At 31.4% G+C, this 72089-nt stretch overlaps 3 protein-coding genes and 1 pseudogene across 3 annotated transcripts; 1 reads left to right on the plus strand and 3 right to left on the minus strand.

Annotated features, from left to right (window-relative positions):
* Positions 1-3684: 3684 nt before the first annotated feature.
* On the minus strand, positions 3685-5546 carry LOC142224472 (putative cytochrome P450 6a14). Its single transcript, XM_075294245.1, has 3 exons — positions 5524-5546; positions 4167-5302; positions 3685-4100 (listed from the first exon to the last, which is right to left on the minus strand). Exons 1-3 carry the CDS (start codon positions 5544-5546, stop codon positions 3685-3687), a joined length of 1575 nt encoding a protein of 524 aa, XP_075150360.1.
* A 6104-nt stretch (positions 5547-11650) lies between these two features.
* Positions 11651-44256, plus strand: LOC142224473 (putative cytochrome P450 6a13; annotated as a pseudogene).
* On the minus strand, positions 19267-20942 carry LOC142223591 (cytochrome P450 6a8-like). Its single transcript, XM_075293471.1, has 2 exons — positions 19825-20942; positions 19267-19755 (listed from the first exon to the last, which is right to left on the minus strand). Exons 1-2 carry the CDS (start codon positions 20882-20884, stop codon positions 19334-19336), a joined length of 1482 nt encoding a protein of 493 aa, XP_075149586.1. The 5' UTR covers positions 20885-20942; the 3' UTR covers positions 19267-19333.
* Positions 44257-44920: 664 nt separating the features above from the next.
* LOC142223592 (cytochrome P450 6a2-like) lies at positions 44921-54083 on the minus strand. The gene is made up of 2 exons (XM_075293472.1): positions 52925-54083; positions 44921-45349 (listed from the first exon to the last, which is right to left on the minus strand). Exons 1-2 carry the CDS (start codon positions 53997-53999, stop codon positions 44934-44936), a joined length of 1491 nt encoding a protein of 496 aa, XP_075149587.1. The 5' UTR covers positions 54000-54083; the 3' UTR covers positions 44921-44933.
* Between the last annotated feature and the right edge of the window lie 18006 nt (positions 54084-72089).

The following is a 72089-nucleotide window of genomic DNA, read 5'->3' on the forward strand; positions in this document are numbered from 1 at the left end:
CGGTCCATAATTATATATAGCCCCCATATAAACCGTTCCCCAGATTTGATCTCCGGAGCATCTTGGAGGAGCAAAATTCATCCGATCCGGTTGAAATTTGCAACGTGATGTTAGTATAAGGCCGCTAATATCCATGCCAAAATTGGTCCATATCGGTCTATAGTTATATATAGCCGATCCCCAATCACACAAAAATTGGTCCATATCGGTTCATATTCATGGTTGCCACTCGAGCCAAAAATAATCTACCAAAATTTTATTTTTATGGAAAACATTGTCAAAATTTTATTTCTATATAAAATTTTGTCAAAATTTTATTTCTATAGAAAATTTTGTAAAAATTTTATTTCTATAGAAACTTTAAACTTAATTATATACGTATTTTATCGGACTTTTTTAGTTTAAAAATTACTACGTATGGACTACCTGTAATTTAGAAGACGGTGTTAGTAAGTTTTAAGATACCTTGCCATCGGCAGGTGTTACCGCAACCCAGTAATTCGATTGTGGATGGCAGTCATCAGTAGAAGTATCTACGCAATCCATGGTGGAGGGTACATAAGCTTCGGCCTGGCCGAACTTACGGCCGTATATACTTGTGAGTACTATGAACCATCACTTATACCGTTTTGTAGTAAATATAGGAATGTGAACAAAAAACATTGTGAACCCCAATTAGCACAAATGATGAAATACAACCCTGCCCCATAGTACTAAACCACCTTCGTCAAATTTGTTGTTTCCTATGTTAGTGGATAGCTCGTTCAACAACCATGGAAGCAATTGAACGAAATTTGTTTTATTGCAGCTTCTTGCAGCAGGGACATTAACCAAATGAAAATTGCATTAGCAAAGACACACACACATGACTTGATTTGTACTCGTTTTCTAATATCTTGTAAAGATGTTGAATTTTAATTTTAGTCATGAATGTGTGTTCCTTTTATGGGTTTGCCAGAGAGAATAAAATACAATGGGACGAAACTGTGAAGCGAAGCTGCATCAGTAGGTGGCAGTCATGAGGAAAATTTCTCCAGTGTTGCTAGGTTGGGGGTTTTCGCCTCAAATTTAGGGGTTTTTTACACGTTTAGGGGGGTTTTTGGGGGTAACATTTATTTGGGGGTAAAAAAAATATCTTAGATCTTATAAAGTGGAGCAATTCTCAACAAGATTTGGAACAATTCTGGCATGAATTTTGAGAACAAAAAATAAGGGAAGTCAACCCATGTTCCTAAATACAAGCAAGTATGCAATGACATTCTTTTTTAAACGCATCTGTTGGAGGGGCATTTTTAATATTTGATACAATTAAAAACATGGTTATGTTAGGTGGCAGCCCGATGTATCAGGCTCACTTAGACTATTCAGTCCGTTGTGATACCACATTGATTAACTTCTCTCTTATCACTGCCCGATTCCATGTTAAGCTCAATGTAAGGGTACTTCCTTTTTATAGCCGAGTCCGAACGCGTTCCACATTGCAGTGAAACTACTTAGAGAAGCTTTGAAACACTCAGAAATGTCACCAGCATTACTGAGGTGGGATAATCCACCACTGAAAAATTTTTGGTGTTCGGTCGAAGCAGGAATCGAACCCGAATTTGTGACAAGTGGTGTAATGATTTTATCTAATTATTTTTATTTACTTCAAAAGAAAATTTTTAGCATAAAAAAACTTATTTTGTCTAAAATTGTGTTCCTCAGAAAAAATCTTCTTTCAGTTTATATATTTGTGTTAAATTTAATTTTTAAAGTGTATCACTACAGGATTTTTAACGAAATTTTGGGTCTCTTTTTATACTATTTACATACTTAAAATTTTTGGGGGTTTTTGAAAAAAGTATAGACCAATTTAGGGGTTTTTTTTTCTTACGATTTGGGGGGAAGAATCAAAAATTACCTGGCAACACTGCTTATATCATACAGTTTGCGTCGACGTCACCCAGTTCAGTTCTCTGCCGGCTTTACGAAACGCAAGGAATATAAGATTTAGAACCTACTTGCTAATAACAAATGTTCTTTTATATAATTCGGTTCATTGTATTACATTTTTGGCAGACAATTTGAAACTATAACTGCCGATGTCTTTATAAAGAATTTATCAAAACAGCGCTTCGACCGCAACGTCGATAATACCAAAGCTGCTGGCATTGTGCGACATTTATACGGTTGACATTTGTTGTTTTTGTAGAAGAGCGCTTTTCGTTCTCTTGTGTTTTTATTCTCTCTGGGTTTGCTGGAGGCAGTGTTGCCAGTATTGGAGATATTTCTCCAAATTTGTGATATTTTTTCGTGAATACGGACGAGATTTGAGTTAGGGATTTAGGAATTTGTTGGGAAATTTCCATTAATTTCCGAATTTTTGTTAGGATTTTTATACCCTCCACCATAAGATGGGGGGTATATTAACTTTGTCATTCCGTTTGTAACACATCGAAATATTGATCTAAGACCCCATAAAGTATATATATTCTGGGTCGTGGTGAAATTCTGAGTTGATCTGAGCATGTCCGTCCGTCCGTCCGTCCGTCCGTCCGTCCGTCCGTCCGTCTGTTGAAATCACACTAACTTCCGAACGAAACAAGCTATCGACTTGAAACTTGGCACAAGTAGTTGTTATTGATGTAGGTCGGACGGTATTGCAACTGGGCCATATCGGTCCACTTTTACGTATAGCCCCCATATAAACCGACCCCCCGATTTGGCTTGCGGAGCCTCTAAGAGAAGCAAATTTCATCCGATCCGGCTGAAATTTGATACATGGTGTTAGTATATGGTCTCTAAAAACCATGCAAAAATTCGTCCATATCGGTCTATAATTATATATAGCCCCCATATAAACCGATCCCCCGATTTGGCTTGCGGAGCCTCTAAGAAACGAAAATTTAATCCGATCCGGCTGAAATTTGGTACTTGGTGTTAGTATATGGTCTCTAATAACCGTGCAAAAATTGGTCCATATCGGTCCATAATTATATATAGCCCCCATATAAACCGATCACCAGATTTGACTTCCGGAGCCTCTTGGAAGACCAAAATTCATCTGATTCAGTTGAAATTTGGTACGTGATGTTAATATATGGCCTCAAACACTCATGCAAAAATTGGTCGATATCGGTCCATAATTATATATAGCCCCCATATTAACCGATCCCCAGATTTGACCTCCGGAGCACTTTGGAAGAGCAAACTTCTTCCCATGCGGTTGAAATTTGGTACGTAATGTTAGTATTGGGTATCCAACAACCATGCAGGAATTGGTTCCTCTCAGTCCATAATAATATATAGCTCCCATATAAACCGATCCCCAGATTTGACCTCCGGTGCCTTTTGGAGAAGCAATATTCATCCGATCTGGTTGAAATTTGGTACGTGGTGGTAGTATATGATATTTATCAACCATGTGAGTTGGAAATTTTGGATGACAGAGTTTCGTAGAAGTTTCTACGCAATCCATGGTGGAGTGTACATAAGATTCGGCCTGGCCGAACTTACGGCCGTATATACTTGTTTTTATTTTGGAAATCGGCGCAATATAATAAATCTTCGAAATCTTGATTTTATTGCAAAAAACAAATTATCCTTAATATTATAAACTTAAATTTAAAAGTCAATATATCATATAAGGTCAATATAATATTTCTCTTATTTTCTATTTAGCAAGTTACTTTATTTAATTTTTATTCAATTTTCCAATCGATCCACTTTCAAAAGAAGCACTTTGGATGATATCAAAACCACACTATGATTGGAAAATTCCAATTCTCGACAAGTCTCAGGAGCTTGGGAGAATTTATATTTCGATAAAATTGAAACGAGACCTATTTTAGTTTGCATACGACCAAATCGTAGACCAATACAATTTCGGGGGCCATCACCAAAACCCAAAAAGGCTTGAGGATGGCGTTGCATTATTGCGTGGGGATTAAAACGTTCTGGTTGAAATTCAAAAGGTTTTGGATATATCTCAGGATCATGATGAATGGCCCAAACTGGTATGAAAATTTCACTACCTTGCGGTAAAGTGAGATCGCCAATTTTTGCTGTATCGGTGGTCATACGCTGCAGGAAAGGTAGAGGGGGATATAAACGTAAGGTTTCTACGAAAAATAAATAAAATTTGAATTTTTAATTTTGTTTCTAAAAAATCTTTGATTCGCTCTTACCATTTATAACTTGATCCAAATATTTCATATCCATTAAGGCTTCATAAGTTATTTGATTATCATAGTTTTCCAATACTTCATGTATTTCTTGTCTTAGTTTTTCCTGTATCTCAGGATGCCTAGCCAATTCGTAGAGCAAACAAGTCATGGTAGTTGATGATGTCTCAAAACCCGCAGCAAAAAATATAAAAAATTGTGCAGCTATTTGATCATAGGTCAAATTCATATCTCCCGATCTTCTTAATTCCAAAATTAAATCCACAAAATCCCTTCTAAGAATATTGTGTTTTTCTCTCTCGAACAAACCTTCCCGGACCAGACGACGGAAAAAATCCTCCAACAGTTTGGGATATCTTTTGTGGCCAAAGAATTTCATAAAATTCACATAAGTTTGTTTGAAAAGATGCCATTTAATATTGAAATTTTTTCTACCAAATATTTTCGTACTAATCTGGCGAAATTCAGCTTGGGGATTTTTCAGGCTATTACAATCGAACCCGAGGATACAGGATCCTATAACATCTATGGTATAACGGCTATTAAGGTTGTAGATATCAATCAAATGCGATGATTCCAATGATCTCTCATAGGTTTCGGAAAATTCTTCAGCTACCGCTTTAGTCAATGCAAACATATATTTCATTTTCCCCGAAGTAAAGATGGGAGAAAATTTTGTTCTCAATGGTCTCCATTTGGATCCTTCAAGATTGAATAAATGTTGTGATAAAATATCCTTATTATTTTTATAAGCCATACGACTGGTGAATTTATTGAAATCCTTGATGAGAACATTTTTTATTGTTTCCAAATCGAGAATTACTGCCACGGGTTTCGTATACACATAGATTCCTGCAACTTTTGTTTGAGCCTTGAATTTATCATAGACCTTTTGTAAAATTTGTTGATAATGTAAACTCTTAAGATCCTTTACATGGCCCCATATCAAATGAGTTGGTAACTGCTTAACTCCCTTACGACTCCAATATCTGTATGCATAGTTCAAATACGTCAACACCAATGCCAAGCATGTTGAAGTTATGGCCAGCCAAAATTTCATTTCAATTTCTGATAAAAATATCCGAATTAAGGTCTTTGTATCTTCAGATAAATGTGGGTACTGAACAATAGCTTTCAGACTGATTTTTTTGATATTAAAAACAAAAAAACAATAAATAAATAAACTAATATAAAATAAAACCTGTAGCCTTACAATCTATACAACACAATTTCAAAATTTAGCACAATTTTTTTATAGCCATCACCCTAGAACGGGAATGGAGATATAATAAAATTTTATTCTGTTTGTAACACATCAAAATATCGATTTTAAAGAAATCTCTCAAAAGTGGACACTTACGGTCGACTATATTTTGTCCACATTTTGGAGGTTAATTTTTAGCGTCGTTATATAGCAAACGTCTTACGACAAAATTTTATTTCTATAGAAAATTTTTACTTCTATGGACAATATTTTATTTCTATAGAAAATTTTCTCAAGATTTTACTTCTATGAACAAGTTTATTTCTATAGAATATTTTGTTAAAATTTTATTTCTATAAAAAATTTTTTTAAATTTTATTTCTATAAAAAATTTTGTCAAAATTTAGTTCTATAGAAAATTTTGTTAAAATTTTATTTCTATAGAAAATTTTGTCAAAATTTTATTTTTATAGACAATTTTGTCAAAATATTATTTTTATAAAAAATTTTGTTAAAATGTTATTTCTATAGAAAATTTTATCAAAATTTTATTTGTATAGAAAATTGTATTTCTATGGAAAATTTTACAAAATTTTATTTCTATACAAAATTTTTTCAATTTTTTTTTATGAAAAATTTTGTAAAAATTTTATTTTTATACGAAAATTTCGTTAAAAATAGAAAATTTATATAGCAATTTTGTCAAAATTTTATTTCTATGGAAAATTTTGTTAACATTTTATCTCTATGGAAAATTTTGTCAACATTTTGTTTCTATAGAAATGTTTGTCAAAGTTTTATTTCTATAGCAAATTTTATTTTTATAAAAAATTTAGACACAATTTTATTTCTATAAAACAATTTGTCAAAATTTTATTTCTATACAAAATTTTGTCAAAATTTTATTTCTATAGAAAATCTTGTCAAAATTTTGTCAAAATTTTATTTCTATAGACAATTTTGTCAAAATTTTATTTCTATAGAAAATTTTGTCTAAATTTTATTTTTATAGAAAATTTTGTCAAAATTTAATTTCTATAGAACACTAGCGTAACCCGGCTCGCTTCGCTGCGCCTTCCGAAGCGTATTTGTAGGAACATTTTGCGTTAACTTAGTCAACCATATTCTTCGTGCTGAAAAAAAAAATTCGAAAAGATTTGAATTCTTTCAAACAAATCGGACTACTTGCCCTTTCGTTCATAGGTACAAATACGGCGGATATGCATATGTAAAATGGTTCGTCTTAAAAAATGTTCTGTATTCAAGTAGTTGGACAAACTTCTACATTTCTTGTGAATTTTAAGTGTGGTTTGTCAATGAAAGCTATCCTTCTCCTCAACATATCTAAAAATTAAGCACTATATTATAATAACATACAAAGAATTACTATTTCCCATCTAATAAATCGGAAAAAGCAAAAGTAGTAAACAATTTTACCACATTAACATTTGCTAAAATGTTGGAAAATGATGCCCCCTCTGACAATTTCATGTTAATTTAAGTTCTTTACTAAAAAGAAGTCTGGCAGAAGCCTGTGCAAAAATCATAAAATTCCCATTTACGGAAAACCCTCTACTTTCAATTTAGGAAAAAAATGGACAAAAGGGAACCCTCTCCCCACCATCGCTCCACTCTGGCCTGATATCGGACTATCACGTACAATATATTAACATAATTTCATAACTACTCAATGGTCCCTATAAATTCTATCGAAGTAAATCGACAAAGTTTATTTCAATTTTCCCCTTCCCCAACCAGATATCGAAAAATCATAGACTAATTTAAAAATCATGTATAAATTTAATCACCTCCTCCCACGTTCCCTGTAAATTTCAAAGGGACGTCACTTTCCCTGATACAATATCGACAAACAACGTAGTGAATAGCACCCCTAACCTTCCCTGACAATTCTTGAAACTTTCCTTCGTTCATAACCTTCCTCCACTGCCTTTGTAAATTTCAAGAAAACTTAAGAATTTTTGTTTTTTTTTGCAGTTTTAGAGGAGGACCTACTCCCCGACCAAATATCGAAAAGTGATGTAGCGTCTCTTTTGTAAACGTCCCAGAAAATGTCAAGCAAATTATAAGCCTAAAGGGGCGGTCTCTCTTCCGTCCAAATATCACGAAATCAGGTATCAACTATTAATATCGTAACCTCCACCCAGTCCTCTGTAAATTTCAAGTAACTGGGTAAAGTTTAATTGATTCTCTCTATGTAGTTACTTAAGAGAAGCGGATGTCTCCCTATGCCCTTTTATTTTTATTAAAAAATCAGGAACCTGATATAAATTTCATTACCTCATCCATTTTTTCCGTAAAATTTCAGTTGGGGGAGTTTAGTTTTGTTGTCACTGTACTTTAAAAAAAAGTCGGACAAAGGGGTGGTCCCCCTCCCCGACCAAATATCGAAAAATAATGTAGCGGATTTTTGTCTAGATGCCAACCCCAACATTCAATGAAAATTTCAAGCAAATCGCATAATTTTGTTCCAAGTTTAAAAAAGTAGGGCAAGGGGGAGGTCCCCCTCCCCGTCCACATATGAAACCATCAGGTACCCCATATTAATTCCATAACCTCACCGCATGTTCTCTGTAAATCTCAGATAATTTAGAGAATTTTAGTTTTTTCACTGTACTTTAAAAAAAGTCGAACAAAGGGGAGGTCCCCCTCCGCCACCAAATATCGAAATATAAAGTAGCGGATCTTTGTCTAGATACCAAACCCAACCTTCAATGAAAATTTCAAGCAAATCGGTCAACTTTGGTCCAATTTTCAAAAAGTCCGACAAAGGGGAGGCCCCCCTCCGCGATCAGGTGTCAAAAAATGAGGTTCCCTATTTTCACCACATGAACGCCCCCTACGATCTCTGAAAGTTTCAAGTAAATCGGTTCAGCCGTTTCGGAGCCAACTCGGAACATACAAACAAACAAACAAATAAACAAACATAGATTGAATTTTATATATATAGATTTTGTCAAAATATTACTTTTAGAGAATTTTGTTAAAAAAATGTAATTTTGCCAAAGTTTTATACCCTTCACAACTACTGTGGCACAGGGTATAATGAGTTTGTACATTTGTATGTAACGCCAAGAAGGAAAAGTCTGACACCCATTGTTTTGTATACCGATCATCTTCGAATTAAATTCTGAGTCGATTTAGCGATGTCCGTCTGTCTGTCCGTCCGTCTGTATATGTAATTTTGTGTGCAAAGTACAACTCGCAGATTAAGTCCGATCGTCCTCAAATTTGGCACAGAGTTTTACATTGGCTCAAAGACAATCGCTATTGATTTTGAAAAAAAAAATCGGTTCAGAGTTAGATATAGCTGTCATATACATTTATCACCGATCTGGTCATAATTTCTTGAAATTTCGCAATTTGGTTGAAATCGGTACAGATTTTGATATAGTTCCCATATATATCTTTCATCCGATTTTCCGTCATATGACCACAGAGGTCAAAGTTGTAATCCGATTTACGAAATTTTGGGCGTTACTTACAAATGCACAAACTTATTATACCCTATACTGTAGTAGAAGTGGTCCAGGTTATAAAAAACCATTAGCCTCACAATCTATACTGAATATATTGAATTTGCAGCCCAATAATTTTTTTATTCAAATTTCTTTTAATTTTGTAGGAAATACAGATAAATAATAAAGAACTTGAATTCTAGCAGTTATAAATAGAACATATAATTTTATTCCTAAAATATACGTATTTTAAACGTACAGTGTGGCGAATTAAAAAATATAAGATAAGACTAAAGTCGGATATGATGGAAATGCCATTTCACCAGTGCTGAAATATTTATAACTGGATTTGTATTGATTTTTAACTGGCATTTGAATCTTAATTAAAACCTTCCTTTACAGGGTGGCTAATATGTATTCCACCCAACATCAGGTTGCTATAATATAGAATGATAGGTCCATTATTGGAAGCTGTATCGTGATTACAAAAAACATACAGACCGAATAAAGTCTTAGAATTTTTCCCTAACCAAAATATTTTCAGTGAAACCGCTCAACCTTTGAAACTCCGAAAACCGAAAGTGGACAATTGTCGTGAGACGTTTGTTATATGAAGAGATTAAAAATTAAACTCCCAAATGTGGACAAAATGTAGGCGACCGTTGGTGTCAACTTTTGAGACGTTTCACTGAAATCGATATTTCGTTGTGTTGTGGGATTTTGACATTGTGCTATACAGATTATGAGGCTACAGGTTTTGTTTTTATTATACCCTGCGCCACACTGTGGAACAGGGTATTATAAGTTAGTGCATATGTTTGCAACACCCAGAAGGAGACGAGATAGACTCATGGTGTGTTTGGCAAAAATGCTCAGGGTGGGCTCCTGAGTCGATATAGCTATGCCCGTCTGTCCGTGAACACATTTTTGTAATCAAAGTCTAGGTCGCAGTTTTAGTCCAATCGACTTCAAATTTGGCACAAGTATGTGTTTTGGCTCAGAATAGATCCCTATTGATTTTGGAAGAAATCGGTTCAGATTTAGATATAGCTCCCATATATATATATACACATATATATATATATATATATATATATATATATATATATATATATATATATATATATATATATATATATATATATATATATATATATATATATATATATATATATATATATATATATATATATATATATATATATATATATATATATATATATATATATATATATATATATATATATATATATATATATATATATATATATATATATATATATATATATATATATATATATATATATATATATATATATATATATATATATATATATATATATATATATATATATATATATATATATATGGACTTACATGGTCCCAGAAGCCATATATATATATATATATATATATATATATATATATATATATATATATATATATTATATATATATATATATATATATATATATATATATATATATATATATATATATATATATATATATATATATATGTATATATATATATATGGACTTACATGGTCCCAGAAGCCAGAGTTTCGCCCACATTTGGTTGAAATTTTGCACTAGGAGTACAATTAGTAGCGTAGTCAAGTGTGCCAAATTTGGTTGAAATCGTTTCAGATTTAGATATAGCTCCCATATATAGCTTTCGCCCGATTTACACTCATATGACCACAGAGGCCAATTTTTAACTCCGATTTAGTTGAAATTTTGCACAGGGAGTAGAATTAGCATTATAGCTATGCGTGCCAAATTTGATTGAAATCGGTTCAGATTTAGATATATATCCCATATATAGCTTTCGTCCGATTTACACTCATATGACCACAGAGACCAATTTTTAACTCTGATTTAGTTGATATTTTGCACAGGGAGTAGAATTAGCATTGTTGCTATGCGTGCCAAATTTGGTTGAAATCGGTTCAGATTTATATATAGCTCCCATATATATGTTTTTCTGATTTTCGAGTGATATTTAAATGTATGTATTTGGACAAACCTTTATATATAGCCCCCAACACATTTGACGGATGTGATATGGTATCGAAAATTTAGATCTACAAAGTGGTGCAGGGTATAATATAGTCGGCCCCGCCCGACTTTAGACTCTCCTTACTTGTTATTATTTTATATTAATTTATTTATATATTTTTTTGGTTTGCTTTTAATATCAAAAAATAATCTACAAAGAAAATTTTCAGTACCCACCTTTATCTTAAGATACAAAGACTTTAATTCGGATATTTTATCAGAAATTGAAATGAAATTTTGGCTGGCCATAATTACAACGTACTTGGCATTGGTGTTGGCGTATTTGAACTATGCATACAGATATTGGATACGTAAGGGAGTTAAGCAGTTACCAGCCCAGTTCATATGGGGCCATGTAAAGGATCTTAAGGGTTTACGTTATCACCATTTTTTTTTTTTTTTCAAAAGGACTATGACAAATTCAAGATCCGAACAAAGGTTGCAGGGATCTATGTGTATACAAAACCTGGATTTGGAATTAATAAAAAATGTTCTCGTCAAGGATTTCAATAAATTCACCAGTCGCATGGCTTATAAAAATAATAAGGATATTTTTATCACAACATTTATTCAACCTTGAAGGATCCAAATGGAAACCACTGAGAGCAAAATGTTCTCCCATCTTTACTTCAGGGAAAATGAAGTATATGTTTGCATTGACTAAAGCGGTAGCTGAAGAATTTTCCGAAAACTATGAGAGATCATTGGAATCCACGAATTTGAGTGATATCTATAACCTTAATAGCCGTTATACCATAGATGTTATAGGATCCTGTATCCTCGGGATCGATTGTAATAGCCTGAAAAATCCCCAAGCGGAATTTCGCCAGATTAGTACGAAAATATTTGGTAGAAAAACTTCAATATCAAATGGCATCTGTTCAAACATGCTTATGTGAATTTTATGAAATTCTTTGGCCACAAAAGATATCCCAAACTGTTGGAGAATTTTTCCGTCGTCTGGTCCGGGAAGGTTTGTTCGAGAGAGAAAAACACAATATTGTTAGAAGGGATTTTGTTGATTTAATTATGGAATTAAGACGATCAGGAGATATGAATTTGACCTATGATCAAATAGCTGCACAATTTTTTTTATATTTTTTGCTGCTGGTTTTGAGACATCATCAACTACCATGACTTGTTTGCTCTACGAATTGGCTAGGCATCCTGAGATACAGGAAAAACTAAGACAAGAAATACATGAAGTATTGGAAAACTATGATAATTAAAAAAACTATGAAGCCTTAATGGATATGAAATATTTGGATCAAATTATAAATGATAAGAGTAAATTTAATTTTTTGAGAAACAAAATTCAAAAATTCTAATTTTCCTTAATATTTCCAGAAACCTTAAGTTTATATCCCCCTGTACCTTTCCTTGGCTATATCAGTGTAAGGTAGTGAAATTTTCATAACAGGTAGAGACATTTTCATAACAGGTAGTGAAATTTTCATACCGAACGTTTTAATTCTAACGCAATATTGCAACGCCATCCTCAAGCCTTTGGTGGGTTTTGGCGATGGTCCCCAAAATTGTATTGGTCTCCGATTTGGTCGTATGCAAATTAAAATAAGTCTGGTTTATTTTTTTTTATCGAAATATAAATGTTTTCATGCTTTTGGGACTTGTTGAGAATTAGTATTTTACAATTATAGTGTACTTTTGATATCATCCAAAGTGGTCTTTTTGAAAGTGTATAATTTAGAAAGTTGAATACAAAATTAGAAATTTCAAAATTCTTTTCTTTTTTTGAACAATAAAAAAATTTAAAAAAATATATAACGCATTATGTTGCTGCAATATATATCAACCATGTACATTTCATAATTTTAACTTGAATTTGAGTTCATACAATTTAAAAAAGAGTCCCATTTAAAGTGACAAAAATTTCAGATCATACTTACCAAGTATATACGGCTGAAAGTTCGACCAGGACGTTTCTTCTTTGTCCTCAATACCATGGACCTACATACATCAATAACAACTATCTGTGCCAAGTTTCAAATCGTTAGCTTGTTTCGTTCGTAAGTTAGCGCTGTTTCTACAGACGGACGGATGGACAGACATCGCTCGATCTACTCAAAATTTCATCACGGCCCAGAATATGGGATATGGGCACGGTTGCCACTCGATCCAAAAATAATATACCAACATTTGAAGAAAATTTTATCAAAAAAAAAAAAAAAAATACAACTACCCAATAAAAAAAATTATTTTACTGTTTTTGATTTCTATGAAAATTTTGTCAAAATTTTATTTCTATGGAAAATTTTGTTAAAATTTTATTTATACAGACAATTTTATCACAATTTTGTTTCTATAGAAATTTTGTCACAATCTTATTTCAAATGAAATTTTGTCAAAATTTTATTTCGTTATTGTTGTTTTTGATCTCAGCTGAAAGCCATGCATTGACTAAACTACAAGTGTAGCTTAACCAACAGAGGAAATGTATGCTTGTCAAATTTATTTGGGCAAAGCCCTATAGACTGCAAGATGGTTGGATGTACAGCTGTTTCGGAATTACCACATTCCTCATCAGCATCCTCTACTTGCAGCAAAACTATCAACCAATTATCAGAATAAGTTCGGGTAATTCACTCAACCTAAAGTGAAATACACTTGAACCTTCCGAAAAAGGGTTTAATAGTCGGCTACTGCCTAAACAAACCATTTTGCAGTCTATAGGGCTTTGCCCAAATTTCCTCTGTTGGTTAAGCTACACTTGTAGTTTAGTCAATGCATGGCTTTCAGCTGAGATCAAAAACAACAATAACGATTGAAGAGAAGCCAGCAATAACAAACAAAACGAAAATTTTATTTCTATAGAAAATTTTGTCAAATTTTTTTTCTATAGGAAATTCTATCAAAATTTTATTTCTATAGAAAATTTTTTTCGAATTTTTTTGTTCGATAGAAATTTTGTCAAAATTTTATTTCTATAGCAAATTTGTCAACATTTTTTTCTATAGTAATTTTGTCAAAATCTTATTTCTCAAGAAAATTTTGTCAGAATTTTATATCTATAGAAAATTTAGTAAAAATTCTATTTTTATAGACAATTTTATCAAAATTTGATTTCTATAGAAAATTTTGTCAAAATTTTATTTCTATCGGAAATTTTGTCAAAGTATTATTTCTATAAGATTTTTTATTAAAATTTTGTCAAAATTTTATTTCTATAGGATATTTTATAAAAATTTTATCAAAATTTTATTTCTATAGAAAAATTTTGTTCAAATTTTATTTCTTTAGAAAATTTTGTCAACATTTTATTTGTATAGAAAATTTTGTCAAAATTTTATTTCTATAGGATATCTTATTTAAATTTTATTTCTATAGAAAACTTTGTCAAATTTTGCAAAATTTTATCAATATGGAAAATTTTTGTATAATTTTGTCAATTTTTTTCTCTTTTTAAAGAAAATTTTATTTCAATAGAAAACTTAGTCAAAATTTTATCAATATAGAAAATTTTGCTATAATTTTGTCTATTTTTTTCTTTTTTAAAGAAAATTTTGTCAAAATTTTATTTATATTGAAAATTTTGTCAAAATTTGATTTCTATAGAAAACTGCGTAACACGGCCCGCTTCGCTGCGCCTTCCGAAGTGTATTTGTAGGAATATTTTGCGTTAACTTAGTCAACCATATCCTTTGAATTCTTTCAAACAAATCGAACTACTTGCTTTTTCGTTTATAGTTACAAATACGGCGGATATGCATATGTAAAACGGTTCGTGTTAAAAAATGTTGGGGAGAGGGTGTCCCTTTCCTCCAAATTTTTTAAATAATGTTCTCTATTCAAGTAGTTGGACAATCTTCTATATTTCTTGTGAATTTTAAGTGTGGTTTGTCAAGGAAAGGTATCCTTCTCCCCAACATGTCTGAAAATTAAGCACTATATTATAATAACATACAAAGAATTACTGTTTCCCATCCAATAAATCGGAATGAGCAAAAGTAGTTAAAAAATTTTACCACATTAACATTTGCTAAAATGTTGGAAAATGATGCACCCACTGTGAAAAATCATAAAATTATGTACCGAGTTCCCATTTACGGACAACCCTCTACTTTCAATTTAAGAAAAAAAAAAAAAACGGACAAAAGGGAACCCTCTCCCCACCTTCGCTCTACTCCGACCTGATATCGGACTATCACGTACCCTATATTAATTTCACAAACTATTCAATGGTCCCTATAAATTCTATCGAAGTAAATCGACAAAGTTTATTTCAATTTTCCCCTTCCCCAACCAGATATCGAAAAATCATATACTAATTTAAAAATCATGTATACGTTTAATCACCTCCTCACACGTTCCCTGTAAATTTCAAGTAGATCGGAGATGTTTAAATTTTGCTCTATTGTTTTAAAGGGACGTCATTTTCCCCGACGCAATATCAACAAACTCCGTAGGGAATAGCACCCCTAACCTTCCCTGAAAATTCTTGAAACTTTCCTTCGTTCATAGCCTTCCTCCACTGCCTTTGTAAATTTCAAGAAAACTTAAGAATTTTTGTTTTTTTTTTGCAGTTTTAGAGGAGGACCTCCTCCCCGACCAAATATCGAAAAGTGATGTAGCGTATCTTTTGTAAACGTCCCAGAAAATGTCAAGCAAATTATAAGCCTAAAGGGCGGCCTCTCTTCCGTCCTTTAGGACGGAATCAGGTATCAACTATTAATATCGTAACCTCTCCCCCGTCCCCCGTAAATTTCAAGTAACTCGGTAAAGTTTAATTGCTTCTCTGTATTTAGTTAAGAGAAGCGGGTGTTTCCCTATGCCCCTTTATTTTTATTAAAAAATCAGGAACCTGATATAAATTTCATAACCTCACCCATTTTTTCCGCAAAATTTCAGTCCGGGGAGTTTAGTTTTGTTTTCACTGTACTTTAAAAAAAAGTCGGACAAAGGGGTGGTCCCCCTCCCCGACCAAATATCTAAAAATATTGTAGCGGATTTTTATCTAGATGCCAAACCCCAACATTCAATGAAAATTTCAAGCAAATCGCATAATTTTATTCCAAGTTTCAAAAAGTAGAGCAAGGGGGAGGTCCTCATCCACATATGAAATCATCAGGTACCCCATATTAATTCCATAACCTCACCACATGTTCTCTGTGAATCTCAGATAATTTAGAGAATTTTAGTTTTTTCACTGTACTTAAAAAAAAGTCGAACAAAGGGGAAGCCCCCCTCCGCCGCCAAATATCGAAATATAAAATAGCGGATCTTTGTCTAGATACCAAACCCAACCTTCAATGAAAATTTCAAGCAAATCGGTCAACTGTGTTCCAATTTTCAAAAAGTCCGACAAAGGGAAGGTCCCCCTCCGCGACCAGGTGTCAAAAAATTAGGTACCCTATTTTCACCACATGAACGCCCCCTACGATCTCTGAAAGTTTCAAGTAAATCGGTTCAGCCGTTTCGGAGCCAACTCGGAACATACAAACAAACAAATAAACAAACATAGATTGAATTTTATATATATAGATGTTGTCAAAATGTTATTTCTATAGAAAATTTTGTCAAAATGTTATTTCTATAAAAAGTTTTGTCAAAATTTTATTTCTATAGGAAATTTTGTCAAAATTGTGTTTCTTTAGAAAATGTTTTTCAAAATTTTATCAATTTAGAAAACTTTGCTATAATTTTGTATTTTTTTAAGAAAATTTTGTCAAAATTTTATTTATATTGAAAATTTTGTCAAAATTTTATTTCTATAGAAAATTTTGTCAAAATTTTATTTCTATAATAAGTTTTGTCAAGATTTTATTTCTATAGAAATTTTTGTCAACATTTTGTTTCTATAGGACTTTTTATTAAAATTTTGTTTCTATAGAAAATTTTGTCAAAATTTTATTTCTATATATATTTTATAAAAATTTTATTTCTATAGAAAATTTTATCAAAATTTTATTTCTATAGGATATTTTATTAAAATTTTATTTCTATAGAAAACTTTGTCAAATTTTGCAAAATTTTATCAATATAGAAAATTTTGCTATAATTTTGTCAATTTTTTCTCTTTTTAAAGAAAATCTTATTTCTACAGAAAACTTAGTCAAAATTTTATTTCTATAGAAAATTTTTGGCAAAATTTTATCAATATAGAAAAATTTTCATAATTTTGTCTATTTTTTCTTTTTTAAAGAAAGTGTTGTCAAAGTTTTATTTCTATAGAAAATTTTGTCAAAATTTTATTTCTATAAAAAGTTTTGTCAAAAATTTATTTCTATAGAAAATTTTGTCAAAATTTTGTTTCTATAGAAAATTTTTTACAAAATTTTATCAATATAGAAAATTTTGCTATAATTTTGTCTATTTGTTTTTTCGTTTTTAAAGAAAATGTTGTAAAATTTTATTTATATTGAAAATTTTGTCAAAATGTTATTTCTGTAGAAAATTTTGTCAAAATTTTATTTCTATAATAAGTTTTGTCAAAATTGTATTTCTATAGAAAATTTTATCATATAAAAAATTTGCTATAATTTTGTCAATTTTTTTTCTTTTTTAAAGAAAATTTTAATTTTATAGGAAATTTTATTTCTATAGAAAATTTGGTAAAAATTTTATTTTTATCGAAAATTTTTTTAAATTTTATTTCTATTCAAAATTTTGTTTTATTATATATTTTATATATTTTATTTTAATAATAATGTCAAAGTTTTATTTCTATTGAAAATTTTGTCAACATTTTATTCATATACAAAATTTTGTCAAAATTTTATTTCTATAGAAAATTTTATGTTTTTTTTTTCAAAATTATATTTGTATAGAAAATTTTTTTCAAAATTTTATTTCTTTAGAAAATTTTGTCGAAATTTTACTTCAATAAAAAGTTTGTCAAAATTTTAATTCTATAGAAAATTTTGTAAACATTTTTTCTATAGAAAATATTGCCAATTTTGTTTTTCTTTAGAAATTTTGTCAAAATTTTATTTCTATGGTAATTTTGTCAAAATCTTATTTCTCAAGAAAATTTTGTCATAATTTTATTTCTATAAAAAAATTTGTCAAAAGTTTATTTCTTTAGAAATTCTGTCAACATTTTATTTCTATGGCAATTTTGTCAAATTTTGCAAAAAGTTATCAATATAGAAAATTTTGCTATAATTTTGTATATTTTTCTTTTTTAATGGTAAAATTTCCTTTCTATAGAAAATTTTGTCAAAATTTTATTTCTATAGAAAATTTTGTAAAAATTTTATTTTTATCGAAAATTTTGTCAAAATAGGTAAAGAGACATGTTTGTACGAATTTATTTCGGCAAAATCCGGCTATCATGTAAAACCTTTCTTCGGAAGGTTCAAGTGTGGTTCATTGTTGGGTTTAATGAACTGCCTCAATTTATTCTGATAATTGGTTGATAGTTTTGCTGCAAGTCGAGGATGCAGATGAGGAATGTGGTAATTCCGAAACGTGCGTCCATCCAACTATCTTGCAGTCTATAGGGCTTTGTCCAAATACATTTGACAAACATTCTTTTACTCTGTTGGTTAAGCTACACTTGTAGTTTAGTCAATGCATGGTTTTAAGCTGAAATCAAAAAACAACAACTATGCTTAAAGAACAAAACCAACAATAACAAAACAAAGAAATTTTATTTCTATAGAAAATTTTGTCAAAATTTTATTTATATAGAAAATTTTGTCAAAATTTTATTTCTATAGAAAATTTTGTCAAAATTGTATTTCTATAGAAAACTTTGTCAAATTTTGCAAAAAATTTATCAATATAGAAAATTTTGCTATAATTTATCATTTTTTTTCTTTTTTAAAGGAAATTTTATTTCTATAGAAAATTTTGTAAAAATTTTATTTTTATCGAAAATTTTGTAAAAATTTTATTTTTATCGAAAATTTTGTCAAAATTTTATTTTAATAGGAAAGTTTTTTAAATTTTATTTCTATAGAAAATTTTGTAAAAATTTTATTTTTATCGAAAATTTTGTCAAAATTTTATTTTTTATAGATTTTTTTTTTAAATTTTATTTCTATTGAAAATTTTGTCAAAATTTTATTTCTATTGAAAATTTTGTCAAAATTTCTTTATATTTCTATGGAAAACTTTGTCACATTTTTTTGTATAAAAAATTTTGTCAAAATTTGATCCTATTGAAAATTTTGCTAAAATTTTATTTTTAAAGAAAATTTTGTCAAAACTTTATTTTTATAAAAAATGTTGTCAAAATATTATTTCTATGGAAAATTTTGTCAAAATTTTTTTATGTAGGAAATTTTATTAAATTTTTATTTTTATAGAAAATTTTGTCAAAATTTTATTCCTATAGAAAATGTTGTCAAAGTTTTATCCTATAGAAACATTCAATCAAAAAAAAAAGAATAATTTATAAATTTATTTCATATTTTTTTATTCAATACAAATTTCCATCAGTATTTCAAAAGTCTTTGCATATGGCTACTATGTTTTCAACTCCTGAACCTTAAGATATATACCCTGCGCAGGAGTTCTTATTATGCTATGCTTGGAAAATTCAATTTCTTTAGATGTCTTCTCACAGTGTGAAAATTGGAAATTTGATAAAAGTTGGACAAGACCAATTTTCACTTGTAGAAGAGCAAAATGGGCACCAATACAATTTCTTGGTCCATCTCCAAAACCTAAAAATGCTTGAGTATGACGTTTAATCTCCACTGAGGGACTGAAACGTTCTGGTCTAAATTCGTTGGGATTTTCATAAATTTCTTCATCCATATGTATAGCTTGCACAGGTATAAAGACTTCTGTACCTTTGTCCAAAGTTATATCTGATCCTGGAACTAGGAAATCCTCACTGGCCATACGTTGTACATAGGCAAAGGGGGTATACAGGCGGAGAATTTCTAAAATTAGGGGGATTTTTGGAATTTTTAAACAAATTTTTAGAATTATTGAGATTGTGGATTTTTTACCTTGTATCACCTGATCCAAATAGGGCATTTCCCTGAGAGCTTCATAGGTTATTTCATTGTCATATCTGGATAGAATTTTTAAAATTTCCTTTCTTAATTTCTCTTGTTTCTCCGTATGTCTGGCCAGTTCATATAAAGCATTTGTAATGGAAGAAGCTGAACTTTCAAAACCTGCCTCAAAAAATGTGAAAAGCTGTGGGGCTACATCATTATATCGCCATGTAATATCTGAGGAAGACCGCTTCATTTTCAATAAAATATCGATAAAATCCTTTTTCTCGATATTTTCTTCCTCACGCCTTTCAATACCCTGATGGACCACACGATGGAAAAAATTCTCTATAAATTGAGGATATTTTTTGAATCCAAAAAATCCTTGGCCACTCATATAGGTTTGCTTAAAAATATGCCATTTGATATTGAAATTTTTCCTTGTGAAAAATTTCTCTCCTAATTGATATAATTCTTCCTTGGGATCTTCCAAACTATGACATTCAATGCCAAAGAGAGCTTCACTTATAACATCAATAGTAAAACGTCTACTGAGATCGTGAATTTCCACAACTTGTGTTGTCTCAAGATTCCCTTTAATGGAGTTCAGATAATTGTCTGCGATTCTTTTCACTGTGGGCACCATAAATTCCACATTTTCCCTTGAAAATGCTGGAGTAAATTTATTTCTTAAAGGTTGCCATGCCGATGCCTCCAGATTAAATAGATTTCTATTGAGTATATCCTCTTCGTTGTGAAAAACCATACGACTGGAGAATTTATTGAAATCCTTTATCAATATGGCCTTGACCACGTCCAAATCCATGACGACTGCTATGGGTTTTGTGAAAATATAGGCCCCTACAACTTTGGCCTGTCGGTGAAAGCCATCATATATCGCCTGCATAAAATGACTATGATCCAAACTTTTCAATTTTCCCAAATTGCCCACTAGGAAATGAGGCTTAAGCTGTTTCAATCCTTTCAAATCCCAATAACTGTATTTGACTTTTAAATAACTTAAGATGGTTGACATTAATGTCCAAATCACAATTAACCAAAAATTCATTTTCGTCTATTCTCCTTTTTCTTCTTCTTCGATGGTGAGATCTACTTCGTTGATCTAATCGTCGTAAGATATGTTGAGATACTAACCTCAATTCAGCTGGTGTGAGTTTTATCTGCAATTTCTTTGGGTTTTTAGATCCAAGATAAGATATCGTTTGGAGTCAATACTATCTTCACATTTTGGTATACAGATTATATATCGTTGAGATTATCAAAATTAAAAAAGGGTACGACGACAAGACGACACTTAAATACCCTTCACCATGGACTTTCGGTTATTGTTTATAAAATAGTGGCAGCGTTGATAATTTATGAGCCAAGTTTTGGAAGCCATGCCCATGCCCGTCTTGCATACTTGGGTTCAAACCCAGTTTCGATCAAACACCAAAAACATTTTTCTTTGCTATGCAAATTTTTAATAACATTTGTTTGCTACACGAATTTTTGAAGAATTTTTTTTTGCTATAGAATATCTTGTCAACATTTTATTTCTATAAGAAATTTTGCCAAATTTTGTTTCTACAGAAAGTTGGGAAAAATTTTATTTCTATATGATTTTTTGTTTTGCTGTAGGAGATTTTGTCAAAATTGTTTTGCTATACATTTTTTTGTAACAAACCTCTGTAAAATAAATATATACCTAACCAAACTTTTGGGTTTTTGCCACTTTTTTATATAAATTTTAAATTTTTAGTGCAACAGTCTTCGTAAATTTCGCTCCGATATTTTGTTATAGGAAATTTTGACATTTTTTTTTTTTTGCTATAGGAAATTTTGACAAAATTTTATTTCCACAAGAAATTTTGGAAACATTTTTTTGCTACAGGAAATTTTATCAAAATGTTTGTTTGCTATGGAAATTTTTGAAAACATTTGTTAAAGAAAGAAATTTTGAAAAAAATTTTTTGCTAAAGATTTAGTTAAAATTTCAATGCTATTTTGGCAATTTTTTTTTGCTATTTCTGTAGGGAAATTTCTCCAACATTATATTTCTATAGGAAATTTTTACATGTTTTTGCTATAGGAAATTTTGTCAAAATTGCTTTGGTATAGACGATTTGGCAAAATTTAATTTCTATAGGAAATTTTGTCTAAATTTTATTTCTATGGGGAATTTTGTTAAAACTTCTTTGCTGTGGGAAATTTAGTCAACATTGTTTTTGCTGCAGGAAATTTTGACAAATTATTTTTTTTGCTATTTCTATATTTCTTTAGGAAATTTTAACAAACTTTTTTTTAAGGGAAACTTTGCCAAAATTTTATTTCTATACAAAATTTTGTCAATATAATATTTCTATAGAAAATATTGTCAAAATGTTATTTCTATAAAAAAAAATAGTAAAAACTTTGTTTCTATAGAAAATTTTGTCAAAATTTTATTTCTATAGGAATTTTTGACAAAAATTTATTTCTATAGGAGATTTTGTCAAAATTGCTTTGGAAATAGGAAATTTTGTCAAAATTTCTTTTCCATAGAAATTTCTTTGCTGTGGGAAATTTTGTGAAAATTTTTTTGCTAAAGATGTTGTTAAAATTACGTTGATATTGAATATTTTATCAAAATTTCTATGATATAAAAAATTTTGTCAAAAAATTTCAATAACATTTTTTATAGCTCCAAAATTTTGTCAAAATTTCCTATAGAAATAATATTTTGACAAAGTTTTCTATAGCAATAATTTTTGACAAAACCTTCTATAGAAATGAAATTTTGACAAAACTCTCTATAGGAAAAATTTTGACAAAATTTCTTATAGCAAAAAAATTTCAACAAAATTTCCCATAGCACAGAAATTTTTACACAATTTCCTATAGCAATAAAATTCAATTTAAACTATTACTTTTATAGGAAATGTTTTTAAAATATATGCTATAGGAAATTTTGTTAAAATGTCTTTGCTATAGAAAATTTTGTAAAAATTTCTTTGCCAAAGATGTTGTTAAAATTTAGTTGCTATAAAAAATTTTGTCAAAAATTTTTACTATAGACAATTTTGTAAAAATTTTTGCTATAGAAAATTTTGTCAAAAATTTTTACTATAGAAAATTTTCTCAAAAATTTGTGCCATAGAAAATTTTGTCAAAATTTTTGTGAAACTCTCTTTGTTATAGGAAATTTTGTCAAAATTTCTCTGTTGTGGGAAACTTTTCAACATTGCGTTGCCATAGAAAATTTTAACAAATTTTTGTATATAGAAAATTTTGTCAAAATTTCTTTGCCAAAAATGTTGTTAAAATTTAGTTGCTATAGAAAATTTTGTCAAAAATATTTGCCATAGAAAATTTTGTCAAAATTTTATTTCTATGGGAAGTTTTGTAAAACTATCTTTGCTACGGGAAATTTTGTCAATATTTCTCTGTTGTGGGAAATTTTTCAACATTGCGTTGCTATACGAAATTTTGACAAATTCTTTAATTGGCTAAACTTTTGTTAAAATTTCGATGCTATGAAAAATTTTGCCAAGATTTGTTCGCTATAGGAAATTTTGTAAACAAAAAAAAAAAAAAATACTGTATAATATTTAGTCAAAACTTAATTTCCATAGGAAATTTTGTACAAATTTCATATCTATGAAAATTTTGTCTAAATATTATTACTATGGGAAAATTTTCCAAAATTTCGTTATTGTGGAAAATTTTGTGTTTGCTACAGGAAATTTTGTCTATAGAAGATTTTGTTAAAATTTTTTTGTTATTTGAAATTTTTTAAAAATGTCTTTGTTTTAAATTTTTTTGTAACATTTCGTTGCTACAGAAAAATTTGTCAAAATTTCTTTGCTTTAGGAAATTTTGTCAAAATTTCTTTACCAAAGATGTTGTTAAAATTCCGTTGCTATCGACAATTTTGTCAAAAATTTTTTCTATGGAAAATTTCGTCTAAATATTATTTCCATAGGAAGCTTTGTAAAAATGTCTTTGCTATGGAGAATTTTGTCAAAATTTCTTTGCTGTGGTATACCAAATTTGATCAAACTTCCATTGACAAAGGAAATTATATCAAAATTGCTTTGCTAGAAAATTTTTTGTAACATTTCTTTGCTATAGGGAATTTTGTCAAAATTTCTTTGGCAAAAATGGTGTTAAAATTTCCGTGCTATAGAAAATATTGTCCAAAATTTCCTTTCTATAGGAGATTTTGTCAAAATGTTATTTCTATAGAAAGTTTTGTAAAAATTTCTTTGAAATGGAAAATTTTGTCAACAATTTCTTTGCTGTGTGAAATTTTGTCAACATTATTTTTGCTACAGGAATTTTTTGAAAAAATTTTTTTGCTATAAGAAAATTTTGTCAACATTTTCTTTCTATATGAGATTTTGTCAAAATTTCTTTGGTAAGAGAATTTCAACAAGATTTTTTGCTAAGAAAATTGTCTTTGCCATGAGAAATTTTGTCAAAATTGCTTCGAAAAAATGTTTTGCTATTGTAAATTTTGTGAAAATTTTTTCAAACCGATAAATCCTTTGACAAAGTTAAATCATCGAAGGAAATGTGATATATTTGTACACAAATTTATTAAAGCAAAGCCGACTATAGAAAACTTTTTTGCGGGAGGTTCAAGTGTAATTCGCTTGGGGTTATATAAATATATAATTATACGAATTTATTCTGATAATTCTGATGAAGAATGTGGTAATTCTGAAACGAAAGCCTAAGGTTATAAACTGAAAGCAAAACAATAATGATTATAATTTCTTTTCTATATGGAATTTTGCAAAATGTCTTTCCTGTAGGAAATTTGATCAATAAAAAAAAAACAAAAAATGAAAATTTCTATAGAAACTTTGAAAACAAATGTATTATAGTAAAGTTTGTGAAAATTCCCCGATCATACTTTGTATAAATAAAATAGATAGTTTAATGCGTTTCACACCTGGAAATAATTTTATCAGACATCCCATCGCATGGTAGAGTGAATAAAAAATCAGAAATTTCTCAAAATAAAATATGGATAAAATTGTGTGTTTGTACTGAGAACACCGTAATGTCTTTATCTTATTGGGTTATCAATCTGATGCCGTCACAATCAAGCTGGGCGAATGTCTGATAAGCAAATGGCTCAAACAGAGAATGCCATTGGAGTTCAATGTAAGTAATTTAAAGTAATTCTTGTTGTACATGTCATAAATAAAAACAAGTATATACGGCCGTAAGTTCGGCCAGGTCGAAGCTTATGTACCCTCCATCATGGATTGCGTAGAAACTTCATCTAAAGACTGCCATCCACAATCGAATTACTTAAGTTGCGGTAACGCTTGCCGATGGCAAGGTATCTTAAAACCTCCTAACACCATCTTCTAAATTGTATGTAAGTCCATACGTGGTATATATTAAATCAAAAAAGATCGATCCAATACGTATATAATTCAGTTTGACAAAGTAGACATAAAATTTTGACAAAATTTTCTACAGAAATAAAATTTTAACAGAATTTTCTATAGAAATAAAATGTTCACAAAATTTTCTATAGAAATAAAAATTTTGACAAAATTTTCTATAGAAAGAAAATTTTGACAAAAATTTCTACAGAAATAAAATTTTAACAAAATTTTCTATAGAAATAAACTTTTGACAAAATTTTCTATAGAAATGAAATCTTGGTAGATTATTTTTGGCTCGAGTGGCAACCATTATTATGAACCGAATAAAATTTGAACAAAATTTTCTATAGAAATAAAATTTTGACAATGATGAAAATTTTATTATGAACCGAATAAAATTTTAACAACATTTTCTCTAGAAATAAAATTTTGACAAAATTTTCTATAGAAATAAAATTTTGGTAGATTATTTTTGGCTCTAGTGGCAACCATGATTATGAACCGATATGGACCAATTTTTGTGTGATTGGACCAATTTTGGTATGGTTGTTAGCGACCATATACTAACACCACGTGCCTAATTTGAACCGGATCGGATGAATTTTTCTCCTCCAAGAGGCTCCTGAGGTCAAATCTGGAGAATGTTTTATATGGGGGCTATATATAATTATGGACCGATATGGACCAATTCTGGCACGGTTGTTAAAGATCATATACTAACACCATGTTCCAAATTACAACCGGATTGGATGAAATTTGCTTCTCTTGGAGACTTCGCAAGCCAAATCTATGGGGGCTATATATAATTATGAACCGATGTGGACCAATTTTTGCATGGTTGTTAGAGACCATATACCAATATCATGTACCAAATTTCAGCCGCATCGGATGCAATTTGCTCCTCTTTGAGGCTTCGCAAGCCAAATCTGGAGATCGGTTTATATGGGGTCTATATATAATTATGGACCGATGTGAACTAATTTTTGCACGGTTGTTAGAGACCATATACCAAATTTCAGCCGGATCGGATATAATTTGCTTCTCTTTGAGGCTTCGAAAGCCAAATCTGGAGATCGGTTTATATGGGGTCTATATATAATTATGGACCGATGTGGACCAATTTTTGCATGGTTGTTAGAGACCATATACCAGTATCATGTACCAAATTTCAGCCGGATCGGATGCAATTTGCTTCTCTTTGAGGCTCCGCAAGCCAAATCTGGGGATCGGTTTATATGGGGTCTATATATAATTATGGACCGATGTGGACCAATTTTTGCATGGTTGTTAGAGACCATATACCAGTATCATGTACCAAATTTCAGCCGGATCGGATGCAATTTGCTTCTCTTTGAGGCTCCGCAAGCCAAATCTGGGGATCGGTTTATATGGGGGCTATATATAATTATGGACCGATGTGGACCAATTTTTGCACGATTGTTAGAGACTACATACCAACACCATGTACCAAATTTCAGCCGGATCGGATGAAATATGCTTCTCTTAGAGGCTCCACAAGCCAAATCTGAGGGTCCGTTTATATGGGGGCTATACGTAAAAGTGGACCGATATGGTCCATTTTCAATACCGTCCGACCTACATCGATACCAACTACTTGTGCCAAGTTTCAAGTCGATAGCTTGTTTCGTTCGGAAGTTAGCGTGATTCCAACAGACGGACGGACGGACATGCTTAGATCGACTCAGAATTTCACCACGACCCAGAATATATATACTTTATGGGGTCTTAGAGCAATATTTCGATGTGTTACAAACGGAATGACAAAGTTAATATACCCCCATCCTATGATGGAGGGTATAAAAAATATAGTTTAATGCGTTTCACACCTGGCAATAATTTTATCAGACATCCCATCGCTTGGTAGAGTGAATAAAAAATTAGAAATTTCTCAAAATAAAATATGGATAAAATTGTGTTTTGTACTGAGAACACCGTAATGTCTTTATCTTATTGGGTTATCAGTCTGATGCCGTCATAATCAAGCTGATAAGCAAATGGCTCAAACAGAGAATGCCATTGGAATTCAATGGAAGTAATTTAAAGTAATTCTTGTTGTACATGTCATAAATAAAAAGTCAATAATAATTTAGATAAATTAGATTATTGGCCTTAAACAAAAAATATTTCAATATTTATTTGAGGTTTTGAATACTTATTCGAATAACCAAAAAAAAAATGCAGACGTTCATTGAACTGAAAAAAAATATAAGTTGACTTTTTTTTATTTTATTAAGATAAGGACAAATGACGTAGAGATGGCTTAATAAGCTAACACTCGACATTCTAGATCTCCTTAGGAATCAATTCGTGTATTATTGTGGACTAAGTGGCATACCTGCAATATCCTCTGATGGTCTTGTTCCTTATCTCAGTCAAAGCTCCTGTCGTCTCGTACCGTAAATATATAAATTTAATTTAAAATTATATTTGAAATTTATTAATAAATTATTCATATTATTTTAGATTTTTTAAACTATTAAATAAATGTCATGAGAAGGACATTTTATTTCTGTAGAAAATTTTGTCAAATTTTAATTTGCCATAGGAAATTTTGTCGAAATTTCTTTGCTACATGGAACTTTATCAAGATTTCATTTCCATAGGAATTTTTGTCAAATTTTGCCAATATTTCAATTCCATGGGAAATTTTATAAAAATTTTATTTCTATAGAAAATTTTGTCAAAATTTTATTTCTGTAGAAAATTTTGTCAAAATTTAATTTCTATAGAAAATTTTGTCAAAATTTTATTTCATTAGTTTTTTATTTAATTTTTGGTCGACCTATTTCTTAGAAAAATAAATTTATGTTCTTTCAAGTTTGAAATTTATTTCTATACAATTTTTTTAACAAAATATTATTTCTATGGAAAATTTTATTGTTATCTATAGGAAATTTTGTCAAAAGTTATTTCCTTAGAAAATTTTGTCAAAATTATACTTCTATAGAAAATTTTGTCAAATTTTCATTTCTATAGAAAATTTTGTCAAAATTTTATTTCTATAGAAAATCTTGATATTATTTCCATCATATTTTGCTTTTGAACAATAAAATTAAAAACAAGTATATACGGCCGTAAGTTCGGCCAGGCCGAATCTTATGTACCCTCCACCATGGATTGCGTAGAAGCGTCTACGAAAGACTGTCATCCACAAATTTCAACTCACATGGTTGTTAAATATCATATACTACAAACACGTACCAAATTTCAACCGGATCGGATGAATTTTGCTTCTCCAAAAGGCACCGGAGGTCAAATCTGGGGATCGGTTTATATGGGAGCTATATATTATTATGGACTGATAGGAACCAATTCCTGCATTGTTGTTGGATACCATATACTAACATCACGTACCGAATTTCAACCGAATGGGAAGAATTTTGCTCTTCCAAGGTGCTCCGGAGGTCAAATCTGAGGATCGGTTTATGTGAAGCCTATATATAATTATGGACCGATATCGACCAATGTTTGCATGGGTGTTTGAGGCCATATATTAATATCACGTACCAAATTTCAACTGAATCAGATACATTTTGGTCTTCCAAGAGACTCCGGAGGTCAAATCTGGTGGTCGGTTTATATGGGGGCTATATATAATTATGGACCGATATGGACCAATTTTTTCATGGTTGTTAGAGACCATATACTAACACCATGTACCAAATTTCAGCCGGATCGGATGAAATTTGCTTCTGTTAGAGGCTCCGCAAGCCAAATCGGGGGATCGGTTTATATATTTATGTAGAAAATGTTGTCAAAATTTTATTTTTATAGTCATGTTATGTCAACATTTTATTTCTTTAGACAATTTTATTAAAAATTTAGTTTCTATAGAGAATTTTTAAAATTTTATTTCTATAAAAATTTTTGTCAAAATTTTATTTCTATAAAAAATTTTGTCAACATTTTATTTCTAAAGAAAATTTTATTAAAAATTTATTTGTTGTTGTTTTTTGATTTCAGCTTCGGCATAGGCCGGCTATCATGCAAAACCTTTTTGCGGAAGGTTCAAGTGTGGTTCATTGTTGTGTTTAATGAACTGCCTGAATTTATTCTGATAATTGGTTGATAGTTTTGCTGCAAGTAGAGGATGCTGATGAGGAATGTGGTAATTCCGAAACGTGCGTCCATCCAACCATTTTGCAGTCTATAGGGCTTTGCCCAAATAAATTTGACAAACATTCTTTTCCTCTGTTGGTTAAGCTACACTTTTAATTTAGTCAATGCATGGTTTTAAGCTGAAATCAAAAAACAACAACAACAATGATTAAAAAACAAAACCAACAATAACAAAACTAAACGAAGGAAAAAAATTTATTTCTATAGAAAATTTTGTCAAAATTTTATTTTTATAGAAATTTTATATCAACATTTTATTTCTATAGAATATTTTGTCAAAATTTTATTTTTATGGAAAATTTTGTTAAAAATTTAATTTCTATAGAAAATTTTTTAAAATGCTTAAAGAACAAAACCAACAATAACAAAACAAAACGAATGAAAAAAATTATTTCTATAGAAAATTTTGTCAAAATTTTATTTTTATAGAAATTTTATATCAAAATTTTATTTCTATAGAATATTTTGTCAAAATTTTATTTTTATAGAAAATTTTGTTAAAATTTTAATTTCTATAGAAAATTTTGTCAAAATTTTGTTTTGTTAGAAATTTTATATCAAAATTTTATTTCTATAGACAATTTTGTCAAAATTATATTTTCGTAGAAAATTTTGTCCAAATTTTATTTCTATAGAAAATTTTTTCAAAATTATATTTCCATAGAAAATTTTGTCAAAATTTTATTTCTATAGAAAATTTTGTCAAAATTTTATTTCTATAGAAAAGTTTATGTTAAAATTTTATTTTTATAGAAAATTTTCTCAAAATTTTATTTCTATAGAAAATTTTGTCAAAATTATATTTCCATAGAAAATTTTCTATAGAAAATTTTGTCATAATTTTATTTATATTATAGATTTTGTCAAATTTTTGTTTCTATAGAAAATTTTGTCAAAATTTCATTTCTAAAAACATTTTTGTGAAAATTTTATTTCTATAAAAAATGTTATCGAAATTTAATTTATAAAGAAAATTTTGTCAAAATTGTATGTCAAAATTTTATTTCTATAGAAAGAATTGTCAAAAGTTTATTTTTATAGAAAATTTTATGTTAAAATTTTATTTGTATAGAAAGAATTGTCAAATATTTATTTCTATAGAAAATTTTCTCAAAATTTTATTTCTATAGAAAATTTTGTCAAAATTATATTTCCATAGAAAATTTTCTATAGAAAATTTTGTCATAATTTTATTTATATAATCGATTTTGTCAAATTTTTATTTCTATAGAAAATTTTGTCAAAATTTCATTTCTATAAACATTTTGTGAAAATTTTATTTCTATAAAAAATTTTATCGAAATTTAATTTCTAAAGAAAATTTTGTCAAAATTGTATGCCAAAATTTTATTTCTATAGAAAGAATTGTCAAAAGTTTATTTTTATAGAAAATTTTGTCAAAATTTTATTTCAATAGAAATTTTTTCAAAATTTTATATCGATAGAAAATTTTTCCAAAATTTCATTTCTATAGAAAATTTTGTCAAAGTTTTATTCCTATAGAAAATTTTGTCAAAATTTTATTCCTATAGAAAAAGGTTGTCAAAATTGTAATTCTCTGGGAAATTTTGTCAATAGAAAATTTTTAACAAATTTGCGATTATCAGTCTGTTACATTGTTTTTTTCGAAATAAATTTTTAATAATATGAAAAATAACTCATTTTTAATTTTCGCTTGGGAAAAGTTTTCATGCAACTCGTTTTCAAGGACTATTGTCACAAATACCGCATTAAAATTTTAAATATATGAGAAAATCACTTCTTTTTAATTGTCTCTTTGAATCCAACTTGTTTTCAAAGACTACTGTTATTAGTACTGCACTCAAAACTAATACAGTGATATGAATCTTTATATTTATGTATATATAATCTACCATTTTGACGATATTATTTCATTACCTCACCGATATACAGTGTGTATCTTCGATTTTTAAAAATATGGATAAATCAGAGTCTCATTCAGTTGGCTCTAATATACAATTTTTAATAAAAAACAATCCCACAGTTCCTATTGTTAAAAATAAATATTTTTGCGTTTTTATGTATAGTAAAAATGTAGGAGTTTCCGACAGAGCATCTCTGCCAAGTAGCACCAGCCATTAATATCTTTTCTTTGAAATTGCTGCAAAATATAAACGTTCGATGCATTCGTTGTACTCCATATTTGGTTGCCATACGTCCATATCGGATTTATAATGGATTTATACCGCATTTTTATTTTCTATATTTAAAAAGTCACTGGCTGATTATAATCAATCAATTTATAATTATAAATAGCATTTGAATACGTTTGCTCATATCTGTGATAAGCAACATATAATGGAAGTTAGGAAACACTAAATTGATTATTATACAAATGTGCAACAATGTTATTAAATTTTAACCAGTTTTTATTTTATTTGATTATTTTATTCCTGTAATCCAAGCATATTGTTATTGGTTAGCAACTACCTGCACTGTTATTATAAGAATTAGGTTTTGTTGAACAGGTTATTAAAATACAAACACCAAAATAGCTACTAAAAACCTCGTTAAGATATGAATCGATTAACATTCTCTCACAGAAAGATAAATGGTAGCCGTTAACATTTCGGGTTTGTTTACATACACATCAATTACCATATCTATTAAGTATTTGTAATGATATTTCTCTCCCTCTCTCTCTGTTACTCACAATCTCTGTGTTATACCCATGTAACTAAAACTGTCTCTGTTACTGTCAGTGAAATTCATAAATATTCTATAGAAATTTATGGGGTCTGAGACTAATATTTCTATGGGTTGCAAACGGTATGACAAAGTTAGTATATCCGCAACATGTTGTTCCTATTGTGTTGGTAGATATATGATGTTCAATTGTGGACCGACATTATGTATCTGATTTCGACAACCATTTTATGTTTGTTGAGAAATGAAATGTTCCAGGTTCCTCCAAATAACAAATAACATTTTGCTCTAGGAGGTGATTATATTCCTTGCCATCGGTAACTGTTATCACAACCCAAATAATTCAATTGTGGATAACAATTTTTAGTAGAACTTTGTACGCAATCTATGGTGAAGAGTGCATAAAATTCGGCCGTATTTTCTTGTTATTTTCTATATTTAAAAAGTCACTGGCTGATTATAAATATCATTCGAATATGCATTGACAAAAATCTCAACAATATTTAATATATTAAATTAAAAAGTTAATTGAAATTGAATTTTTTCAATTGATAAATTAATTGATACAATTAACTTTTTATCAAAAAACAAACATGAAGCTAATTATTTTAATGATTGACAATTTTTAAATTTTTATTTAAAAACTTATTTCAAGCAATCACTTTTTTAATCAAACAATGAGTCAGTTACGTTAGTAATTGTCATTGAGCTTAACATTGAATCGGGCAGCACTCAGTGATAAGAGAGAAGTTCACCACTGTGTTATCACAATGGACTGAATTGTCTATGTGAGTCTGATACATCGGGCTGCCACATAACCTAACCTAACCTAGTAATTAAAAATAGTTACGTTTTTAATTACACAAATAATTGAGTTTTTTTCTATCAACTCAATGAAATGTTTAATTGAATTGATAAAAAATTAATTAAAATGTTAACATGAAAACAATTAATGTTTTAGTCAAGTATTTTGTATGCCCTATTAAAACAGTGATTGATACTATCATTTTCGTGATTGAAGACATTTCAATTAAAACAAGTATATACGGCCGCAAGTTCGGCCAGGCCGAATCTTATGTACCCACCACCTTGGATTGCGTAGAAACTTCTACGAAAGACTGTCATCCACAATCGAATTACTTGGGTTGTGGTATCTTAAAACTTCTTAACATCGTTTTCTAAATTGTGATTTAGTCCATACATGGTATATATTAGACAAAAAAGTTATGTATAGTTAAGTCTACAAATAATTACGAATCGATATGGACTTTTTGTACGCAGAGAGCCAGAATTGAAATATGGGGGTCGCTTATATGGGGGCTATATACAATTATGAACTTGATATGGACCAATTTTTGTGTGATTGGGGATCGATTTATCTGAGGGCCATATATAACTATAGACCGATATGGACCTAGTTAGGCATGGTTGTTAACGACCATATACTAGCACAATGTACCAAATTTCAACTCACTCGGATGAAATTTGCTCCTCCAAAAGGTTCCAAAACCAAATCTCGGGATCGGTTTATATGTGGCTATGTACGATTATGGAGTGATATGGACCACTTTTGGCATGGTTGTTAAATTTCAAATACTACCACCACGTACCAAATTTCAAGCAGATCGGATGAATTTTGCTTCTCCAAAAGGCACCGGAGGTCAAATCTGGGGATCGGTTTATATGGAAGCTATATATAATTATGGACTGATAGGAACCAATTCCTGCATGGTTGTTGGATACCATATACTAACATCACGTACCAAATTTCAACCGAATGGGAAGAATTTTGCTCTTCCAATGGGCTCTGGAGGTCAAATCTGGGGATCGGTTTATATGGGGCCTATACATAATTATGGACCGATATCGACCAATTTTTGCATGGGAGTTTGAGGCCATATATTAACACCACGTACCAAATTTCAACTGAATCAGATGAATTTTGGTCTTCCAAGAGGTTCCGGAGGTCAAATCTGGTGATCGGTTTATATTGGGGCTATATATAATTATGAACCGATGTGGACCAATTTTTGCATGGTTGTTAGAGACCATATACTAACATCACGTACCAAATTTCAGCCGGATCGGATGAAATTAGCTTATCTTAGAGGCCTCTCAAGCCAAATCGGGGGATCGGTTTATATGGGGGCTATATATAATTATAGACCGATGTGGACCAATTTTTGCATGGTTGTTAGAGACCATATACTGACACCATCTACCAAATTTCAGCCGGATCGGATGAAATTTGCTTCTCTTAGGGGCCTCGCAAGCCAAATCGGGGGATCGGTTTATATGGGGGCTATATATAATTATGGACCGATGTGGACCAATTTTTGTATGGTTGTTAGAGACCATATACTAACACCATGTACCAAATTTCAGCCGGATCGGAAGAAATTTGCTTCTCTTAGGGGCCTCGCAAGCCAAATCGGGGGATCGGTTTATATGGGGCTATATATAATTATGGACCGATGTGGACCAATTTTTGTATGGTTGTTAGAGACCATATACTAACACCATGTACCAAATTTCAGCCGGATCGGATGAAATTTGCTTCTCTTAGAGGCCTCGCAAGCCAAATTTTGGGGTCCGTTTATATGGGGGCTATACGTAAAAGTGGACCGATATGGCCCATTTGCAATACCATCCGACCTACATCAATAACAACTACTTGTGCCAAGTTTCAAGCTGATAGCTTGTTTCGTTCGGAAGTTAGCGTGATTTCAACAGACGGACGGACGGACGGACGGACATGCTCAGATCGACTCAGAATTTCACCACGACCCAGAATATATATACTTTATGGGGTCTTAATGTGGTATCACAATGGACTGAATAGTCTAAGTGAGCCTGAATCTTAATCGGGCTGCCACTTTAACCTAACCTAACCTATGGGGTCTTAGAGCAATATTTCGATGTGTTACAAACGGAATGACAAAGTTAATATACCCCCCATCCTATGGTGGTGGGTATAAAAATTAATTGGTTCTATTAATTTCGTGATTGAAACATAAAAACACGAGCACTTAACAGAGACTGGTTGATATAACATAGAAATTAAGAGACATTTGTTTTGTTTGGAATGTTAAACAAACATGTCTACAGCAATGCTAATGTATGGCTGGTACGTCATTAAAATAAACATTGTGGATTGAGTATCGAGGGAGAGAGAGAGAGAGAGGGAGTTAATAATGTTAGAGTGGTAATTTGTGTCATTAGGTGTATTATAATGTTAATATCATTTAGCATAAATGATAATCTTCTGTATTTTTTATTGTTGTGTGTGTAGTTTAGTTGTTTGCATTTTGGCAATATCCCAATATAATTTCAACTAAACTCAAACATGACGGCACTGATAATCAAGGCTGATTGGTCGATATTGATATGTGTAACACAAACAAAATTGCATTATTTGCATTTGGATCATAACAAAAATTAGATAATGCATTTTTTTAATTAACTTAAAATCTACAACTTTTATGCATATATAGCTTTAATATTTATTTATTCTACTAATCATAAATTTTTACTTGTAAACGAAAACCAGATTTCCTATTATTTGTGGGATCCACCGTGGTGCAATGCCCGTCTTGCATACACATGGTCGTGGTTTAGATTCCTGCTTCGACCGAACACCAAACAGTTTTTCAGCGGTGGATTATCCCACCTCAGTAATGCTGGTGACATTTCTGAGGGTTTCACAGTTTCTCCAGGTGGTTTCACTGCAATGTGGAACGCCGTTCGAACTTGGCCATAAAAAGGATGTCCCTTGTCATTGAGCTTAACTTGGAATCGGGCAGCACTCAGTGATAAGAGAGAAGTTGACCAATGTGGTATCACAATGGACTGAATAGTCTAAGTGAGCCTGATACAACGGGCTGCCAACTAACCTAACCATTATTTGTTTTCTATACTATCATTTTCGTAATGGAAGAGATTTCAATTAAAAAATTTATTGGATCAATTAATTTCGTGATTGAAACATAAAAATGAAATTTTTGTGTATTGTGGTCATAGCAACACAATGTAATTTATGAAACGCTAAATTAAAAAAAGTTACTATATTTTTTTCTTTTAATTAATTTATTTTTATAAATTTATTTAATTTTATTTTTATTGATCGATTTTATTTTAATTATTTACTTTTTCGTTCAAAGTTCTTATAATAATTTTCTCTTTTTGTATTATCTATTGTTTAAAATTTATTTTTATTCCTGTAATCCATGCATATTGTTATTGGTTTTGCTAACCTACCTGCACTGTTATTATAAGAATTAGGTCTTTTTGTACATGTTATTATAACACAACACACACAAATAGCTATTGTAGACATCATTAAAATATGAATCGATTAGCATTCTCTTAGAGAAATTTCATAGATATCCGCTAACATTTCGGATTTGTTTACATACAAATCAATTACCATATCTTTTAAATGTATGTTATGGTTCTCGCTCTCTTTCTCTCTATTTTCTTCACACTCTCTGTGTTAAGAACCATAACATCAAAAAATGTTTCTGTTATATGGGTGGGTTATCACAAAGACAATAAACTCTAGGAAGATAGGAGATTGGCTACTGAGGAGATCAAACCATTTACCGTGTTAGTTTCATACTCGAACCAAACGCGTATACGACAAGTATTGACATAGCATTAAAATGCAAATAAAAAGAAATTAAGTGCACGAAATAAATTTTCATAAAGGGGAAAATGTAATTTTTTTGTTGTTGCCTAAAATGTAACATTGTTTCATTAAGAAAATTAAGTTTTTCATTTAAAAAAAGGAAACGAAAAACATATAAAAAATTACGAACATGTATGGAACTAACGTGGTAAATGCAACATTTGGTATGACGCAAGCCAATTTCCTATCTTCCTAGAGTTTATTGTCTTTGGGTTATCAGTGAAAGGCATAAATATTGAATAGACAAAAAAAAAAAAAAAACAAAAACAATAAAAATTGCCAAAATAAAATAATCAAATCAAACCCTAGCTTAGTTTATAAAAGATGTGGATAGAAATATTTGGCATTTAGTACTTTCAGGTTTGTGAACATTCACAGTCGGTGGTCAGTTGAAATTATGTTTATCGTTCTAATTCTATTTTCGGTCGTGCTATTACTGTTTGCTTTATATTTAAGACATGAACTACAATACTGGCACCGAAAAGGTGTTAAGTGCCTGCAACAAACTCCCCTATTGGGAAATTGGTTTCAATTGAAGAGTATGCATCACACTTCCATTATCAAGGCAGTCTATGATCGTTTCAAGGGTAATGAATTGCTGGCTGGCTTCTATATATACACCAGACCTGTGGCTGTGATTTTGGACTTGGATTTGGTGAAAACTATACTTGTGAAAGATTTTAATAAATTCGCTGATCGTGGTGCTTATCACAATGAAAAAGATCCACTCACTTCGAATATCTTCTTTTGGGAAGCTGAGAGATGGCGACCTTTAAGGCATAAATTGAGTTCTTCCTTCACCCCGGCCAAAGTGAAAGCCATGTTTCCCCTGATTAAAACAGCTGCCAATAATCTAAAGGACGTTGTTAGTGAATCTCTGGAAACGAACAGTATTGTTAATTTATCCGAGCTGTTGGTCCTCTTTACTGTTGACTCAATTGGTACTTGTATCTATGGCATTGAGATGTGTTCGCTGAAAGATCGTGCCAATGAATGTGGCAGAATTGCTTCCCAAATCACCGCCGATACCAGTTTTAGTATCCGTTGGCAATTATTCAAACAATGCTATGCGAACTTGGTTCAACCTCTGGGTATAGCTGTGAAAGTTTTTCCCAAACGTATAGAGGATTTCTTTATGGCTTCCATTAAACAAATCATCTTGGATCGTGAGAGAATGGCTATTAAACGTAATGATTTCGTGGACTATTTGTTTGACTTAAGAAGTTCACAGATTGCTGAGGGTAAACCAGCTATTACCTATGATGAAATGACAGCTCAGTTGTTTATGTTTTTCTTGGCTGGCCATGAATCATCTGCATCTACGGTATCGTTTGCTCTTTGGGAATTGGCTCATCAACCTGAGATTCAAGATAGATTGAGGGAGGAGATTCAAACCGTTCTGTTCGAGAATAATAACGAGTGTACACTTGAAGTTATCATGAAAATGCCATATTTGGATCAAGTCATATCGGGTAAGTCTTTGGCAGGTGGAAAATTTTAATGATTCGATATCTTTAACTTACTAGCAAATATTCATACAACAAAAGGATCCTGAACTTGTTCTAATTGTTTCGTTTAATTGAATTGAATTTCGGGAATTTGTACCCAGCAGGTCATGTTCTAAGATGGGGTCCAGTTTTGGGCATAGCTCATATATAATTCCACCTCCACTATGTGACTTCTTAGGCATCTAAATACCGTAAATTTTATCTAATAGCCGAGACTAATTGGCCAGTTAGTTATGTGTGACTCAAAAAAAAAAAAAATCATTATCTTATTTTTGATCACATATCTAAATTAGATCGATATATAACTTTAATATTTATTTATTTATCTTACTAATTTACCTCCTAAAAGTTTTGCTATTGTGCTTATCAAAAATCCTGATTTCTTAATCACCGCTTTTGTGTTTAAAACTCAAAATATTTTGATGTTTAACCAGTTGTTATACATCTTGTTTAATATATTCTTAAATTTGTATGGTCAGCTCATTAAAATTTCAAACACGTGCCTACAAAAAAAAAAACACACACACACACAAATCAATTATCAAAAAAGTGAGCTATTAACAGAGTCTGGTTGATATAACATAGAAATGAAGAGACATTTGTTTTGTTTGGAATTTTAATCAAACATGTCTACAGCAATGCTAATGTGTGGCTAGTACATCATTAAAACAAACAATGTGGATAGAGTATCGAGAGAGAGAGAGGGAGTTAATAATGTTAGAGTGGTAATTTATGTCATTAGGTTTATTATAACGTCAACATCATTTAGCATAGATGATAATCTTCCGTATTTTTTATCGTTGTGTCTGGGTATGATTGTGTTCATTTTAGCAATATCTCAATATAATTTCAACTAAACTCAAACATGACGGCACTGATAATCGAGGCTGATCGGTTAATATTGTTATGTGTAACACAAACAAAATTTCATTAGATAATGCAAGTTTTTTAATGACACAAAATCTACAACTTATATTCATATATAGCTTTAATAGTTATTTATTCTACTAATGTGCATCATAAATTCGTGCTCCTAAAAATTCAGATTTTCTATTATTCGTTTTTTTTTTGTTTTAAGTCAAAATATTTTTGTTATAAACCAGTTCTCCCACGTCACGATTAATATATTCTTAAATGTTGCCGGTTCATTAAAATTGTAAACATGTGCCTAAAAAAACAAACAAATAGAAAACAAGTATATACGGCCGTAAGTTCGGCCAGGCCGAATCTTAAATACCCACCACCATGAATCAAATATTAGGGTTTCCTTTGAAATTTCAGAAGGGCTTGAGTACTTGAGGACACTTCCCGAAGATAAATTTAAAGATTTCACCTATGAGGACTATATCAGATTCTGGATTTATAAGAACCATTTTTGTTTGAGTTTTAGAAGAATTATTAACATCTCTTGTAAGTGTGCAAGAAAATTATAAAATAACGTCTTGATTTGAAATTTTAAATCAGTAGATTTTCACCCGAGAAGTAAAATCTGGAAATTTTACATTGAGTTTCAAGCAAGTTTCATGATCAGTGAGCCTTCTATACCCTCAAGAAGTGAAGTCGGTCTATATGGAGGCATTACCAAAAGGACCGATAAAAACTTAATCCGCTACACGTTTTTGTGAGCCTAAAATACCAGAATATTTACAATTTCAGGCAAATCGGATAAAAACTATGGTTTCTAGAAACCCAAGGAGTTAAATCGGGAGATCGTTCTTATGAGGGCTATACTAAAATATGGATTGATACTCACCGTTTTCGGCACATCTCTTTATGGCCCGAAAATACCTCTAGATTTCCAATTTCAGGAAAATTGGATAAAAACTTCCGATTCTAGAAGCCCAAGAAGTAAAATCGGGATACCGGTCTATATGGGGACTATACCAAAACATGGACCGATACTCACCATTTGTGGCACACCTCTTTATGGTCCTAAAATAACTATAAATTTCCAATTTCAGGCAAATTGTATGTAAACTACGGATTCTATAAACCCAAGATGTAAAATCGGGAAATCGGTCTATATGGGGGTTATACCAAAATATGGACCGATACTCACCATTTTCGGCACACCTCTTTATGGTCCTAAAATACCTCTAGATTTCCAATTTCAGACAAATCGGATAAAAACTACGGTTTCTATAAGCCCAAGACCCCAAATCGGGAGGTCGTTTTATATGGGAACCATACCAAAACATGGACCGATACTCACAATTTTTGGCACACGTATTTGTGGTCCTACAATACCTCCAGATTTCCAATTTCAGGTAAATTGAATAAAAATTGCGGTTTCTATAAGCCCAAGAAGTAAAATCGGGGGATCGGTCTATATGGGGGCTATACCAAAACATGGACCGATACTCACCATTTTTGGCACACCTCTTTATGGTCATAAAATACCTCTAGATTTCAAATTTTAGGCAAATTGGATAAAAACTACGATTTCTATAAGCCCAAGACTCCAAATCGGGAGGTCGGTTTATATGGGGACTATATCAAAACCTGGACCGATATAGCCCATCTTCGAACTTGACCTGCCTGCAGACAAAAGACGAGTTTGTGCAAAATTTCAGCACGATTGCTTCATTATTGAAGACTGTAGCGTGATTACAACAGACAGACAGACAGACAGACAGACAGACAGACGGACAGACGGACATCGTTATATCGTCTTAGAATTTCTCCCTGATCAAGAATATATATACTTTATATAGTCGGAAATCTATATTTCGATGTGTTACAAACGGAATGACAAACTTATTATACCCCCGTCACCATTCTATGGTGGTGGGTATAAAAACTATGGAAAAAGTTAGCCATTAACAGAGGCTGGTTGATATAACATAGAAATTAAGCGATGTTCGTTTCTTTCTAATGTGAACGAAACATGTCTACAATAATGTTCTTGTCTGGCTGTTATCTCATTAAAATAAACAGTGTGGATAGAGTGTCGAGAGAGAGAGAGAGAGAGTTAATAATATCAGAGTGGTAATTTGTGTTACTAGGTTTCGGATATGTTCTAATGTTAACATCATTTAGCATTGAGGATAATCTTCTGTATTTTTATACCCTCCACCATAGGATGGGGGGTATATTAACTTTGTCATTCCGTTTGTAACACATCGAAATATTGCTCTAAGACCCCATAAAGTATATATATTCTGGGTTGTGGTAAAATTCTGAGTCGATCTGAGCATGTCCGTCCGTCTGCTGAAATCACGATAACTGCCGAAGGAAACAAGCTATCGACTTGAAACTTGGCACAGGTAGTTGTTATTGATGTAGGTCGGATGGTATTGCAAATGGGCCATATCGGTCCACTTTTACGTATAGCCCCCATATAAACGGACCCCCAAATTTGGCTTGCGGGGCTTCTAAGAGAAGCAAATTTCATCCGATCCGGCTGAAATTTGGTACATGGTGTTAGTATATGGTCTCTCATTACCATGCAAAAATTGGACCACATCGGTCCATAATTATATATAGCCCCCATATAAACCGATCACCAGATTTGACCTCCGGAGCCCCTCGGAAGACCAAAATTCATCTGATTCAGTTGATATTTCGTACGTGATGTTAATATATGGCCTCAAAGACCTATGCAAAAATTGGTCGAAATCGGTCCATATTTATATATAGCCCCCATATAAACCGATCCCCAGATTTGACCTCCGGAGCCCCATGGAACAGCAAAATTTATCCGATTCGGTTGAAATTTGGTACGTGATGTTAGTATATGGTATCCAATAACCATGCAGGAATTGGTTCATATCAGTCCATAATTATATATAACCCCCATATAACCCGATCCCCAGATTTGACCTCCGGTGCCTTTTGGAGAAGCAAAATTCATTCGATCTGGTTGAAATTTGGTACGTGGTGGTAGTATATGATATTTAACAACCATGCCAAAAGTGGTTCATATCAGTCCATAATCATATATAGCCCCATATAAACCGATCCCGATATTTGGTGTTGGAGCCTCTTGGAGGAGCAAATTTCATCCGAGTCAGTTGAAATTTGGTACATTGTGCTAGTATATGGCCGTTAACAACCTTGCCTAACTAGGTCCATATCGGTCTATAGTTATATATAGCCCTCATATAAGCGACACCCATATTTCAATTTCCATGTCGATTCGTAATTATTTGTAGACTTACCTATACATAACCTTTTTGTCTAATATATACCACGTATGGACTAACTCCCAATTTAGAAAACTATGTGAAGAAGTTTTAAGATACCACAACCCAAGTAATTCGATTGTGGATGACAGTCTTTCGTAGAAGTTTCTACGCAATCCATGGTGGAGGGTACATAAGATTCGGCCTGGTCGAATATATATATATATATATATATATATATATATATATATATATATATATATATATATATATATATATATATATATATATATATATATGGATGGATGAAAGGTTATCAGAAATGGGCATCATAGGGGCATACGAAGCGAAACAAAAAAGTTAAAAATCAAATTTGACGTCGGAGTCAAAAATGACCAATGCACGAAATATAGCCCTTGATCAACCACGAACAACGATATGCGTTTCTTTTCGATCGTATTTCAAATGACGACACAGCACAATAAATTGTATTTCGGGGGGTCGTGTTCTGAAATTGCCTTCGAATATGCTACAAAACTGGGGGGTGACCCCATCAACTTTTTTTTTTTGCTTTAGGCCGTGACCCTATCTACTGTACTTCCAACCATCTTGCATTCTATAGGGCTTTGCCCAAACAAATTTGACAAGCATACTTTTCCTCTGTTGGTTAAGCTACACTTGTAGTTGTCAATGCATGGTTTTAAGCTGAACAACAATAATATTGAAATAAAATTTTGAAAAAAAAAAATTAGATAGAAATAAAATTTTGACAAAATTTTTTATAAAAATAAAATGTGGACAAAATTTTCTATTGAAATAAAATTTTGAGAAAGTTTTCTATAGAAATAAAATTTTCAAAAAAAAACAAAAATTATATAGAAATACAATTTTGACAAAAATTTTTATAGAACTAAAATTTTGTCAAAATATTTTATAGAAATAAAATTTTAACAAAATTTTATATAGAAATAAAATTTTGACAAAATTTTCTATAAAAATAAAATTTTGACAACATTTTCTTAGATATAAAATTTTGACAAAATTTCCTATAGAAATAAAATTTTGACAAAATTTTCTATAGAAATAAAATTTTGACAAAATTTATATAGAAATAAAATTTTGACAAAATTTTCAATAGAAATAGAATTTTGACAAAATTTGCTGCGGAAATAAATTTTTGACAAAAATTCCTATGGAAATAAAATTTTGACGAAATTTCCTAAAGAAATAAAATTTTGAGAAAATTTTCTATAGAAATAAAATCTTGACACAATTTTCTATAGAAATAAAATTTTGACAAAATTTTCTATAGAAATAAAATGCTGACAAAATTTTTTCAAATTCATTAATGGAAGTCAATTTTTATTATTTAAATATTAATTTATCCCATATTAATTTAATGCTAATTTGATGTTGTCTTATTTTTATTTTATTTTTTTTCAGAATCTATGCGTAAATATCCCATTTTAGGCTTTTTGGAACGAACTTCGTTGGAGGACTACGAAATACCGAATACCAAAATTCAACTAGATAAACGAAGTACGGTCTTTATTCCTGTTTGCAGTATACATTATGATCCTGAAATCTATGATTGCCCCGATGAATTTCGTCCAGAACGATTTGAACCAGATGAAGTGGCCAAACGACATCCAATGTCATTTTTGGGTTTTGGTGCTGGACCACGTAATTGCATAGGCATGCGTATGGGTCAATTGCAGTCGTTATTATCTTTAATTTATTTAATAAATAATTTCAAATTTCATTTATGTGAAAAAACTGTAAAGAATTGTAAATATTCCGATCATGTATTTAATTATAGAAGCGCAAATGATGTCTATTTGAGAGTGGAAAAATTGAAAGAATAGATGTAATAAATAAAGTATTGAAAAAAACGATAACCATTGAAATGCTTAAGAAATAATAAAAATGAAAAATAATATACAGGGTGGCTTATATGTAATACAACAAAGTTAAGCGCTATCTAACAAAATAAGTGGAAAATGTACCACAAATATTTTTTTTATGAGCATCCAGAGATTATCCATCAATTTTACTTCCAATTTCGATGAAGTTCTTTTGGGCCAGTCTTAGAAAGTATAAATTCAAAATTTAAATCGAAGCGAGAAACGTCCTGCTTAAGCCATTCTTAGCTAAAGTCTGTTGGAATGTCCAAGGTTTGCGTTCGAAATGTTTTTTCTGCCCAGGGATATATTTTCACACCACTGCCGATGAATACGAGCTAGGCATGGTTAAAAGCATTACGACGGGGCTGAGATCTGTTGACCAATCGAAACATTGTCAATTGTATCCTGCAGGAAAAATTGTTGAGACTTGAAAAAATGTTCGTTATAAACGGTAATTTGTAACAAAATCTATTTTATTTTATATATTTATTTTGGTATATATATATATATATATATATATATATATATATATATATATATATATATATATATATATATATATATATATATATATATATATATATATATATATATATATATATATATATATATATATATATATATATATATATATATATATATATATATATATATATATATATATATATATATATATATATTTTTTATCAATTTAATTCAATTTACAATTTATCAATTCTTAACCAAACACCGTTACCAGGCACTGTTACAAAACTATAATTCGATATTTCCACTTCTTTGGGAGTTTTCGGTGATAGAGAAAACTTAAATTTCGTAAGTAATGCGATGAGGCCAACTTTAACTTGCATACGACCGAAACGAAGACCAATACAATTTCTTGGACCATCTCCAAATCCTAAAAACGATTGAGGATGACGTAATTGTTCTTGGGATGGATGAAATCTTTCTGGCTCAAATTGTTCAGGATTTTCATAGATTTTGGGGTCATGATGTATAGCCCGAACTGGTATAGCAACTGAGGTACCTTTTTCCAAAATAATATCACTATCGGGTATACGATAGTCTTCCAAACAAACACGTTGCAGTGTAGCCAAAGCCGGATAGAGGCGAAGGGTTTCTGGAAAAAAGAAGATCACGTTTGATTAGATGTTATGCAACTTTTCAAATATCAAATGAAAGCATAATCATTTTGAAAGAAAATGTTACTTCGGTAGAGCAAATATAAGACAAGGCATTGAACCAAAGGACCATTAGATCTACAATACAACTACCACACGAAGTCGAAGCTATACTGAAACCGAGATACCGAACCTGATACCCGTCCATTTTTACCATTTTTTATAGAAAAAGACATGGAGACCAACGTATACCGATCAAATGGAAATCGAAGCGTCATCAATCATCATGAATTTACGGTATTACTGGAAACTAACACATTCAGGCCTAACGCTCTTCACTGCCAACATTTCAATAACTGAGATTCCGGGTCTATAGTTAAACTAATGAGATCGAGCCTAAGGTACCTCCTCTGAGACCTTCAGGCGCATGTTAGGTTAGATGGCAGCGCACTTAGACAATTCAGTCCATTGTGATACCACATAGGTGAACTTCTCTCTTATTACTGAGTGCTGCCCGATTCTATGTTAGGCTCAATGACAAGGGACCTACTTTTTATAGCCGAGTCCGAACGGCGTTCCACATTGTAGTGAAACCACTTAGAGAAGCTTTGAAACCCTCAGAAATGTCACCAGCATTACTGAGGTGGGATAATCCACCGCTGAAAAACTTTTTGGTGATAGGTCGAAGCAGGAATCGAACCCACGACCTTGTGTAAAGGGTGATACGGTCAAAATTTGGTCAAGGGAAAACGCATGTAAATCGGTGATATCGTTTATTTAAAAAATCAAATTAAATTTCTTTTTCAAGTTCAATTAGTATAAAATTCAGGAAAAATATTCAGTTAGGCTTGGGAACCACCTGCACGTTGTTGGCGGCGTACCACTCCATGGCCTTTTTACCGTAATGGCAAGATGCCAAATCCGGCCAAAACAGTACGGAACAAACGTGTTTCTTCAGGAAAGGCAGCAGCCGTTTATTCAAACACTCTTTCACGTAAATTTCTTGGTTGGCAGTCCCGGAAGCTATGAAAATGCTGCTTTTCAAGCCACAGGTACAGATGGCTGGCCAAACCAGATATTTCTTTGCGAACTTTGACAGTTTTATGTGCTTGAAAATATCTGCTACCTTTCCCCTTCCTTTTGCCGTATAAAACTCCTGTCTCGGAAGCTTGTTGTAGTCGGCTTTGATGTAGGTTTCGTCGTCCATTACCACGCAGTCAAACTTCGTCAACATCGTCGTGTACAGCCTCCGGGATCGCGCTTTGGCCGTCGTAGTTTGTTTATCATCGCGATTTGGAGTCACTACCTTCTTGTAAGTCGATAGTCCGGCTCGTTTTTTGGCTCGATGCACGGTTGTAGACGATACACCCAGCTTATTTGCGGCATCTCGGAGAGAGAGAGGTTAGGGTTTCACTTGAAACTACCGGCAACTCTCTTTGTCGTCTCAGCGGCTTCCCGTTTTTGATTTCCCCCCGATCCAGACTTTCTGGCTATCGACAAACGTTCCCCAAACACTTTAATTACATTTGTAACGGTTGATTTGGCAACTTTTAGCGATTTTGCCAGCTTTGCGTGCGAGTAGCTCGGATTTTCGCGATGCGCGAGCAAAATTTTGATACGCTGCTCTTCTTGCTTGGACGGCATTTTGACAACTGAAGAGTGAATTCCAAAATCAAAATAGGAGCAACATTCTACACACACACACCTTCAAAATGAGGGGTGTTCAGGTTTTTTAAATGCAAAATTGAAAGAAATACGTCAAGTTTATATTGACCAAATTTTGACCGTATCACCTTTTACGCAAGGCCGGCATGCTAACCATTGCACCACGGTGGCTCCCTTCAGGCGTAAATCCTCCGTAAACTACAGTTCCACCAGTGAGACTTTCGGGGCTACAGTTCCATCATTTGGATCTTCCAGGCTACAGTTGCTACACTGTGATCTTCGGGCATATAGGTCGATCACTGAAACTTTCCGACCTAAAGATTCCCGACTAAAACTTTCGGACTTATAGTTCTCTCTCTGAGTATTTTTGGCCCAAAGTCACTTCCAATGACTGTTTTTGTCATTCGAGTTATCACACTGGGCCCTTTCAGGCTACATTTGCTCCACCGCAATATTCGGGCATACAGTTCCACTTCTAAAACCTTCGGGCCTAGAGATCTCCCACTGAGATCTTCGAGCCTGCAGGTCCAACAGTGATTCTCTTCCACTTGGATCATCCATGTTATAATTGCCCCCATCAATACCTTCAGCTTAAAGTTCCACCATTGAAGTGTTTGGACCTACAGTTTCATTGCTGAGGTATTCGGGCCTACAGTTTCATCCCGGAGGCAATCGATCCTACAGTGAAATTCTTATACCTTATGGCTGAGAGTTCCATACGAAGATCTTCAGCCCTACAGATCCTCACTGTGACCTTCCGGGCTACAATTGTCCCATCTAGACCTTCGGGCCTACAAGACTACAATTACGTCCTTTTGGCCTGAAGTTCTACACCCTGGGACTTTCCAGGTTTTAGTTGTCCCACTCTTACATTTGGTCCTAATTTCCCCCACCGAGACCTTCGGGCTTAATTTTCAACTCGTGAGCCCTTTCCAGGCCTACAGTTCCAATATATAGGTCCTCGAACCTAGAGATCTTCCAGCCTGCAGGTCCACAAGTGACTCTCCCCTACTTCCTAGTTATAATTGCCTCAACCGGCACCTTCGGCTTCCAGTTCCACCACTGAAGTGTTTGGATCTTCATTTTCATTGCCGAAGTATCCAACAGTTCCACCCCAGAGGCAATCGATCCTACAGTGAAATGCTAATACCTTAAGGCTTAGACCTTCAGTCCTACAGATCCTCTCTCAGACCTTCCGGGATGCGATTGCCCCACTGAGCCTACAGTTCCATCACTGAGACCTTCGAGCCTACAGCTCCACAATCCTTTGGGATAATGTCCGTACACATGGGACCTTCCAGGTTTTAGTTGTCCCACTCTCACATTTGGCCCTACTTTTCTCCAACGAGATTTCTGGGCAAATATATATCCACTCCTGAGTTTTTTGACCTGAAATTTCCCAACACATCCTCACTATGACCTTCGGGCCTACAGTTACATCACTGAGACCTTCAGGCCTACAGCTCCGCAATTAAGTCTCTTTGGCCTTAAGACCCTACAACCTGGGTTCTTCCAGGTTTTAGTTGTCCTACCCCTACATTTGCTCCTACTTTCCTCCACCGAGACCTTCGAGCTTATATTTCTACCCCTGAATCTTTTTGGCATGAAGTTTATCCACAGACACATTAGGGCTAGTTTTCTACCACAGAGACCTTCAGACCCACTCTCCTTAACAGAGACCTTCGGGCTATAGAACACGACTGAGTCCAGCAGATCTCCCACTGAAAAATTCGGTCGTATAGTTGCCCCACTGAGTCTGTTTTGGTCAACGATTCCATCACTGACTCCTTTTGACATTTGATTTTTCCATGGGGACCTTCTAGTCTACAGTTCCACCGATAAAAAATCCAACAATTATGTCCTTTTAGCCTACATTCCCTGCCTGCTCCTAGGACTTGAAAGGCTACACTTGCCCTACCCTGACCTTCAAACCTACAGTTTAACCACCGAGATCTTTGGGACTAGAGTTTCTCCACGTAGATCTTCGGGCTTATACTTCCCTTCCTGTTTTGACCTTTGGATCCATTCCTGGACCCTCCAAGTTTTATTTGTTCCACTCTCACATTCGGACGTACTTTCCCCCACTGAGACATTCGGGCGTATATTTCCCCTCCTGAGTTTTTTGTGACCTCCAGTTTCTCCATAGACATATAGAGCCCTTCGAACCTATAGTTACACCACTAAGATCAACAGATCCCCCACTGAAACATTCGGCCGTATAGTTTCCCCGCTTAGTCTGTTTGGCCTACGGTTCCATCACCGACTCCTTTTGCCATTCGATTTTTCCACGTGGACCTACCAGTGTACAGTAGTTCCACCCTACCTTCCTCCAAACTACACTTACCCTATCATTACCTTCGAGCCTACAGTTTCAGCACTGCGATCTTAGAGTTTGTAGACCTTCTCGCTTATAGGGCACTTTCCTTCCTGAGTTCATTTAATGCGCGGTTTCCCAAAACACGCACTTTTAGTAATCTCTTCAACCGCTACAGTACTTCCACCCTACCTCCCCCCAAACTACACTTACCCTATCATGACCTTCGAGCTTACAGTTTCACCACTGGGATCTTAGAGATTGTAGACCTTCTCGCTTATATGGTACTTTCTTTCCTAAGTTCATTTAATGCGCGGTTTCCAAAAACACGCACTTTTAGTAATCTCTTCTACCGCACCCACTGTTACATACTACCATCTCTTGGACCCTCCAGGCTACAGTTTCCCCACCATGACCTTCTGACCTGCAGTTCCGTCCCTGACACCTGTGGACCAATAGTTTTGCCATTGACACTTTCGGGCTTATAGTTCCCATTCTGAGTCAAATTGACCTGCACTCCTCCACAGATACAATAAGGCTAATGTTCCACCACAAAGACCTTTGTGCCTACAGTAATACCCCTGAGAATTTCATGCTCTTAAATCATGATGCCCACCCCCAACCTTCGGGTCTACAGTAACATAACCGAGACCTTCCGACTAAATCCCAAACCAAGGCTTTCGTGATTATACTTCCACTCCTGAGTCATTTTAATCAAAGACCTTTGGGCCTACAGTTACACTCCTGGGAATTTCAAGCTTTTAAACCATAATTCCCCACCATGAACCTTCGGCCCTATAGTAACATAACCGAGACCTTCGGACTACGTCCCCTAACCAAGACCTTCGGGTTTATACTTCCACTCCTGAGTCATTTTAATCAAACACCTTTGGGCCTACAGTTACACCCCTGGGAATTTCAAGCTTTTAAACCACCTTGAACCTTCGGCCCCACAGTAACATAACCGAGACCTTCAGACTACGTTCCCCCATCGAAACCTTCGGGCTTAAACTTCCTTTTCTGAGTCACATTCATCTGCAGTTCCCCAGAGACATTAGCGCCAATGTTCCACCACAAAGACCTTCGGGCCCACAATTACACCCCTGAGATTTTGTAGCTTTTAAACCACGATAACCCACCCTGAACCTTCAGGGCCTCACTTACATTACTTAGACCTTCAGTCTACTTCCCCCACCGAGACCTTCGGACTTATACATCCCTTCCTGTGTAGTGCTAATGTTCCACCATCTGACGTAACGTAACGTAGATCGTTTAGTCTACAGTTGCAACTCCAAAACTTTCAGTATTATACTTCCCCATCCCCCATAGAGGGTTTTGCTTCCAGGTCATTTACTAGTACCTTCGAGTTTACAGTTCCCCTATGTCCCCCACTGAGGTCTATGGGCCTGCAGTCCCTACATAGAGACAAGTTAGGGCTACAGTGCAACACTGCCAATCAACTTTAACCCCGAACAGCAACATCAACAATCTTTGCCATCACGAAGCCGTTAACACACTAAAATTTTTATTATACCGAAGTTTTGTAAAATGTTTCCGAAGCACTTTTTATACCCTCCACCATAGGATTGGGGTATATTAACTTTGTCATTCCGTTTGTAACACATCGAAATATTGCTCTAAGACCCCATAAAGTATATATTCTGGGTCGTGGTGAAATTCTGAGTCGATCTGAGCGTGTCCGTCCGTCCGTATGTTGAAATCACGCTAACTTCCGAACGAAACAAGCTAACGACTTGAAACTTGGCACAAGTAGTTTTTATTGATGTAGGTCGGATGGTATTGCAAATGGGCCATATCGGTCCACTTTTACGTATAGCCCCCATATAAACGGACCCCCAAATTTGGCTTTCAGACCCTCTAAGAGAAGCAAATTTCATCCGATCCGGCTGAAATTAGGTACATGGTGTTAGTATATGGTCTCTAACAACCATGCAAAAATTGGTCCACATCGGTCCATAATTATATATAGCCCCCATATAAACCGATCCCCCGGTTTGGCTTTCGGAGCCTATAAGAGAAACAAATTTCATCCGATCCGGCTGAAATTTGGTACATGATGTTCGTATATGGTATCTAACAACCATGAAAAAATTGGTCCACATCGGTCCATAATTATATATAGCCCCCATATAAACCGATCTCCCGATTTGGTTTTCGGAGCCTTTAAGAGAAACAAATTTCATCCGATCCGGCTGAAATTTGGTACATGGTGTTGGTATATGGTCTCTAACAACCATGCAAAAATTGGTCCACATCGGTCCATAATTATATATAGCCCCCATATAAACCGGTCCCCAGATTTGGCTTGCGGAGCTTCTAAGAGAAGCAAATTTCATACGGTCCGGCTGAAATTTGGTACATGGTGTTAGTATATGGCCTCTAACAACCATGCAAAAATTGGTCCACTCCGGTCATAATTATATATAGCCCCTATATAAACCGATCCCCAGGTTTGGCTTGCGGAGCTTCTAAGAGAAGCAAATTTCATCCGATGCGGCTGAAATTTAGTACATGGTGTTATTATATGGTATCTAACAGCCATGCAAAAATTGGTCCACATCGGTCCATAATTATATATAGCCCCCATATAAACCGATCCCCAGATTTGACATCCGGAGCCTCGTGGAAGAGCAAAATTCAACCGATTCGGTTCAAATTTGGTATGTGGTGTTAATATATGGCCTCAAACACCCATGCAAAAATTGGTCGAAATCGGTCCATAATTATATATAGCCCCCATATAAACCGATCCATAGATTTGACCTCCGAAGCCCTTTGGAAGAGCAAAATTCATCCGATTGGGTTGAAATTTGGTACGTGATGTTAGTATATGGTATCCAACAACCATGCAGGAATTGGTTCATATCAGTCCATAATTATATATAGCACCCATATAAACCGATCCCCAGATTTGACCTCCGGTGCCTTTTGGAGAAGCAAAATTCATCCGATCTGCTTGAAATTTGGTACGTGGTGGTAGTGTATGATATTTAACAACCATGCCAAAAGTGGTCCATATCAGTCTATAATCATTTATAGCCCCCATATAAACCGATCAAGAGATTTGGTTTTGGAGCCTCTTGGAGGAGCAAATTTCATCCGAGTGAGTTGAAATTTGGTCCATTGTCCTAGTATATGGTCGTTAACAACCATGCCTAACTAGGTCCATATCGGTCTATAGTTATATATAGCCCTCAGATAAATAGATCCCCAATCACACAAAAATTGGTCTATATCAAGTTCATAATTGTATATAGCCCACATATAAGCGACCCCATATTTCAATTCTGGCTCTTTACGTACCGTGCAAATGTCTATATCGATTCGTAATTATTTGTAGACTTACCTATACATAACTTTTTTGTCTAATATATACCACGTATGGACTAACTCACAATTTAGAAAACGATGTTAAGAAGTTTTAAGATACCACAACCCAATTAATTCGATTGTGGGTGACAGTCTTTCGTAGAAGTTTCTACGCAATCCATGGTGGAGGGTACATAAGATTCGGCCTGGCCGAACTTACGGCCGTATATACTTGTTATATATTATTACCCTCAGAAATACTCACCCGTTATAACCTGATCCAAATAGGTCATTTCCTTCATTGCCTCATAGCTTAATACATTGTTGTATTTCTTCAAGACCTCTTCGATTTCCTGTCGTAGTTTCTCTTGCTTTTCAGGATTCTTGGCCAATTGAAAGAGACCATAACTCATATTACTCGATGAGGTTTCAAAACCAGCTGCAAAAAATACAAAAAGCTGGGCTGCCATTAAATCGATGCTTAGCATGGGGTTACCCTTCTCATCACGACGATTTTTCAATTCTATAAGAATATCGATGAAATCATTACGATGGATATTTCTACGTTCTCTCTCCAAAACAGTATCATGGACTATGCGAACAAAGAACTCTTCAAGTATTTTGGGAGAACGACGTAGGCCCAAAAATTTAAAATATTTAATATAGAACATTTTCAAGAGACGCCATTTAACACTGGAACTATCAACCCCGAAAGCTTTTTGACCAATTTTACGAAATTCCACATTGGGATCTTTTAGACTGTTACACTCTACCCCAAAGACACAAGAACCTATAACATCGGTGGTGAAGCGAGCATTCCAATCATATATGTTCACAAATCTGTCGGGCTGTCTTTCGAGTTCTTTCTCCAAAGCTGTGGTGAACTCCTGCGACACTGCTACCAATGTGGGAAACATAAATCTCATTTTGCCCGATGTAAATGTGGGTGTTAATTTCGTCCTCAAAGTTTTCCATAGTTTACTATCGGCACTAAATAAATGTTGTGACAGTATTTCTTTGGGATTATGATTGTTTGTGCGATCGGCAAATACATGGAAATCTCTTATCAATACGGCTTTGACTAAATCCAAATCCAATATCACTGCTATGGGTCGTGTGAATATATAAGTTCCAACCAATGCTGCTTTTCCCTGGCACTCATCGTAGATCTCTTGCCACAATTGTGTATTGTGTATCGATGTAATCTTGTCGATATTGCCCCAAAGTCTTCCAGGCATAAATTGTTTGACGCCTCTTTTCTCCCAATAGGTGAATTGTACTTTGAAATATGCATACAAAACCGATATGCAAATCCCCATTAACATCAGCCAATAGTACATTTTGCTAGAGAAAATTTGTTACTGAGTTTTCCTGTTCGATCCGTAAAACTTTCCATTAATATCGAATGACGACGATAAACTATTTTGAAAAAAATTTCATGCATCTATACTGTGAAAAATTTTTATTTTATAAAATTCTATCTTATCGAGTGAATAGTACAATGATCAAGGCATTTGCACAATATACATTTTTTATTGCATTATTGTGGGACATTCCACTATGAAGATGACAGCAAACAACGGAAAAACATTATCTTTAAAAACTCTAATTTTTATACCCTGCGCCACACTGTGGAACAGGGTATTATAAGTTAGTGCATACACCCAGAAAAAAGTGCCTTCGAAACTAAAGGAAAAAATTTTCATCAATATAGTTTATCCATTTTATTTCCATTAAGGTAAATTTTTGTGAAAAATAATAAAATTTACTCGTTTCAGTAAAAAAATCCTAAACTGTAAGCAGTTAGGAATAGTTCATTAACTAGAATAAGGCATGGAATTTTACTCATACTATTTTCTTCGCTGGGTATAAGAATTTACTACTGAAAAAGAAAATTTTATTCACCGATAACAAAGCATTCGTAAAAATAAACAAAAACCGAACTAAAACCAAGTTTCCTCAAAATTAGTAAAATTTCTTATAAAATGATAATTGCGACTTCCTTTATAATAGAAAGTTTTTTATACATACGAACAACACTTGGCATAGAAAAATATTTTAGTTCATTCGTACTAAGAAGTATGCAATCCTTTCAAAACATAAGGAAACACACTTGTTAGAATATAGGAAATTTTTTATATTGTCTACCTGTAATCGATACCTGTCATCGTAATCGATGTGTTTGCGCGTGGGTGTAATCGATATATTTGCGCGTCGGTTGTTTTTTTAGTTGGAATCGCGTTGATTCGGAGAGATTGTTAAAAAATAATATGGTAAAATAATATAATAAATAACAAATAAAATATATAAAATATTTGTTATTTTAAATTAGTGAGAAAAAATTTTCGTTTTTTTTTTAAATAAATCTATCAATGTTCGTGATAGTGTATAAAGAAAGAAAACACCAGCAGAATAACAACCATTTCATTTGTCTTCATTTTGGAATCTTCAATTATCAGGTAATATTCAGTGACGCTAACCTTTTGCAACAAAAATGTTTTATGATTTTTTATATTTGTAGGTATTGAAATTGTAAAAGGAGGACAAAATCGTTAGGCAGCAACGTATTAAAAGTGAAAAGTACAAGAAGAAAGAAAAGTGCGTTTTACAGTTGATAATATCACACGGAAATTGGAAATAGTGGAATAATAAATTAATATTTCAAAGAGATTCGATGCTGTTGATTCTTAATAAATATATTCAATATATTAATAAAACATGTCTTTTATTGAAGATAAAATTGCTTATAGAAATAAATAAAATTGTATTTAAAAACGAAGGTAAGCAGTTCTAATTATGAAGTAAAAGTTTTACCACAAATGTGTAAGATTTGTCGAAATGAATGAAAAAATGTCAATAAAATCATTCCATATATGAATTCAAATTAGTTAAATTTTTTCATTCTGTAGTATAGTGGTATATAAATATAGGAAAATGTTAACTAATATATGGAATGCATTATTCCTAATTTCTACGAAAATCACAACGTTCAAACAAATAAAAATGTCTTTGGCGCTATACGAAGTTCAACTTTCTTCACAATGAGTTCATTTCAACTTAAAGAAGGGGTCACTTTTTTCTGGGTGTATGTTTGCAACACCAAGAAGGAGACGAGATAGACACATGGTGTCTTTGGCAATAATGCTCAGGGTGGGTCCCTGAATCGATCTAGCCATGTCCGTCTGTCTGTGAACACATTTTTGTGATCAAAGTATAGGACGTAATTTAAGTTCAATCGCCTTCAAATTTGGCACATGTTCCTAATTTGGGTCAGAATAGAACCCTATTGATTTTGGAAGAAATCGGTTCAGAATTAAATATAACTCAGCAGCCAGCAGCCAGAATTTTACACCGATTTGCTTGAAATTTTGTACAAACATAACACTTATTCGTATAGTCAAGTGTGCAAAATTTGATTAAAATCGGTTCAGATTTAGATATAGCTCCCATATATATCTTTCGCCCGATATGGACTAATATGGTTCTAATAGCAAGAGTTTTGGCCCAATTTGGTTGAAATTTTGCATAGGGAGTAGAATTAGCATTGTAGCTATCCGTGCCAAATTTGGTTGAAATCGGTTCAGATTTAAATATAACTCCCATATATAGCTTTCGCCCGATTTACACTCATATGACCACAGAGGCCAATTTTTAACTCCGATTTAGTTGGAATTTTGCACAGTGAGTAGAATTAGCATTGTAGCTATAGGTTGAAATCGGTTCAGATTTAGATATAGCTCCCATATATATGTTTTTCTGATTTCGACAAAAATGGTCAAAATACCAACATTTTCCTTGTAAAATTGCCACTGCTTAGTCGAAAAGTTGTAAAAATGACTCTAATTTTCCTAAACTTCTAACACATATATATTGAGCGATAAATCATAAATAAACTTTTGCGAAGTTTCCTTAAAATTGCTTCAGATTTAAATGTTTCCCATATTTATACCCTCCACCACAGGATGGGGGTATATTAACTTTGTCATTCCGTTTGTAACACATCGATATATATCTCTAAGACCCCATAAAGTATATATATTCTGGGTCGTGGTGAAATTCTGAGTCGATCCGTCCGTCCGTCCGTCTGTTAAAATCACGCTAACTTCCGAACGAAACAAGCTATCGACGTGAAACTTGGCACAAGTAGTTGTTATTGATGTAGGTCGGATGGTATTGCAAATTGGCCATATCGGTCCACTTTTACGTATAGCCCCCATATAAACGGACCCACAAATTTGGCTTGCAATTGCTCTAAGAGAAGCAAATTTCATCCGATCCGGCTGAAATTTGGTACATGGTGTTAGTATATGGTTTCTAACAAGAATGCAAAAATTGGTCCATATCGGTCCCCTTTTACGTATAGCCCCCATATAAACGGACTCCCAGATTTGGCTTTCGAGGCCTCTAAGAGAAGCAAATTTCATCCGATCCGGCTGAAATTTGGTACATGGTGTTAGTATATGGTCTCTAATAACCATGCAAAAATTGATCCACATCGGTTCATAATTATATATAGCCCCCATATAAACCGATCACCAGATTTGACCTCCGGAGCCTCTTGGAAGACCAAAATTCATCTGATTCAGTTGAAATTTGGTACGTCGTGTTAATATATGGCCTCAAACTCCCAAGCAAAAATTGGTCGAAATCAGTCCATAATTATATATAGGCCCCATATAAACCGATCCCTAGATTTGACCTCCAGAGCCCCTTGGAAAAGCAAAATTCTTCCCATTCGGTTGAAATTTGGTACGTGATGTTAGTATATGGCATCCAACAACCATGCAGGAATTGGTTCCTATCAGCCCATAATTATATATAGCTCCCATATAAACCGATCCCCAGATTTGACCTCCGGTGCCTTTTGGAGAAGCAAAATTCATCCGATCTGCTTGAAATTTGGTACGTGGTGATCGTATATGATATTTAACAACCATGCCAAAAGTGGTTCATATCAGTCCATAATCATATATAGCCCCCATATAAACCGATGCCGAGATTTGGTTTTGGAGCCTCTTGGAGGAGCAAATTTCATCCGAGTGAGTTGAAATTTGGTACATTGTGCTAGTATATGGTCGTTAACAACCATGCCTAACTCCATAGCGGTCCATATCGGTCTATAGTTATATATATCCCTCAGATAAATCGATTTCCAATCACACAAAAATTGGTCCATATCAAGTTCATAATTGTATATAGCCCCTATATAAGCGACCCCAATATTTCAATTCTGGCTCTCTACGTACCGTGCAAAATCCATATCGATTCGTAATTATTTGTAGACTTACCTACACAAACCTTTTTTGTCTAATATATACCACGTATGGACTAACTCACAATTTAGAAAACGATGTTAAGAACTTTTAAGATACCACAACCCAAGTAATTCGATTGTGGATGACAGTCTTTCGTAGAAGTTTCTACGCAATCCATGGTGGAGGGTACATAAGATTCGGCCTGGCCGAACTTACGGCCGTATATACTTGTTTTTTTTTTTTATTTCTATAGAAAATTTTGTCAAAATTTTATTTCTATAGATTTTTTTTTTTCAAAATTTTATTTCTATAGAAATTTTTTTCAAAATTTTATTTCTATAGAAATTTTTTTCAAAATTTTATTTCTATAGAAATTTTTTCAAAAATTTATTTTTATGGAAAATTTTGTCAAAATTTTATTTCTATAGAAACTTTTGACAAAATTTTATTTCTATAGAAAATTTTTTAAAAATTTTATTTCTATAGAAAATTTTTTAAAAATTTTATTTCTAAAGAATTTTTTTTTTTTTTAAATTTTATTGCTATAGCATTTTTTTTTCAAAAATTTCTATAGATTTTTTTTTAATTTTATTTCTATAGAATTTTTTTTCGAAATTTTATTGCTAGAGAAATTTTTTTTTTTTAAATTTTATTTCTTAGAAAAATTTGACAAAGTTTTATTTCTATAGTTTTTGTTCAAAAATTTATTTTTATTGAAAAGTTGTCAAAATTTTATATGTATAGAAAATTTTTTCAAAATTTTATTTCTATGGAAATTTTTTTTAAAATTTTATTTCTATAGAAAGTTTTTTCAAGATTTTATTTCTATAAATTTTTTTTTTCAAAATTTTATTTCTATAAATTTTTTTCAAAATTTTGTTTCTATAGAACATTTTTTCAAAATTTTTTTTCCAAAGAAAATACATTTTTTTTATTTCTATAGAAAATTTTGACGAAATTTTATTTCTGTATGCAATTTTTGGAGACGAATATTTTTGTAAAATATACCAAAACATCAAGAATTCTACCAATCCACCAAGCAGTAAAAATTCTACCATATTTTGTAGAATTATACAAACTGTGGCAACCGTGTACACTGAAAAAAAAGCATGCCCGGTTCCAAAGATTTTGTCTTTACTTTAAAAATTTTGGTATTGATTCCGAGCCAAAGAAGCGGAGAATACAAGTAAGGATACTTTTAAGACACAATTCTCTTTTAAATTTGGGTTTTGTGTACTTGCTTCTAGAAAGCAAATTTTAATTTGTCGCTTTTTCAGCTTTTTTTCTTCATATGCTATCAAAATCCTTTAAAAACGAGTTAACGACAACTTTATTTTTCAAATTAAGACTCGACTTCCTGTAGAAGTCATGCTATGTTTCAAGTAAAAAACGACTTTAAAATAGGATGTTGAAAAACCTATATTTGAACGATTTTTTGCTTTGTAGTCAAGATGCAAAAAGGCAACAAATTTAAAGACAATTTCATTAAATTGAAAGAATTTTTCTGAAAGATTAAATTAAGACGACCATAGCCCAAATATTTTTCTTTCATGTTATAATACATATTTTTATGTGAAATCACTTAATTATAAAGACAATACGATTTCATTGAAAAGTTTATCGACTTTTGGACAAGGAAAAAAACTTTATATTAGAGAAATGCGTCTTCTATGCTAAGCAAAATTTGCATTCTTATTTTAAAGACATGAAATCTTTGACCTCACGATAATATTTTGTTCAGTGTATGAGAGGCTATGTGTAATGACTGGACGATTTCGTTCAGCATGACATGATAATGAAATATAAATGTAGGCAAAATGTGATCTTATGCCATACAACAATTCCAAAGTTACTTTCTTCTCTCTCTCTCCCTCTCTCTCTCTCTCTCTCTCTAATGAAACTGCACCTACATCAAATGGAAAGAACTCCCCGCAAGACTAAGCAGGACTGGAGTCATAAGATAGCCACCTCCATTGGGAATAAGATCTGGTGTGAGGGTTGTTATATACAAATAAATGTATTACACCATAGTATATTTCTGTGTAGATTTGCTCATATATATCAACTACTCTTCAGTCAATATATATATCATATTCTCTCCAAGCAGAGAATCTCCAAGCAGGCAATCTCTCTAACCGTACACCGTGTCAGATTAGTTTTCATTAGATATACTATATGCAAAATTTCTGCTTTGTCATGCTATCGTAACTGCATTGTCATCCTTAATGGTCCAAATCTATAAATTGTTTGAACATTTCGTGTAATTATAGCCTTTTCCAGTATGAGATTGAGGTGTGACATTGATTAGCACGATTAAACATATACCAGAAATATTCGTAGTACGGTTGCCATAGTTGGTAAAATTGTACCAAAAATTTTAGATTTTTTTACTATTTTTTTAATTATTTATGTTTTGGTAGATTTTGCAAAGAGGAGAAATAAACTTTCGAAAATATTTCTATAGAAATAACATTTTGACAAAATTTTCTATAGAAATAAAATTTTGACAAAATTTTCTATAAAATTAAAATTTTGACAAAACTTTCTATAGAAATAAAATTTTTGCAAAATTTTCTATGGAAATAAAATTTTGACACAATTTTCTATAGAAATAAAATTATGACAAAATTTTCTATAGAAATAAAATTTTGACAAAATTTTGACAAAGCGGAGAAATAAACTTTCGACGAAATTTCTACAGAAATAACATTTTGACAAAATTTTCTATAGAAATAAAATTTTGACAAATCTTCTATAGAAATAAAATTTATGCAAAATTTTCTATGGAAATAAAATTTTGACAAAAATTTCTATAGAAATAAAATTTTTCCAAAATTTTCTATGGAAATAAAATTTTGACAAAATTTTCTATAGAAATAAAATTTTGACAAAGCGGAGAAATAAACTTTCAACGAAATTTCTACAGAAATAAAATTTTCACAAAATTTTCTATAGAAATAAAATTTTGACAAAATTTTCTATAAAAATAAAATTTTGACAAAACTTTCTATAGAAATAAAATTTTTGCAAAATTTTCTATGGAAATAAAATCTTGAAAAATTTTCTTTAGAAATAAAATTTTCACAAAAATTTCTATAAAAATAAAATTTTGACAAAATTGTTTACAGAAATAAAATTTTGACAAAATTTTCTATAGAAATAAAATTATGAAATTTTCTATACAAAAATTTTTCACAAAAAAATTTTATTCCTATAGATCAATCTATAGGAATAAAATTTTGATAAAATTTGCTATAGAAATAAAATTTTGACAAAATCTTCTATCGAAATAAAATTTTGACAAAATTTTCTATGGAAATAAAATTTTGAAAAATTTTCTATAGAAATAAAATTATGAAATTTTCTATACAAAAATTTTTCACAAATTGATGTATAGGAATAACAAAAATTTCACAAAATCTTTTATAGAAATAAAATGTTCACTAAATTTTCGATAGAAATAAAATTTTGACATAATTTTCTTTAGAAGAAAAATTTCGACAAAATTTTCTATAGAAAAAAATTTTGACACAATTTTCTAAATAAATAAAATTTTGACAAAATTTTCTATGGAAAAATATTTTGACAAAATTTTCTATAGAAAAATAATTTTGACAAAATTTTCTATAGAAATAAAATTTTGACAAAATTTTCTATAGAACTACAATTTTGAAAAGATTTTCTATAGAAATAAAATTTTGACAACATTTTCTAAAAACTAAATTTTAACAAAGTTTTCTATAGAAATAAAATTTTGACAAAATTTTGTAAAGAAATAAAATTTTCACAAATTGATCTATAGGAATAACATTTTGATAACATTTGCTACCGAATTAAAATTTTCACAAAATTTTCTATAGGAATAAACTTTTGATAAAATTTTCTGTAGAAGTAAAATTTCAACAAAATTTTCTATAGAAGTAAAATTTCAAAAAAAATTTGTATAGAAATAAAAATTTGACAAAATTTTCTATGGAAAAATATTTTGACAAAATTTTCTATAGAAATAAAATTTTGACAAAATTTTCTATGGAAAAATATTTTGACAAAATATTTTATAGAAAAAAAAATTTTAGAAAATTTTCTATAGAAATAAAATTTTGACAAAATTTTCTACCGAACTACAATTTTGAAAAAATTTTCTAGAGAAATAAAATTTTGACAAAATTTGCTAAAAAATAAATTTTAACAAAATTTTCTATACAAATAACATTTTAACAAAATTTTCTAAAGAAATAAAATTTTCACAAATTGATCTATAGGAATAAAATTTTGATAACATTTGCTACAGAATTAAAAATTTTACAAAATTTTCTATAGAAATAAATTTTTGACAAAATTTTCTATAGAAATAAAATTTTGACAAAATTTTCTTAGAAATAAAATTTCGACACAATTTTCTATAGAAATAAAAATTTGACAAAATTTTCTAAAAAAAACAAGTAAGTAAAGTCTAAAGTCGGGCGGGCCGACTATATTATACCCTTGACCCCTACATAGGCCAAAATTTGTGTTACCATTTCAACTACTTCACATTTGCTGGAAGCTATATAAAGGAGAAAATTTTTTTACTTCTACAAAATCTCTAGAATTAAAATTTAAATCGGCTAACGCTATCCAGTTAATTGGAGGAAACTTCCATTTAAAATGGGTCTAAAATGTGTAACAGTCTACCATATTTCCCCAACTCTGGTGTACGTATATATGGGAGCTATATATAATCTGAACCGATTTTGTCAAAATTTGACATGTATAGTTAGAATAATAATTCTGGTATCTATGCGAAATTTCACGTAAATGGGATTATAACTTTGGCCCCCTGGTTATATGAGTGCAAATCGGACGGAAGATATATATGAGAGCCATATCTAAATCGGAACCGATTTCAACCGAATTTGGCACAATTACTGATACTACTAAACGTACTCCTTGTGCGAAATTTGAAGCAAATCTCGGCAAAACCCTGGATTTTGAGGCCATATAAGTTCAAATCGGACGAAAGATATATATGAGAGCTATATCTAAATCTGAATCGATTTTGACCATATTTGGCACATACAATAGTATCGTTAAAAGTACCGCTTGTGCAAAATTTGAAGTAAGTCAGGGCAAAACTCTGGCTTTTGAGACCATATAAGTCCAAATCGGGTGAAAGACATATGTGTGAGCTATATCTAAATCTGAACCGATTTTAACAAAATTTGACACACTTAACAATACTATTAAACGTACCCCTTGTGCAAAATTTGAAGCAAATTACGGCAAAACTCTGGCTTTTGTGGCCATATAAGTTCACCGAACCGATTTAAATCAAATTTACCAAGCATTGGTAGAATGTCAATTCTACTCTCTGTGCAAAATTTCACGAAGATTGGTAGTAAACTTTGGCTTCTGTGGTCATATGAGTCTAAATCGGACGAAAGATATATATGGGAGCTATATCTAAATCTGAACCGATTTGGCTGATATTTTGCAGGATTTTCGAGATTCATAAAATATTTGGATGTACGGTATTTCAAGAAAATCGGTTGATAAACACGCTAACTATGACCAAATCGGGGATAAATATATATGGCAGTTATATCTAAATCTGAACCGATTTTTTCCAAAAACCAATAGCGATTGTCTCTGTCCCAAGAAACGGCCCTATGCCAAATTTGAGGACGATCGGACTTAAATTGCGAGCTGTACTTTGTGCACAAAATTACATATACAGACAGACGGACGGACAGACAGAAAGACAGACAGACGGACATCGCTAAATCGACTCAGAATTTAATTCTAAGCCGATCGGTATACTAAAAAGATGGGTCTATGACCACTATTTCTTGTCGTTATATACAAATGCACAAACTTATTATACCCTGTACCACAGTAGTGATGAAGGGTATAAATATTTTGACAAAATTTTCTATAGAAATACAATTTTGATAAAATTTTCTATAGAAATAAAATTTTGACAAAATTTTCTACAGAAATAAAATTTTGACAAAATTTTCTATAGAAATAAAATTTTGGCAAAATTTTCGATAGAAATAGAATTTTGACAAAATTTTCGATAGAAATAGAATTTTAACAAAATTTTCTATAGAAAAAAATTTCACAAATAAAATTTTTTGTTAAAATTTTCCCTTGGTTTTTGGTAGACTATTTTTGGCTCGAGTGGCAACCACGAGTATGCCCCAATGTCGCTATAATGATCTAATCAATAAATCTTATACCGGTTTTCTGTTCATCCATTTTTGTAATAGACTACTATATAATAAGCCGATAGCATTTGTAGCTAGTGCTTTAATTATAGCTTTAAAATATTTACAAAATTTATTTATCTTTGTTTTGATTCATTTTTCTCACATAAGATCTTGTGTAAAATGTGTACATTGAATGCTTATCTCTTGTGTTTATTCTCACCACACTACAATTAAGAATCTCACAAATTACTCTTTTTGAACCCGTGCATTATCTCTTCTCATTGATCTTATCTTAATGGTAGTAATAAAGCTGAGGTAGTCAAAGATAAGAAGAATCATAATGAGTGTTTACGAGTGTTTATGAAGCCAAGTGTAATGCACATATGCAACTCACAAGTGTAATGCACATATGAGACTGGTCCACAAGTTGTGTATTTATGTTTGCACTTGGTTTTTTTTTGAGAGTGATCAAGTAGTACATTAACATAGGTATACAAAATTAACATTCTATACTCTTAACATTGCTGATGTGTTACCAAATTTTGACACATTCGATAAGCCCAATATTCAGTTTTTTAATATTACTCGATTTTGAGACAAATATTCTCCTTAGATGAATATATTTCAGTCTTCATATTGTTTTTATGATAAAGCGTTGACCTATATTAGAGCTAATCATGGCATATAAATACACAACAACTAAACGTTTGTACATTTATAATAGAAATTGTTTCCCATTAATGTGGTTCCATATGCGTACTAAACTTCTAAATCAAACATGAAAGCAATGTAATGATCTCATTTGGAACTTAAAAACTCTCAAATAGAAAAAATATTGTAAAACAAATTGCAATATTGCATGTGTATGAGATTCATTTTATTTTTAGCGGCACAATAAAATATCCATCGAAAAATCAAAGCCAGTTTTTCTTGGATAAAAACGAAAAAACTGAATAAATAAGCGAAACCACACAGCAATCATTGTTGGCAATGTCCTATGGAATTTGTTTGATTTTGTAAATTATTATACCAAAAACTCAACGCTTAATGACACTTTTTTTCTTTCCAAATATTCAACATTGTTCATCATATTAATTTTCAAATGCCACAAACAATCTTTTAGTGCTCCAAACTAATGATGGCAATTGTGATAATGATGGTGCTGACATAAAAATCCCATCCCATTGGTGATGAATGAAAAGACCCCATTCACAGAACTTTATAGATTTTTTGTGAAAATCAATAGAGTGTTATATTCGTATTTGATAAAAGACAAAAGAATATCTCAGGGTTTGGTGAATAATAGCGTATGTCATATAAGTGAGACAGAGTCGAAGTGTGGTGAAAACGACGACTATGATAACCAAGAGAGAAAGAGCTAAAGTGTTACAGAGATGATTTTATTATACTTTACCATGATCATTCAATATTAATAAGAGTCAAAAGTATTTATCGGGATTTAGTGAATAATAGCTCATGTCATATAAGTGACAATGATTTGATGTATGGTGAAAACGACCACTATAAGAACTAAGAGAGAAAAAGCCAAAGTGTTACAGAGATGATTTTATTATACTTTACCATTATATTCAATATTAATATGAGACAAAGGAATTACTCGGGATTTGGTGAATAATAGCGTATGTCAAATAAGTGGGAAAGAGTTGTAGTTTGGTCAACAGTGATTGAAAATGCAGTACTATAGTAATTTTTTTGCAATACTTTGTCACCCAGTACCGTAGTACCCCCACGAATGCTGTAGTACCTTTTGTGTAGACATTTTTGAACCGATATCAGATTTATGATACAATAGAATATTTGGAGAAAGTCTCTTATTTAACAAACTTATTTGCTAATAGTCTTTTACAAATTTGGCAAAACAAACAAGTTCATGCGAGAAGAAACTCTCGATTTTGTAAAAGCAATAGTGAAAATCACGATTTTCTTGAATTCTAAGAATTTTTTAGTCGAAAAAGTATGTGATTCTATATTACGCCTCCAGACGAACACTTTCTAGATAAGAATTTATCGATCCCGTACTAAAATAATGCAAACCATTACAGTCACGATCGAAACTTAAGACAAAAATAATCTACCAACATTCTTACCAAAATCCACAAAAAATTTTATTTTGCAAAAATTTATTTCTTCAGATAGTTTTGTCAAAATTTTATTTCTACAGAAAATTTTGTAAATTTTTTTTATTGGAAACTTTTCTCAAAATTTTATTTTATTTTTTGCCAACATTTTGTTTCTATGGAAAATTTTACCAAAATTGTATTTCTATAGAAAATTTTCCCAAAATTTTATTTCCGTTGAAAATTTTGTCAAAATTTTATTTCTAAAGAAAATTTTGTCAAAATTTTATTTCTATAGAAAATTTTCTCAAAATTTTATTTCCAGAGAAAATTTTGTTAACATTTTATTTCTATCAAAAATTGTGTCAAACTTTTATTTCTATCAAAAATTGTGTCAAACTTTTATTTCTATAGAATATTTTGCCAAACTTTTATTTCTATAGAAAATTTTATCAAAATTTTGTTTCTTTAGAAAATATTGTGAAACTTTTATTTCTATAGAAAATTTTGCCAAAATTTTATTTCTATAGAAAATTTTGTCAAGATTTTATTTCTATAGAAAATTTTGTCAAAATTTTATTTTTATATAAAAATTTTGTCAAACTTTTATTTCTATAGAAAATTTTGTCAAAATTTTATTTCTGTAGAAAATTTTCTCAAAATTTTATTTCTATAGAAAATTTTCTCAAAATTTTATTTCTATAGCAAATTTTGTCAAAATTTTATTTCTATAGAAAATCTTCTCAAAATTTTATTTCTATAGAAAATTTTGCTAAACTTTTATTTCTATGGAAAATTTTGTCAAAATTTTATTTCTATAAAAAATTTTGTCAAAATTTTATTTCTGTAGAAAATTTTCTCAAAATTTTATTTCTATAGAAAATTTTGTCAACATTTTATTTCTATCAAAAATTGTGTCAAACTTTTATTTCTATCAAAAATTGTGTCAAACTTGTATTTCTATAAAATATTTTGTCAAACTTTCATTTCTATAGAAAATTTAGTCAAAATTTTGGTTCTTTAGAAAATTTTGTGAAAATTTTATTTCTATAGAAAATTTTGTCAAAATTTTATTTCCATAGAAAATTTTGTCAAAATTCGATTTCTATAGAAAATTTTGTCAAATTTTTCTGAAAATTTTATTTCTATAGAAAATTTACTTTATATTGAAAATTTTGTCAAAATTGTGATCTCTATAGAAAAGTTTATCAAAATTCTATTTCTATAGAAAATTTTGCCAACATTTTCTGAAAATTGTTTTCCTATAGATTTTTTTCTTAATTTTATTTCTATAGAAAATGATGTCAAAATTTTGTGTTCTATAGAATATTTTGCCAAAATTTTGATATCTATAGAGAATTTTGTCAAAATTTTATTTCTATAGAAAATTTTGTCAAAATTTTATTTCTATAGAAAATTTTGCCAAAATTTTATTTCCGTTGAAAATTTTGTCAACATTTTATTTCTATAGCAAATTTTGTCATAATTTTATTTCTGTAGGAAATTTTCTCAAAATTTTATTTCTATAGCAAATTTTGTTATAATTTTATTTCTGCAGAAAATTTTCTCAAAATTTTATTTCTATAGAATATTTTGTCAAACTTTTATTTTTATAGAATATTTTGTCAAACTTTTATTTCTATAGAAAATTTTGCTAAACTTTTATTTCTATAGAAAATTTTGCCAAAATTTTATTTCTATAGAAAAATTTGTCAAAATTTTATTTCTATAGAAAATTTTGTCACACTATTATTTCTAGAGAAAATCTTGTCAAAATTCTATTTCTATTGAAAATGTTGTCTAATTTTTCTGAAAATTTTATTTCTATAGAAAATTTACTTTATATTGAAAATTTTGTCAAAATTGTGATTTCTATAGAAAAGTTTATCAAAATTTTATTTCTATAGAAAATGTTGCCAACATTTTCTGAAAATTTTATTCCTATAGAAAAATTTTTTTTTAATTTTATTTCTATAGAAAATTATGTCAAAATTTTATGTTCTATAGAATATTTTGCCAAATTTTTGATTTCTATAGAGAATTTTGTCAAAATTTTATTTCTAGAGAAAATTTTGGCAAAATTTTATTTCCGTTGAAAATTTTCTCAAAATTTTATTTCTATAGAAAATTTTGCTAAACTTTTATTTCTATAGAAAATTTTGTCAAAATTTTATTTCTATAGAAAATTTTTTAAAAACTTTATTTCTATAGAAAATTTTGTCAAACTATTATTTCTATAGAAAATTTTGTCAAAATTCTATTTCTATAAAAAATTTTGTCTAATTTTTCTGAAAATTTCATTTCTATAGAAAATTTACTTTATTTTGAAAAATTTGTCAAAATTGTGATTTCTATAGAAAAGTTTATTAAATTTTATTTCTACAGAAAATTTTGCCAACATTTTGTGAAAATTTTATTCCTATAGATTTTTTTTTTTAATTTTATTTCTATAGAAAATTATGTAAAAATTTTGTGTTCTATAGAATATTTTGCCAAAATTTTGATTTCTATAGAGAATTTGGTCAAAATTTTATTTCTATAGAAAATTTTGCCAAAATTGTATTTCCGTTGAAAATTTTGTCAACATTTGATTTCTATAGCAAATTTTGTCATAATTTAATTTCTGCAGAAAATTTTCTCAAAATTTTATTTCTATAGCAAATTTTGTTAGAATTTTATTTCTGTAGAAAATTTTCTCAAAATTTTATTTCTATAGAAAGTTTTGTCAAACTTTTACTTCTATAGAATCTTTTGTCAAACTTTTATTTCTACAGAAAATTTTGTCAAAATTTTATTTCTATAGAAAATTTTGTCAAAATTCTATTTCTTTAGAAAATTTTGTCTAATTTTTCTGAAAATTTTATTCCTATAGAATTTTTTTTAAATTTTATTTCTATAGAAAATTATGTCAAAATTTTGTGGTCTATAGAATATTTTGCCAAAATTTTGATTTCTATAGAGAATTTTGTCAAATTTTTATTTCTATAGAAAAATTTGTCAACATTTTGTTTCTATAGAAAGTTTTGTCACAATTTTATTTTTATTTATCTACAGAAAATGTATGAAGTGGCATGAATTCTACTAATCTACGACAGTAGAATTCTACCAACTGTGGCAACAGTGATTACAATACTGCGGTAATCATTGTAAGTAGGTATAAAACTAAAAAAATTTTCGTCAGTTAAGTTCCTAACTGGCCTATGGAATATAAAGGCAAGAGGACGGATTCGTCTATAATACGGTTTAAAAGTTGGTTAGTTAACGGAACACTAACGGAGCTTTATGAAAATGGGGGTAAAGGAGCTTTTGAAAATATTTTTTCAATGGAATTTTTGTTGAATTTCAGTGAAAAGTACATTTTTGCTCAAAAAAAAAAAATACCGTTTATCTATTTTCTAAAAAAATGTATTTTCCATCCTTGGTGTTGAAGACGATAACTATAACAATCAAGAGAAAAAGAGCTAAAGAAAGTTACAGGATGAGCTATGAGTGAGATATTAAATTTGGTGAATAATAACACACAAAGTTCTCTCTGTCCATCCTTGCTTTGATTCTATTGAATTGCTTGCGATCAGGGTTGAGAGGATTGTTTGTGTCTCATTCTGAAAAGATTTGTGTTAATTAAATATATTATCACTCTATAAGAAACTGGTCTTTCTTTCGTTTTACCTTCATTCTAAAATATAGCGCTTGCCTATCAATTTAATAAAATTTTATCCCTCTAACAACCAGACCCAAATTATATGGACCAATTGGGAAGGTATCACTTTTTATATACACAAATTCTTGCATATAAAAACTTGTTGGTATTTGATAAATACTTGTTCCCTCATTTCACTGTTTGCTCTCTGAGAGAAAGAGAGTGTATGTAATCTATTCGAAAGGGAATCTCATACAGACAATGACAAGATTTTCGATGCTGATCATTAATTTTGAGCTTCATTTAACCAAATAAACAAATGAAGAATATTCGGTAGAGCGGGCGGGGGATGTTCTCGTTCGTTGCTAGGGAGGATTGAAACTGAGATTGAGTAGAGTTCAGAACAAATTTGCAAATAAAAAGAGGCTTACAAATAAAGCAGGTGTGTGTATTGTGACAAGTAAATTTAATTTTATTAAGGGGAGAAAATGAGGAAATTTGCTGCTCATATTATTGAGAGGAAAAAGAGAATTAAATTATGTACAAAACTCTCCATCGAATTATGATTTTCATTTCAGAAAATTCATAATTCACCATAATTTATATGGACCAATTCCGTATGATGTAGTATTCAACCCCAAGTAATAACGCAAAGGTGGGTCCATAAACCCCAAAAAATTCATTAAAATCCCATTTACGAAATTTATTCTTTATTATAACCAAATTGTCCATTAAGACCATGAAAGTATTCATTGATAATAGGACAAGTTTTTTTTTTATTTAGTATAACATTATCCGTTATATTGAAAAGCTTTGTATCTATTTATGATATGCTCACATCGATCTTCTTACCACTTGCAAAACTTATACCAAATTTGGGCTTTATACTTGGGGTTTTGTAGGGTGCTACCAAAAATCTCTTTCACTCATACAATTTCATGCGAATTCATTGAAAGTTTAATATGGCGCTGTGCTGTGTGGTGTTTCATAAATTTCCAATATCCGTACCAGTTTGTGGTTGACACGCATAACAGGCTTCCCGTATATTATGAGCTATGGTTTTTCATTGGAAAATTTAGAAAAACAAATGCTAACAATAATTGCGTCAATATATCAAAATGTTATAAACTACAAAAACAAAGAAACCAACAACACCAAATCCCAGCAAGTGGTTTTCTTCGTGTAAACTTAAGTAATGAGCGCGAGTAACAAAATCAATGTTGAGAATTTTGTCTTCACTTGAACATAAACCCAATGAAGAATTTCGTACTAAGACTGATATGGTCAATGGCTGTTGTGGCCGAAGGAGATCTCAAGGACTAAGGTAATATCTAGAATATCTTTGTTTTGTAAAAATTTTAAAAGGAAATATAATTTGGAATGAGTTTTGGTAATTTGTATACCCTCCACCATAGGATGGGGGGTATATTAACTTTGTCATTCCGTTTGTAACACATCGAAATATTGCTCTAAGACCCCATAAAGTATATATATTCTGGGTCGTGGTGACATTTTGAGTCGCTAATTTCCGAACGAAACTTGGCACAAGTAGTTGTTATTGATGTAGGTCGGATGGTATTGCAAATGGGCCATATCGGTCCACTTTTACGTATAACCCCCATATAAACAGACCCCCAGATTTGGCTTGCGGAGCCTATAAGTGTAGCATATTTCATCCGATCTGGCTGAAAATTGGTACATGGTGTAAGTATATAGTCTTTAATAACCATGCAAAAATTGGTCCATATCGGTCCATAATTATATAAAGCTCCCATATAAACCGATCCCCAGATTTGATCTCCGGAGCCTCTTGCAGGAGCAAAATTTATCCGATCCGGTTGAAATTTTGTACGTGGTGTTTTTATACGGTCTCTAACAACCATGCACGAATTGGTCCATATCGGTCCATAATTATATATAGCCCCCATATAAACCCATCACCAGATTTGACCTCCGGAGCCTCTTCGAGGGAAAATTCGAGGCAAAATTCATCTGCTCCAGTTGAAATTTGGTACTTGGTGATAGTATATGGTCTCTAACAACCATGCAAAAATTGGTCCATACCGGTCCATAATTATATGTAGCCCCCATATAAACCCAACCCCAGATTTGTCCTCCGGAGCCTCTTGGAGGAGCAAAATTCATCCGATCCGGTTGAAATTTGGAACGTGGTGCTACTATATGGTCTCTAACAACCATGCACGAATTGGTCCATATCGGTCCATAATTATATATAGCCCCCATATAAACCGATCCTCAGATTTGA

The sequence above is a fragment of the Haematobia irritans genome, chromosome 2 (genome assembly GCF_050003625.1).
Source record: "Haematobia irritans isolate KBUSLIRL chromosome 2, ASM5000362v1, whole genome shotgun sequence".
NCBI classification, from domain to species: Eukaryota; Metazoa; Arthropoda; class Insecta; order Diptera; family Muscidae; genus Haematobia; species Haematobia irritans.

Excerpts from the sequence above, each read along its gene's own strand:
- LOC142223591 (XM_075293471.1), bottom strand. The coding sequence starts at position 20,884 with ATGAATTTTTGGTTAATTGTGATTTGGACATTAATGTCAACCATCTTA. Across the intron at positions 19,756-19,824 it reads TTTGGATCAGGTGATACAAG|AAATTCTCCGCCTGTATACC; the intron begins GTAAAAAATCCA and ends CCCTAATTTTAG.
- LOC142224472 (XM_075294245.1), bottom strand. The coding sequence starts at position 5,546 with ATGTGGACAAAATATAGTCGACC. Across the intron at positions 5,303-5,523 it reads TGGACAAAATATAGTCGACC|TCTGAAAGCTATTGTTCAGT; the intron begins GTAAGTGTCCAC and ends CAAAAAAATCAG. Across the intron at positions 4,101-4,166 it reads TTTGGATCAAGTTATAAATG|AAACCTTACGTTTATATCCC; the intron begins GTAAGAGCGAAT and ends TATTTTTCGTAG.
- LOC142223592 (XM_075293472.1), bottom strand. The coding sequence starts at position 53,999 with ATGTACTATTGGCTGATGTTAATGGGGATTTGCATATCGGTTTTGTAT. Across the intron at positions 45,350-52,924 it reads TTTGGATCAGGTTATAACGG|AAACCCTTCGCCTCTATCCG; the intron begins GTGAGTATTTCT and ends TCTTTTTTCCAG.